The following is a 72,089-nucleotide window of genomic DNA, read 5'->3' as shown; positions in this document are numbered from 1 at the left end:
CTGTGGACAGTGAGGAAGAGGAGGCAGAGGAAGAGGATGTGGACAACAGAACTATAATAATTCAACAGTACTTCCAGTGACACACAGGTAATACACTGCAACTTCACCTTCCATTGCAGTTTTGTGTTGGACATTGAACATGGCAGCCTGATTTCCCTATTTCTATGGCCACTTACTGTACCCTTTGGCATCTCTATTTTCAGATATCTGTGCCCCACTCTGGCTCCTGGTGAGTTTACTGCTGCACATTACATGTCATACCTATGTAAATATTACAGCACAGTTGAATTTCAATGTTTACAGCTTTTTAAACTAATACATATTTTAGACACTTGACAGACTCCATACTTGTAATAGTTCCAATGGTGTTTATTTCAGTGCTGAAAAGTAAATGGGGATGTGCAATGGGCTGGGTTGATGGTGGAGAACTGTCCAGGAAAGAGTCCAGTCTATTGGTATCACAGATGCATTGTCCAATGGGCCATAGGATGTAGAGCAATAGCAGTTCAAGGTGGACAGGGTGACAGGGTGGGAGACAAGGGTGACAATCAGGTGAGTCCTGTTTCCTGGCAGGTCTTGGCAGTGTTCTCTGGATTCTGCCTGGATCACTGTGGGAGGCTGGCCTGGCTTATAGTGGGTACCTGATGGTACTTACACCTTGTGCCAGGTCCAGTTATCCCCTAATAGTAGATTAGTAGTGTTCTAGCAGCTTAGGTTGATAGAGGTAGCTATAGTAGAGCAGCTTAGGCTGAACAATGAGACATGCACAGCTCCTACTATACCACTTATATCAGAGAGCACTACATCATAAGAATCACAACACTCAGAGTTACTACAAATAAAGGTACTTTATTTTAGTGACAATGTGCCAAAAATATCTCAGAGGATATTCTCCCTTAGGAGGTAAGTAAAATACACAAAATATAGACACAAACCAAAATCAGGTAAGTAAACAGTTAGAAAAGTAGTACAAACATTGTAGAATACAATAGGATGCAATAGGCTTAGGGGCAACACAAACCATATACAAAGAAAGTGGAATGCGAACTGTTCAGGGACCCCTAGGCTAGTGTAGTGTATAGAGGGTGGCTAGGAGTGTAAGAAAACACTAAGGGGGCCATTCTGACCCTGGCGGTCGGTGATAAAGCGGCGGCCAATCCGCCAACAGGCAGGCGGTAAAAAAAATGAATTCTGACTCTGGCGGGAACCGCCAACACAGACTGCCACTTTAACACTCCGACCGCCACGGCGGGACAAACAAACAGCGCGGCGGTCACCGCCAACAGGCAGGCGGCAGACAATGTACCGCCCACACTATCACGACTCACCAATCCTCCACCTTTTCCGGGGCGGGAGCACCGCCGATAAAAACACGGCGGATACAGACTACGAACGTGAAAACGCTCACCTCCACGCACTCCACGAGGACGGAGGACAGCATGGAACCCGAATTGAACATCCTACTTGCTCTTGTCTACCTGCTCATTTACCACGAGTACGAACTCCGGCGCAGACGACAACGGTGAGTAGCGCACCTACCACACAGGGGAGGGGGGAGGAGGAAGGGTTACGGCCACACACATACGCAATACACCCACCCCCCAACTATCTACACACCAATGCAGAGCACCAAGTCACAGTGACACCACCCAAACCACCCGGAATAATGAAAAGATAGAATTAAATTGAGAAACTAAATTTATGCGTAAAATAGGATCATTGAAGTCATGGTAAAATAGCACAAATAATTTAAAAAAATCAAGTAAAAATATTGCGTAACCGATAAACTGAGGCAATAAGTCCTGCACAGTCACTGAAATTACAACTGTCCGTGGGCCAAAGTGTATAAACACAAGGGCAAAGCCCACACAGGAGACCTGAGTCCGTTGGAGAGAACACTGCAGGGGCATCAGATGATAAAACTACAGGCACCTCAGGGGGAAGGGAAGGGGGGGCACCACAGCCACATGAGTCCACGACGCCAGATCCACGAAGGGGCCACCATGCCCACTGTGCCATCCTGGGGAGTGCAAAGCCACAGTCTCACAAGTCTCTACAGTGGGTGGGCTGCCCACTGTTCCATCCTGGGGAGTGCAAAGCCACAGTCTCTCAAGTCTCTACAGTGGGTGGGCTGCCCACTGTTCAATCCTGGGGAGTGCAAAGCCACAGTCTCTCAAGTCTCTACAGTGGGTGGGTTGCCCACTGTTCCATCCTGGGGAGTGCAAAGCCACAGTCTCCCAAGTCTCTACAGTGGGTGGGTTGCCCACTGTTCCATCCTGGGGAGTGCAAAGCCACAGTCTCTCAAGTCTCTACAGTGGGTGGCTTGCCCACTGTGCCATCCTGGGGAGTGCAAAGCCACAGTCTCTCAAGTCTCTACAGTGGGTGGGCTGCCCACTGTTCAATCCTGGGGAGTGCAAAGCCACAGTCTCTCAAGTCTCTACAGTGGGTGGGTTGCCCACTGTTCCATCCTGGGGAGTACAAAGCCACAGTCTCTCAAGTGGATAACAGTCACCACAGGCAATGGAGGAGGCAGGGTGGCCCGAGTGCAGCGTGAACAGTAGCTCGACACAGAACCGGCACTGTCATTGGGCCAGCGGTGCTTGAGACGGCGGGGCCCAGCAGAGCGGTGCTTGAGACGGCGGGGCCCAGCGGAGTGGTGCTTGAGATGAAGGGCCCAGCGGAGCGGTGCTTGAGACGGCGGGGCCCAGCGGAGCAGTGCTTGAGATGAAGGGCCCAGCGGAGCGGTGCTTGACAGGAAGGGCCCAGCGGAGCGGTGCTTGAGATGAAGGGCCCAGCGGAGCGGTGCTTGACAGGAAGGGCCCAGCGGAGCGGTGCTTGAGATGAAGGGCCCAGCGGAGCGGTGCTTGACAGGAAGGGCCCAGCGGAGCGGTGCTTGAGACGGCGGGGCCCAGCGGAGCGGTGCTTGAGACGGCGGGGCCCTGTTCAGCGGTGCCTTTCTGGACGGCGGAACCCTGTTCAGCGGTGTCTTTCTGGACGGCGGGGCCCTGTTCAGCGGTGCCTTTCTGGACGGCGGGGCCCTGTTCAGCGGTGCCTTTCTAGACGGCGGGGCCCTGTTCAGCGGTGCCTTTCTGGACGGCGGGGCCCTGTTCAGCGGTGCCTTTCTGCACAGCGGGGCCCTGTTCAGCGGTGCCTTTCTGGACGGCGGGCCCTGTTCAGCGGTGCCTTTCTGCACGGCGGGGCCCTGTTCAGCGGTGCCTTTCTGCACGGCGGGGCCCTGTTCAGCGGTGCCTTTCTGCACGGCGGGGCCCTGTTCAGCGGTGCCTACCTGGACGGCAGGGCCCTGTTCAGCGGTGCCTTTCTGGACGGCGGGGCCCTGTTCAGCGGTGCCTTTCTGCACGGCGGGGCCCTCTTCAGCGGTGCTTGTCCTGTAATTCAAGGGAGTCCTACCTCGCCAGGACTCCCTGCTCAGTCGCCCTCCGACCGTGCAGTTGCTGGTACCTTCGGTGACGGTGTCCTGGTTCCTTGGGTGTCACCCCTCACACCCGGGATGGGGCTTGTGGGGCCCTCCTGTTCCGCGCTCCTGCTGGCTGACTTCTCCGCCCTGCTGCCCTTGCCCTCCTTCGATGTGGCTCTCTGGGCCTTGCCTCCCCTGGATGTTGTGGCAGGTGAAGTGGCCGAACTCTGGTCCCTGGGGGCAGCCGTGTCAGCCTTCTCGCGGCGGCCCCTTACTTTACAGGTCCTCTTTCCAGGGGGGGGGCTGGCTGTCCCCTTGCTGCTGACCGATGTATCACTGCTGGCAAAGGGTGGACTCCAAAATCCATGCACTACGGTGACACTTGAAGCTGGGCTGGTGGTGGCTGAGGTGCTCTTGGGACTCTTAGAAGATGGAAGGGGTGGGTCAGGGGAAGGAAAGAGGTTAAGATTGGAGAGGTAAAGTTTTTTAGGACCAAGGTAAAGGGTAGATGTAGTGGTTATGGGAGCGGAGGAAGAGGAGGTGGTTGTAGGAGAGTCAGGTGTGCTGTCTTTGGGTGAAGGTGCATGGGCTGGAAGCTGTCGTGAGGTGCTTGGCTGTTGAGTGGGTGGCTGCCTGCGTTTATGTGTCTTGGAAGAGGGGGTGACAAACACAGTGGGAGAGGACACAGGGGACGTGTAAATGGCAGTGGGGGTGGTGACTGCAAGTGTGCGGACTGTACTGGAGGGTGTGCAGGTGATGGAAGTACTGGCTGTTGGTGGTGTGCATGCAGGTGTGAGTGTAGACGTCACAGGGAGGGAGGAGGGAGACGAGGAGGAGGGGGACACAGAGGTGGTAGTGACTGTTGGAATGTCTGCAGCTGTGTGTTGCTTGGGTGAGTGTTTGTGTGTTTTGTGGTGCTTATGTCTGTGTGAGCTGCCCTTGGGTGTTGAGGTGTGTGCAGGTAGGTCTGATGGTGTGGATGGGATAGGCTGAGGAACAGGAGACAGAGACAGGGTGGAGGCAGTTAGAAGAGGGAGACTGGAGACAGGGACAATGGCTGCCGTCAGTGCTGAGGCCAGAGAATTGAACGATCGTTGATGGGCAGCCTGACCCAAATGAATGCCCTCCAGGTATGCATTGCTACGATGCACCTCCCTCTCCACACCCTGGATGGCATTCAAAAGGGTAGACTGCCCAACAATGATGGTCTGTAGGAGGTCAATGACCTCCTCACTGAGGGCAGCAGGGGTAACAGGGGCAGGGCCTGAGGTGCCTGGGGCGAAGGAGATGCCCGCCTTCTTAGGTGAGCGGGCACAGAGCGTAGGCTGAGGGGCTGCTGGGAGGGCGGAGCTGGTGCGCTGGGTGGCGGCTGTACCTGTAGAGGCGGGGGGCACGGATTTTGCCACCACCGCTAGGGAGCTCCCATCCGAGGACGTGTCGGTGTCGCTGGTATCACCACGGGTCCCCGCTGTGAAGCTCCCCTTGCCCTCCGTCTCACTGGTGGCCTCGGTGTCTGTGCCATGGCCCACCGGGACCTTGTGAGTCGCAGCTCCCTCGTGCTCAGGTGCCAAATCTCCTCTGCCTGTTGATGCTAATTCACACATGGAAAAGTAGATAAAGAAAAAGGGTGGGGGGAGAAAAAAAAACAGGTTGAGTGCATGCATTGTCAACACCGTTGTCGGAGAGGACAGACACAGGAGCCTCATGCACTAAGCCGCGCTATCGGGGTACACTACTCAGTACTTGTGACTAGGCCTACAGGTCTAGGGACAACAAATGCGCACATGGGTGATGCTGGACCATGGATAGCTGTACTTGTCACCCTACAGAGGTGGGGGGCGGGGGCACAGGGCCATGGCTAAAGGAGAGGACTACACTACAGAAAGCGTCCTGGCCTAATGTCACCCACAGCCCTCCTCCCCCACCCAGGCACCTCCACTGCGCATAAAAATTTGCTGAATTAGCTGGTACTCACCCCCTTGTGTCTGCTGTGATGTCCTCACGCGCCCATCCAAATCAGGGTAGGCCACCGCCAGGATCCGGGACATCAGGGGGGTCAGGGTACAACTGGCACCCCTCCTAGGTTGGGAGGCCATCCCCAGCAGTGACTCGGCGGTCTTCCTGGTTCCGTGGCGGATGTCCTCCCACCTCTTGCGGCAGTGGGTGCCCCGTCTGTTGTAGACCCCCAGGGTCCGGACTTCCTTGGCGATGGCACTCCAAATGTCGACTTTCTGATGGGCGCTGACCTATTTGACATGTACAGGGTAGGAAAGGAAATATCATCATTTTTCTGCATGTTAGATGTGATTGGCCCCCCTCCCCAACCTTGCCATGTGGCACATGCTCTCATCTGTCTTGCCTTGCACTCGTCATTCTCTCCCCCCCCAAACTTCTTATATCCACCCCACTCAACACATGCATTGCCCATTCAACGTGCACCCTGTGTACTTACCTGTTGGTCTGGAGGACCGTACAGCAGCGCATACTGGGGGAGGACCCCATCCACTAGTTTCTCCAACTCTTCAGAAGTGAAGGCAGGGGCCCTTTCCCCAGTCGCAGCAGCCATTGTCTCTTCCAGACCGAGGTCACAGCAGCACTTGCAGTATAGGTCCTCTCCTGTGGATGATCAGGTCTCGAGTGATTAAGCAGATAGAAAATGGCAGTCACGTCCGCGGCGGTGCATACCGCGGCGGTGCTTACCGCGACCGCTGGCGCACATTGTCATTGGCTCCTGAAACCCATAGGGTTCATTGTTAACCAATGCGGCTTCGCACAGCGGTCTTCGACCGCCTACCGCCACGGTCTGCCATGCCAGCGCATTGACCTCACATCCCATTGTCACACTTCACAGGTCAGGCAGCCGCCATTTCAAGGGCCCACATGGCTTAATTTCTAGGCCTTGCATTGCCGATCATACAAGCCTTTCAATGAGTAGCGATTCTTGTACTGTGCAAGCTGTGGTTACGTACCTGTGGGTTTCTTGACTCTATACTCTATGTTGTCCTTCCTAGGCACCGTCTGCTGGGACTTGCGAGGAGAATGATGAATCCTCCCGTGTACCGCCCGCTGGTGGACCTGTCGACAATGGAAGAACGCCACATTATACTCCGATACAGACTTGACCGAGCCACTATCCATGAACTGTGTGCCCAGCTGGAGCCAGCCCTGATGTCCCCCATCCGCCAACCCACGGGAATTCCCCCTCTGGTGCAGGTTCTGTCAGTACTTCATTTTTTGGCAAGTGGATCATTCCAAACAACAGTGGCCATGTCATCAGGGATGTCTCAGCCTATGTTTTCTAAGGTTCTGTCCAGAGTGTTGTCTGCCTTGATGAAATACATGCGGAGCTACATTGTTTTCCCAGAGGAGGGTGATTTGGCCACTGTGAAGGGTGATTTCTATGCCCTTGGACACATCCCCAACATAATTGGTGCCACTGATGGGACCCATGTGGCTTTAGTCCCCCCAAAAGACAATGAGCAGGTGTACAGAAATCGGAAAAATTACCATTCGATGAATGTCCAGGTGGTCTGTTTGGCTGACCAGTACATCTCCCATCTAAATGCCAAGTTCCCTGGGTCAGTGCATGACGCGTATGTCATGCGAAATAGCAGCATCCCTTATGTGATGGAACAGCTACAGAGACACCGTGTGTGGCTAATAGGTGGCTCTGGTTACCCCAACCTGCCGTGGCTACTGACCCCAGTGAGGAATCCCCGGACCAGGGCTGAGGAACGGTACAATGAGGCCCATGGGCGAACTAGGAGGATCATAGAAAGGACCTTCGGCCTCCTGAAGGCCAGGTTTAGATGCCTGCATATGACAGGTGGATCCCTAATGTACTCACCAAAGAAGGTGTGCCATATCATCGTGGCCTGCTGTATGCTTCACAATCTTGCATTGCGACGCCAGGTGCCTTTCCTGCAGGAGGATGATCCAGATGGTGGTGTTGTAGCAGCTGTGGAGCCTGTGGAGAGTGAAGAGGAGGAAGACGACGGCGACGAGACAGACAACAGGGACACAGTTATACAACAATATTTTCAGTAGCACACAGGTAAGAATCACCCACAACATTTTACATTTACTTAAGGCCTCCTGCATCTGTACTTTCTGTGTTTCCCCCCAGTTCCTTTTAGCTGATTTGTGACTTTGCCTTCCCTTTTCAGAGCTGTATGACCCAGTGCGTGACTACTGCTTTGTTAGCCCATGGACTAAAGCTTATTGCAATTGGTATGTTGTCATCACAATTTAACAGAAAATAATTGAACCGTTGTGTGTAATACATTTGTTATGAATACAAGCTGACTCCGGGATATTTTATGTGCAAATAGTGATTTATTTTTTGTGCTACATATAGGACCATGATATTAAAACGGTGAAGGGTGGGGGTGGAGTAATGTCCATGGCAGAGTCCAGTTCTCAGTCTCACAGGTGCATTGCCAATATGCCTGTGGAAGGATGGAGCAGGGGCAGTTAAAGGTTGGACAGGGTGGCAATGTGGGACAGTGGGATGACTTCAGGGGGTATCTCATGCTGGTGGGGGTCTTGGCATCCTACTCTGTCCTCTTTTGTGATCTCAGGCTCCTCTTGCGGGGTGGTTGTTCTTCAGCAGGAGGTGGGGTTCTGGTGGCCTGTCGTTGTGTGGGGGCCTCCTGTCCACTAGCGCCGGCGGAGGTGGTAGGCTGTTCCTGGTCCTGGCTAGTGACAGGGGCCCTGTGTGGTGCCACATGGTCCCGCAATGTGTTTTCTATCCGGTTGAGGGCCAGGACGATGGTCCCCATTGCGGACCCGATGTTCCTGAGTTCGTCTCTGAACCCCATGTAGCGTTCCTCCTGCTGTGCCTGGATCTCCTGGAACCTGGCCAGTACCGTCGCCATCGTCTCTTGGGAGTGGTGGTACGCTCCCATGATGGTGGTGAGGGCCTCTTGGAGAGTGGGTTCCCTGGGCCTCTCCTCCCCCCCTGTCGCACAGCAGCCCTCCGATTTGCCCTGTTTCCCCGGGCCTCTGTCCCCTGGACGGTGTGCCCACTACCATTGCCCCCAGGTCCCTGTTGTTGTTGGGGTGGTGGGTCAGCCTGGGTGCCCTGTAGTGGCGGACACACCGCTGATTGACCTGTCCTGGAGACAGAGGCATGGGCCCGCTGGGTGGGAGCTGTGCTGTTGTTCCCAGAGGGGGTTGGGTCTGCTGTGGCCTGTGTCTGTGTGTGGGGAACCCAATGCCCAGAGGTCCCCGATGGTCCGGGCTGGTCATCAGGTTCCAGGTCGACAGAGCTGCTGTCATCACTGGGGGCCTGTTCCGGGGGTGGGATGGACATTTCTGGACCCTCCTGACCGGTGTGTTGGCGTTCGGGTCCTGCAGGGGAAAAGAGTATGGTTATTGGTTCTGTGTGTGCCATGGCGTGCGATTTGTGTGTGCCCTTGTCCCCCAGTGGTGCCATTCCCTTGTGGGAGGAGTTGTGAGGGTGGTTTGTGGGGGGGGTGGGTATGTGCAGTGGTCATGCTTAGGTGATGGGTGTCCATGGTTTGTGTTGGCATTCAGGGGTTGGTGTTGGGTTGGGTGGGTTGTGCTGGTGAGACATTCTCAGGGAGGATGTGTGATGGGGGATTGGGGGTGAGGGTGGGGGTGTGGGTTGGCATGCTGGTGGGGTGGGGGGGATGTAGTAGTTGAGATTCGACTTACCAGAGTCCATTCCTCCGGCTACTCCAGCGAGGCCCTCAGGATGCAGGATGTTCAAGACCTCTTGCTCCCATGCTGTGAATTCGGGTGGGGTGGGTGGGTGTCCGCCGCCAGTCTTCTGCACAGCGATGTTGTGCCTTGACACCATCGAGCGCACCTTCCCCCGTAGGTCGTTCCAGCGTTTGCGGATGTCCTCCCGATTTCTGGGATGCTGTCCCACAGCGTTGACCCTGTCTACGATACGTTGCCATAGCTCCACCTTCCTGGCTATAGTGGTGTGCTGCACCTGTGTGGCGAAGAGCTGGGGTTCTACCCTTATTATTTCCTCCACCATGACCCTGAGTTCTTGGTCCGAAAACCGTGGGTGTCTTTGGGGTGCCATGGGGTGGTGTGGATGAGGTGTGGGGTGGTGTATGTGGTGATAAGTGTGGTGGTGTGTGGTGCTTTGTGCGTATATGTGGTGTGGGTGATGGTGTAGTGTGCCTCTGTGTGATGTTGCTCTCTATTCTATGGTATCTCTCTCTGTCCTTCGTCTCCGATTTTCTAGTAGTGGGGGTTTGTGGGTGATGTGGGTGTGTGTTTTATAGTTGATTGGATGTGTGGGAGTGGTGGATGTATGTGTATCAGGTGTGTGTATTTCAAATTGTCCAATGTGGCTGTGTGTTGGTGCTGGGTGTGTATTCTGACCGCGGCGGTGTGTACCGCCAATGGAATACCGCGTTTGAATGACCGCCGCGTGGATTCGTGGGTCGTAATGGCATGGGCGTATTTCTGTTGGCGTGACGGTGGAGGTTTGGTCATCTCCAGTTTATCGCTGACCGCTGATGTGGCGGACTGCAGTGGAGGTCGGATTTTTGGATGTTTGGCACTTGTGGGTCAGAATGACCGTGGCGGCTTACCACGGCGCGGCGGTATTATGGCGGTCTTCTGACCGGCGGTAAGCGCCTTTTACCGCCGAGGTCAGAATGACCCCCTAAGTGTGTCCAAGAAACCCCAACTCATGATCTTGAAAATGAGGAGTAAAGTTATACTACTCCCCCACAAACACACTAAAGTCATGATAGGAGATTCTGCAAAGACCACAACAGACTGCAAAGGACTGAAGATGAATTCCTGGACCTGAGGAGCTGTAAAGGAAGGGGACCAAGTCCAAGAGTAACAAAAGTGTCCAGGGGGGCAGGAGCCCACTAAACCCCAGATGAAGGTGCAAAATGGCTGCCTCTGGATGGGAGAAGCTTTGATGGGAGAAGCGTTGACTACGGCAACGCACTCTACACAGGCATCCCAACCAAAGACATCAAACGACTCCAACGCATCCAAAATGCCTCCGCCCGACTGATCCTCGACATACCCTGCCGAAGTCACATCTCCCCCCACCTAAAGGAACTCCACTGGCTCCCGGTAGACAAGAGGATCACCTTTAAACTCCTGACCCACGCTCACAAGGCACTTCACAACACCGGACCCTCCTACCTCAACACCAGACTTAACTTCTACACTCCAACACGTCAACTCCGATCTGCCAACCTCGCCCTCGCCATCGTACCCCGAATCCAGCGCAAGACATCCGGCGGCAGATCCTTCTCCTTCCTCGCCGCCAAGACCTGGAACTCTCTCCCCACATCTCTTCGCCAGACCCAGGACCTCCTCGCATTCAGAAGGCTCCTCAAGACCTGGCTCTTCGACCGCTAAATCAGCAGCGCTCCCCCCCCCCCTCTCAGCGCCTCGAAACCCTGACGGGTACATAGCGCGCTTTATAAATACTATGATTGATTGATTGATTGATTGAGAAGCTGAAGATTCTGCAACAACGAAAGGTGCCAGGAACTTCTCCTTTGTGCAGAAGATGTCCCATGGAGTGCTAGAGGATGCAGTGTTGTTTTTTTAGAGAAAGACCGCAAACAAGACTTGCTGGCTGCAAAGGTCGCGTTTGGAGAAAAAGGGTGCTGCCTGGGCCCAGGAAGGACCAGGAGGTCGCCACTTGGAAGGCCCTCAGGAACACAGAGAGTCCATGCACAAGAAGTCAGCACCTGCAGAAGTACTTGAACATGGGTTCAATAAAACTGAACACGGGTTTGTCTCAACACTACAAATGAGGATCCCACAAAGCAGGTGGTCAACTCAGTGAGTTGAGCAGTGCAGGATGGAGTGCTGGGGACCTGGGCTAGGCTGTGCATGAAGGATTCCTTGCAAAAGTGCTCAGAAGCCCTAGCAGCTGCAGTTCATGCGCTGCACAGGATTACTGTCTGGAGAGGGGAGGCAAGGACTTACCTCCTCCAAATTTGGACAGTTAGACCACTGGACACTCTGGGTCACTTGGGTCCACCACCTGTGTTCCAGGGTTCATGCTCGTCAGGATGAGAGGGGTCCCAGAGTACCAGTGTGGCTGAAGTTTGGTGCCTGCGTTAGCAGGGGGGAGATTCCGTCGACCCACAGGAGATTTCTTCTTGGCTTCCAGTGCAGTGTGAAGGCAGACAGCCCTCAGAGCATGCACCACCAGGAAACAGTCGAGAAAGCCGTCAGGATTAGGCGCTACAATGTTTTGTGGTAGTCTTCTTGCTACTTTGTTGCGGTTTTGCAGGCGTCCTGGAGCAGTCAGCGGTCGGTCCTTGGCAGAAGTCAAAGAGGGAAGTGCAGAGGAACTCTGGTGAGCTCTTGCATTCGTTATCTGAAGTGAAACCCACAGGAGAGACCTTAAATAGCCCTCAGAGGAGGATTGGCTGTCTAGCGAGGTAAGAGCCTATCAGGAGGGGTCTCTGATGTCACCTGCTGGCATTGGCCACTCAGTGGTCTCCACTGTGCCCACCCACCTGTGCATTCAAGATGGGGTGGCGATGGACAGGGGAGTGGTCACTCCCCTTTCCTTTGTCCAGTTTCTTGCCAGAGCAGGGGCTGGGGCATCCCTGAACTGGTGTAGACTGGTTTGTGCAAGGAGGGCACCATCTGTGTCCTTCAAAGCATTTCCAGAGGTCAGGAGAGGCTACTCCTCTCAGACCCCTAACACCTATTTCCAAAGGGAGAGGGTGTAACACCCTCTCTCAGAGGAAATCCTTTGTTCTGCCTTCCTGGGACTGAGCTTCCCAGGCCCCAGAGGGGCAGAAACCTGTCTGAGGGTTGGCAGCAGCGGTAGCTGCAAAGAAAACCCCAGAGAGCTAATTTGGCAGTACCATGCTGTAGCCCCGGGGATGCATGGGATTGTCACCCCAATACCACGTTGGTATTGGGGGGACAATTCCATGATCTTAGACATGTTACATGGCCATGTTTGGAGTTACCATTGTGAAGCTACACATAGGTATTGACCTATATGTAGTTGACGCGTGTAATGGTGTACCCGCACACACAAAGTCCTGGGAAATTGCCCTGAACAATGTGGGGGCACCTTGGCTAGTTCCAGGGTGCCCTCACACTTAGTAACTTTGCACCTAACCTTCACTAAGTGAGAGTTAGATATATAGGTGACTTTTAAGTTACTTAAGTGCAGTGTAAAATGGCTGTGAAATACCGTGGACGTTATTTCACTCAGGCTGCAGTGGCAGTCCTGTGTAAGAATTATCTGAGCTTTCTATGGGTGGCAAAAGAAATGCTGCACCCCATAGGGATCTCCTGGTACTCCAATACCCTGGGCCAGGTACCATATACTAGGGAATTATAAGGGTGTTCCAGTCAGAATTGGTAAAATTAGTCACTAGCCTGCAGTGACAATTTAAAAAGCAGAGAGAGCATAAACACTGAGGTTTGGGTTAGCAGAGCCTCAGTGATACAGTTAGGCACCACACAGGGAACACATATAGGCCACAAACTATGATCACTGGGGTCCTGGCTAGCAGGGTCCCAGTGACACATATCAAACCCATTGACAAATAGGGTTTCCACTATGAGCACTTGTGTCCTGGCTAGCAGGATCCCAGTGAGACAGTAAAAACACCCTGACATATACTCACAAACAGGCCAAAAGTGGAGGTAACTCTAGAAATAGGCTACCTTCCAACAATGTAGACTCAGTGACTGGTTGGTGAAGCCTTTGCTGTCCCCTGAGGCTTCAAAAACAGGAGGCAAGATCAGTCCAAGCCCTTGGAGATACAGCTAAAGCAGGAATGCACAACAATGTCCAGTCTTTGTCCCCTTTCACAGCTGCCAACAGCAACTGCAGGATAGCCCAACAAAGCACAGTCACAGGCAGGGGCAGAACTTCTCCTCAGCTCTTCAGCTCTTCTCCTGGCAGATGTTCCTCTTGAATCCTTGAAGTAATCTCCAGTCTGGGGTTTCTGGGTCCAATATTTATACCCCTTTCTCCCATTGACATTGCACAACTTCAAATACATTTCTCTGTTGTTTACAGGATCCTGACTTGCCCAGGCCTGGCTCCAGATGCTCAGCAGGGAGTTGGAGACTGTATTGTGTGAGGGCAGGCACAGCCCTTTCAGGTTTAAGTGAACATTCATTCCTTCACTTTAGCCCAGATGGCCCATCAGGAAATGCAGGTTACACCCCAGCTCCATTTGTGTCATTGTCTAGTGGAGATGCACAAACAGCTCAACTGTCAGTCTGACCAAGGCAAGGAATCCACAAACAGGCAGAGTAACAGAATGATTTAAGCAAGAAAATGCCCACTTTCTAAGAGTTGCATTTTCAAACTAACAATCTAAAAAACACCTTCACTAAAATATTTATTTTCAAATTGTGAGTTCTGAAACACAAAACTCCAAAGTTCTATCTGCTCTCAAAGAGAAACTGAACTTTAGGGATATTTAAAGGCAGCCCCCATGTTAACCTATGAGAGCGATAGGCCTTGCATCAGTGAAAAACAAATTTGGCGGTATTTCATTGTTAGGACATGTAAAACACATCAGTACATGTCCCACCTTTAACATACACTGCACCCTGCCCATGGGGCTACTTAGGGCCTACCTTATGGATGCCTTACTTATAGAAATGGGACGGTTTAGGCCTGGCAAGTGGGTACAAGGCGAATTGGCAGTTTAAATCTGCACACACAGGCACTGCAGTTGCAAGTCTGAGCCATGTTTGCCGGGCTACTCAGGTGGGTGGCCCAAACAGTGCTGCAGGCACACTAGTAGCATTTGATTTACAGGCCCTGGGCACCTCTAGTGCACCTTACTAGGGACTTACTAGTAAATCAAATATGCCAATCATGGAAAAGCCAATTGCACATACCATTTCACATAGGGAGCACTGGCACTTTAGCACTGGTCAGCAGTGGTAAAGTGCCCAGAGTAATAAACACAGCAAAAACAGAGTCTAGCACACAGCAACAACCTGGGAAGCAGAGACAAAAAGTTAGGTATGACCACACCAAGGATGACAGGTCTAAAACTCATCCATATTGTAGCAAGCTGAACTGGTTTGTATTTGGTACCTGTGGTATTAACACCTTATACCAGGTCCAGTTAGCCCTTATTAGTGAAACGTCGGCAGTGGCTTGAAGCCAGGCTCTCTAGGGGTAGTATGGATGAGCAGCCAAGGCCTAACTAGGAGACATGCAAAGCTCATGCAATGCCGCTGTAGTCACATAGTACTCACACACATGAAAGAAAATAATCAGTGTTACAAAAATAAAGGTATTTTCTTTTGTGACACAAATTCCAAAAATACCATAGAGACTGTACTCCCTTAGGAGGTAAGTAATACATAAATTATACGCACTAGTATGCAGAAATAGGCATGAAAACAGTTAGAAAATAGTACAATTAGCAAAAATCACAATAGTTATAAATGGTTCTGGGGGAGCACAAACCATATACTAAAAAAGTGGAATGCGAATGTCAGTCCCCCACCTAGGCAAGTCTACTGTGTAGAGGGGAGCTGGGAGTACTAGAGAACTCCAAAGGTAAGTACTAGAACCCACGCCAGTGAGCAGGAAAGTAGAAGTAAATCACAGGAACTTTCCAAGAACACACAGAGAAATTAAAAGAAGGATTATGCAAAACCAGAAAAGACTGCAAGACACCAAAAGTGGATTCCTGGACCTGTGGAACTGTGGAAGAAGGGGACCAAGTCCAAGAAGCACAGAAGAGTCCAGGAAGAACAGGAGCCCCTGCTAACCCAGATGAAGGTGCAAAAGAATACCCACTGGTGCAGAGGAACAGTCAGGATTGCACCCAAGAAGAGGGAGTCAGGTTCCTGGTTGGTGCAAGTTATGTCTGACGCCGGATGGAAGATTGCAGTCTGGTTTGCTTCGCTGAAGTCCCCTAACAGGCCTTGCAAACGCAAAGCTTGCGGTAGGAGGAAAATGGCGCTGCCTGGGACCAGGAAGGAGCAGGTGGACTCTACCCAGGAGGGGGAGTCAAAGGGGGCTCTCAGCAACTCAGAGAGCCTACAGAAGACCAGGCAGAATGCACAGGAGTCCCACAGCATGGAGAAAAAGGAGTTGCAAAAGGAGGCAAACACATCTCTACGACAAAAGCTCCCACACTGCCGGGGAATCATCAGGAAGCTGTGTGTAACAGGATAGAGTGCGGGAGCCAGAACTGCAAGATGCATGAAGAAACCTTGTGGAAAGCCTCAAAAAGCCTTGGCAACTGCAAAACACGCGGTGCACCGGAGTACTGTCTTGAATGGGGAGCCAAGCTCTTACCTTCACCAAAGTAGGACAGTTGGACGAGAGGACCATCAGGACCACTTTAGTCCACCACCCGTGATGCAGGAACCATGCAGCTCAGCAAGAAGAGGATCCACGTCACAGGTCGTTGTTGCAGATGGTGCCTGCAGAAACAGGGGAGTGACTCCTTCACCCCAAGGGAGATTCCTTCACCCTTCTGATGCAGGCTGAAGATGGTCTGTCCTCAGAGGATGCACAACCGGGAAACAGTTGCAGTTGCTGGTAGGAGCTGGAGATACAGTGTTGCAAAAGTCATCTTGCTTTTTTGTTGCAGCTTGTAGAGTTCCCGGAGGATCCAGATGCAGTGTCTTTGGTGAGAAGGCGAAGTGGAGGATGCAGAGGATTCTTGCTGAAGTCTTGCTATCAAAATCTGAGGAACCACCTAAAGAAGAGACCCTAAATAGCCCTGTAAGAACCTATCCGGGGAGGGCTCTGACCTCACCTGCTGGCACTGGCCACTCAGATGCTCCCAGAGTTCCCTGCCAAATTTGGAAACAAGATGGCAGAACCCAGGGACCAGCTGGAGGAGCTTGAAGCACCCCCCGCCCCGGGGTGGTGATGGACAGGGGAGTGGTCACTCCCCTTTCCTTTGTCCAGTTTTGCCCAAGAGCAGGGACTGGGGGTCTCTGAACTGGTGTAGACTGGATCATGCAAGGAAGGCACCAAATGCACCCTTCAAAGCATTTCCAGTGGCTTGAGGAGGCTACCCCTTCCAAGCATGTAACACCCAATTCCAAAGTGAGAGGGTGTAACACCCCTCTCCAAAAGGAAATCCTTTGTTCTCTCTTCCTGGGCTCTAGCTTTTCAAGCAACAGGAGGGCAGAAACCTGTCTGGGAGGTGGCAGTAGCCAGGGCTGCCTGGAAACCCTCAAAAGGCTGTAATGGCATTACTGTGGGTCCTTACTTAGCCCCCCATAGTCCATGGAATCATACAACCAATGCATGCAAAGGCCTTGGGATATGATTCTAACATGTTTGACACCAAACACGCCAATGTTCAGAGTTACCATTAGGTACCTGGACATAGGTAGTGACCTATGTTCGGTACACGCATAAAATGGCATCCCTGCACTTACGAAGTCTGGGAAAATGGTCCTGGAGGTCGTGGGACACCTCTGCTAGTGCAGGGGTGCCCTCACACACAGGTACTTTGCGCCCTGCCCTTAGGGCTGGAGGGCCTGCTATAAGGGTGATTTATGAGTGACCTGGTGCAGTGTAAATGGCAGTGAAAGTGCACCTGCACCTTTTCACGCAAGCGGCAATGGCAGTCCTGCAGAAGCCTTTCCATGGGCTCCCTTTGGATGGCAAAATAAATGCTGCAACCCAAAGGGATCACCTGGAACCCCAATGCCCTGTGCACCTAAGTACCGTATAGTAGTGACTTATGAGGGGCCACCAGTATGCCAATTGTGAGTAAAATACTGTGTTAACAGTAACCAACAACCAAATTTAAAAGGAGGGAGCATAACTACTGGGGTCCTGAATAGCAGGATCCAAGTAGACACAATCAAGCTCAATGACATCAGGCAGAAAATGGGGGTACCCATGCCAAGAAAGAGGGTACTTTCCTTCACAATCTCCCCAAACGAGGGACAATAAGGCTAATCTTGCACAGATGAGTCTTCATTGTCTAAGTGGAAACATCTGGAGAGTCCATCTGTATTGGAGTGGTAACTCCCAGGTCTATTTTCCACTGTAAAGTCCATACTCTGTGGGGAAATGGACCGCCTGAACAATTTAGGGTTTTCTCCTTTCATCTGCTTAAGCCACAAGGTAGGTTTGTGGTCTGTCTGAACAATGAAGTGAGTACCAGAGAGGTATGGTCTCAGCTTCACCAAAGACCCAGACCACAGCAAAGGCCTCCCTCTCTATGGCTGACCAACCCTTTTCTCTGGGTGTCAACCTTCTGTTGATAAAAGCTACTGGTTGATCCTGGCCCTCTGAATTAAGCTGTGAAACACCTTCCCCCCTCCTACCTCTGAAGAACCAGTCTGAACTATGAACCTCTTGGAGTAGTTTGGGCTGTTTAGAACAGGTGCAGAGTACAGGACCTGTTTCAGTTCCTCAAAAGCTATATGGGTGGTAAAAGAAATGCTGCAGCCCATATGAATCTCTTGGAACCCCAAAGCCCTGGGTACCTAGGTACCATATACTAGGGACTTATAAAGGGGATCCAGTATGCCAATTGAAATTGGTAAATTTAGTCACTGGCCTACAGTGACAACTTTAAAAGCAGAGAGGGCATAAGCACTGAGGTTCTGATTAGCAGAGCTTCAGTGACAAAGTTAGGGACTACACAGGTGTACACATTAGGTCACAAACTATGAGTACTGGGGTCCTGGCTAGCAGAATCCCAGTGAGACAGGCAAAACACACTGACATATAGGTTTTTATCTATGAGCACTGCTGTCCTGGCTAGCAGGATCCCAGTGACACAGTAAAAGCACACTGACGCACACTCACCAACAGGCCAAAAGGTAACCATGCTAGAAAGAGGCTACTGTCTCACACCTTAGCAGGACAGATGGGGAGCAGAAAAGCCCGGGATAGGTTGGACCCTCTATTTTACTTGCTTGCTTACCAGATGAGTAGTAGAAAAGGAGGGAAGACTGAAGCAAAGTTAGTTCTTCTACCAGTTGTAAGTGTTCCATCAGAGTCAGTGGTTATAGATGTAGTTGGTCCATTTGACTCTTCCTCACAGTTAGGCATCTTGCTTGTGGTGGATCGCACTATCAGGTAACCTGAAGCTGTACGTCTGAGGAGCATGACTGCAAAGGTGGTAGTGAGAGGGATCTGTTATAGGGTTGAATGTTTAAGGAAAATAATTTCGTACCAGGGGACCACCTTCATCTCTATTTACATGGGAGCAAGCTAGCAAGCTAGTGTGACATACCACGTCTCTGTGGCATGCCACCCCTAAACCAGTGATTTGTTGGAGTGGTTTTACAAGTGAGTGAACCTCAGGGGGAAGTGGAATCTTCTTCTGCCATGCCTCTTATTTGCTTACAGAGAGGTTCAGTAGAAGGGAGCAGAGTTTGGTCCCTTTGGCATTCTGTATCGACACCCGGTTCGGGATCCATTTGCATCCAGAAGCATGTGGTAGACTATGTGATTGGCATCAGAAAGTTGAGTCAGGCAGAGGAAAATCTTCTTGCTGGTGAAGCACAGAGGAAGGAATGATATGACCAAAAAGCTATGCTGACTGGGTATCAGGAAGGTCAGGAAGTGTTGCTACTATCAATCAATCAAACAATCAATCAAGCAGGTGTTATTTGTATAGTTCCCTTCTGAAGTGGGTCAGCAAATGTAGGGTGCGGAGGGCATTCCAGGCTTAGGCTGTGAGGTGGGAAAAGGAGCATCCTCTGACACAACAGCAGCGTATGCATGGTATCTTTTTGAGGGCGATGTGTGCTGATCGGAAGTTCCTGGTCAGTTGGTGGAGGGGTAGGCGGGTCCTTGGTTATGGAAGCTTTTTGTGCATGGGTCAGGAGCTTGAAGTGGCATCTTTTCTGGATTGGGAGCCAATGGAGGTCCTTCTGGTGCTGGGCGATAAGGGTTCTCTCGGTCAGAATGGGGATCAGTCTGCCAGCTGCGTTCTGGATCGTCTGGAGTCTCTGCATGAATTCAGTGGTCGTGCCTACATAGAGTGTGTTTCCGGGGTTGATTTGGCTGGTGATGAGGGCCTGCATCGCTGTCTCCCTTGTGCCAATAAGGAGCCAATGTAGAAGCAGGCTGAGGAAACGGCGTTGACTTGGCGTTTCAGCGATAGTTTGCTTTAGAAAATGATGCTGAGGTTGCAGGCCTGTTGTTTCGGTGCAGGGGTAGGTGTGAGCTCTCCTGGCCACCAGGAGTCATTCCAGAAGGTTAAGTGCATTCTGAAGACAAAAACCTCTGGTTTGACCATGTTGAGCTTCAGGCACTGTCCATCATCTAGATAGAAACGTTCTTTATACAGTTGTGGAAGTTGGTTTTCATCTTGATGGGGTCTTTTGGGAGCGAGAGGATGAGCTGTGTGTCATCAGCATGGGAGATGATGTTGTGCTATCTCATAATGTCTGTGAGTTGTTTCATGTAGGCAAGAGTGTTGGGCTTAGGGAGGAGGCTTGGGGGACACTGCTTATGGTGTGCTTGGCTTGTGAGTTGAAGGGGGAGGCAGACACTGTGAGGTCATCTTATGAGGAAGGATGCTATCCATCTGAGTGCATCATCTGTGGTCCCAGTTTGGCATAGTTGGTTGATCAGTGTGTGGTGGGAGACGGCATTGAAGGCAGCGGAGAGGTTAAGCAGGATCACAGAGGCTGCTTCTCCTCTGTCAAGCAGAGTGCAGCTGTCGTCTGTTGTGGTAATCAGAACTGTCTCAGTGCTGTTATTGGCTCTGAAGCCTGATTGGGAGGGGACTAAAAGGTTGTTTCTCTCAAAGAGTTCGTTGAGTTGGCGGTTGGTGGCTTTCTCTAGGACTTCATGAGGAGGGGTCTGATCTGTGCTCGTTTCCAGGCTTCTAGAAAAGTGGCCAGGGTTAACAAGGCATTGCACATGGTGGAGAGCTGGAGGCTGATATTATTTCTTTTGAGGTTGAAGATCCTCTGGGGGCAGGGGTCGATGGGTTCTTCCGAGTAGATGGAGCCCATGAGTGTGATTTTGTGCTGAGTTGTTCCCTTGCAGTGAGCGGGTGGTCGGCAGTTGAGGTTGATGGGATGCAGGGGAGGTTGGAGGGTTGGGGATTTAAGTTATTGTAGATGGTTTCTATCTTCTTGTGAAAGGGGTAGGTGAGGGCAGTGCAGACTTCCTGTGACAGGGGATGGAGTTTTCGATGGCTGATAGGCAGGCAAACTCTCTGATGATGGTGAACAGTTCCTTTATTTATTTGGTGCCATTCTCAATCTGACGAGTCAGCATCTCTTTTTTTGCAGCTTTGATCTCGAAGTGGTAATCGTTGGAGGCTGTTTTGAAGGTGTCTCAGTTGGCATGGTCTCGCTTGTGTGCCATCTTCTCTTTAGTTGTTTCCACTTGTGTTTTCATTTGCTGAGTTCTCGGGTGCTAAAGCCTATTTGTCCCATGGCCTGGAAGGATAAATGGTGCAGACCATACAAAGTAGCTCAGAAAGTGTCTGGTGTGAACTGCGTGGTGAAAACAGGAGCCACATGGGAAGCCAATAGGGTGTTCCATGCAAACATGCTGAAGTGTTACCTCTGCAGAGACTACACAGTGATTGTCATTGCTGTGGCAGAAGAAGTTGAGGAAGACAGTGACTCTCTTCCTCATTTGCTGCATAGTGACATGAAGGATGTCACTGTGGAAGGGGTTCCGTTTGTCCCTGAGGTAATACCTGCATAGCAGAAGAAGTGTAAGGAGGAATTGAGATTATTTGCCACCTCTTCTCTCTGATTCCAGGGTTGCCAACTGCCTGTATGCATGATATAGACATGGGTAACTGTCTGCCAGTGAAGGGCAGAATGACCAAAATGTCTGACCAGGTTCAGGGTTGCATTAAAGCAGAAGTTGCCAAAATCCTGGACCGGAGGGTCAAAGAGATATCAGAGTCCTTGGTCTAGTTCTGTGGTTCTAGTCGCAAAGCAAGGGTCTACCGAGCTCTCAATGAGGTAAGCAAAATGGATGGCCAATCAATCACCAGAGTAGATGAGCTTTTGGATCGTTTAAAGATTGCAAAGTTCTTGAGCACCTTGTATCTGACCAATGGATATTGGCAGATGGTTTTGGCACCAAATGCTAAGGAGAAGTCAGCATTTTCAATGCTAGAGGAGCTGTATCAATTTGATGCCCTATGGATTGGAGAATGATCCTGCAACTTTTCAGCAGCTTGTAAACCATGGAGCAGATTTAAAGCCCCTAGCGCCTCCTTGCACCACATTAGTGTCATATTTTTAATGCTAATGTGGCCTAACAAGGCCAAAATCGACACAGCAAATTTCCAAAGTGGCACAATGAATGCATTGCACTACTTTGTAACCCTTTGCATTACATTATGCCCGCACCAGAGTTAATGTATGAAAAGGGGGCATTCCCCCATTAGGGGGGATGAAATAATGGCACAAAGAAATCTAGCAGATTTCTTTGCGTCATTTTTTTCTGCACTTTTAATGCCTGCTCAGAGGAGACGTTGAAAGGAGGCAAGGCCTCAATGGGCTTTGTAGGATTAGCATCAAAACTTTTGACAGCAATCCTGCAAAGCTCTGAACTAGTGTCAAACATTTTGACAATAGTTCCCCTAACTACCACCATGGTGTGCCATATCTTAAGTATGGTGTAAACAGGGTGACGTTAGGTGGACTCTAAGGGACACAAGAAAAAGGGGCTGCACTGGGTGCAGTGACACTTTTCTTTAATCAGGCCCGTGTTTATGCAGTGTTGGAAGAGTTCTGTGTAGCCTACTTGGATGACATTGTGGAGTTCAGCAAATCTTGGAAGGACCACCAGAAGCACCTTCAACAGGTGTTGGCTAGTAGACAGGAGGAGAAACTGACCATCAAGGCAACTAAGTATCAGGTGGGACAGTCCTCTGTAGTTTTTCTTGGGCATGATGTGGGGAACGAGAATATTCTCCCATTGGATGCCAAGATTCAGGCTGTGAGGGAGTGAGAAGTACCTACTACCCAAACTGAATTGAGGGCCTTTTTTAGGACTCACCGGGTATTACAGAAATTCAGTGGCTAACTTTGGAAGCATAGTTGCTTCATTGAATTCTTTGACCTCTAAGAAGCAGACCACAAGAGTAATATTGACTGCATAGTGTCAGAAAGCATTTGAGGAAGAAGGCCTGCACCGTTACTGAAGGCACCTGACTACAGTGAGCCTTTCATTATACAGACAGGTGGGTCTGACAAAGGGGTTGGAGCAGTTTTAGCTCAATGGAATGACAACAATAGAGAGTGTCCAGTAGCCTTTATTAGTAGGAGATTACTACCCAGAGATCAGAATTGGACAGCTATTGAGAATGAATGCTTTGCTATAGTTGGGCCTTGCATAAGTTCCACCCTTATTTTTTGGCATTAAGTCTGTGGGGCAAACAGATTATAAGCCACTGAAATGTTTGATGGCTTGGAAAGGAGAAAATCTCAAGTTGTTGATATGGTCTATTCGTTTGCAAGGGTTAGACTTTGTGGTGGAGCACAGAGCTCGGTTGAGCCATTGGAATGCTAAGGGACTTTCCCACCAGCTTTACTGATCTGACCACCCAAACTCTCCAGATCAGATTTGGGGCGTTCTGATCAGAGAAGGGTGTTTTTGGGACAGAAAGTCCTCTGCATGGTAAAGCATGTGTACCCCTGCCCTGAGTTCCCAACTGTACTGCTAAGGCTGACTCTTGTTACCAAAAGCAAACACTGATCATGCATGTTTGCCATGGCATAGGCCTGTCTCATTGATTGTGGTCTTGTTAAATGGAGAGAAGTACGCAAAGCACTACCCTGATAGTGGTGGAAGGTTTGTTAAGCAGCACAAATGGAGTGGTGGCTGTATTCCATTAAGTGATCAGTAGGAGTGAGCAGGTTCTTTTTATGTTGTGTCAATGGAGTGAGGATTATGTTGACTCACCTATTTAAATTTCCACTGCTGTATGCTGAACTCACCCTTGGCCTACATCAACTCAATCAATCAATCAACATGGTCTTATACAGCATGAGCTTCTCAACCCGGGGGATCTCTAGGTGCTTGGGGGTGCTGTGGACCTCGTTAGGCTGTTGCTGGTGATCGAAGAGCCACATTTTGAGCTGGTTTCTGAAATCCTTCAGGAAAGGGGAGGTGTGCAGGTGGGGGGAAGGTCATTCCAGGATCTGGTGGCATGGTGGGTGAAGGACTGGCCTCCGTAGCATTTGCGAATGCTGGGAATGTGGGCCTGGGCGAGGGAAGCTGAGTGGAGGTCTCTGGTTGGTTGGTAGAAAGGGCGGTGGTTGTTGATGTAGGCAGGTCTGGCATTGCGGAGAACCTTGTATGTGTGTGTGAGGAGCTTGAAGAGGCATCTTTACTGGATGGGGAGCCAGTGGAGGTCTATGAGGTCAGGGTGGTGCTGATTCTTCTGGGGATGTCAAGGACGAGTTTTGCTACTGCATTTTTATGGTCTTGAGGCGGTTCTTGAGCTGCTTAGTGGATCTGGCATAGAGCGAGTTGCCGTAGACGAGTCAGCTGGAGATAAGGGCCTGGGTGACTGTTTTCCTTGTAGACATGCTGATTCATTGGAAGATCTAGCAGAGCGTGCGGAGAATATGGAAGCAGGCAGAAATGATGGTGTTGATCTTTTGCTTGATGGTCAGTTTGGTGTCTAGGTCAATCCCCAGGTTTTGTGCGTGGTTGGTGGGTGTGAGTGGGGGACTGAGGGCAGCAGGCTACCAAATGTCATCCCAGGGGAAGGGCTTGTTACTGAAGATGAGAAACTCTGTTTTGTCTGAATTTAGCTTGAGGCACTTGTCCTCATCCAGGTGGTGATGTTGGTCATAATGTTTTTGAAAGTTGGTTTGTGCAGTGGCGATACAATCTGAGAGGAAGAGGAGGAGCAGGGTGTCATTGGCGTAGGAGACAATGTTGAGTATGTGGGTGCATGCGTTGTCTGCCAGTGGAGTCGTAGATATTGAAGGGGGTAGGGCAGAGGAAGGAGCCCTAGGGCGTGAATGTAGAGTGCTGCACAGCACAGGAATGGTTATTCTATGCTGGATGTATGTGTATCTGGGAAGGGCATAGAGATAGAGCAGAGCTGTGCAGTGCATGCATAGTGAGTGTATGTACTAGGTGTCTGTATTCCTGTGAGGAATACATCACATGAGAGATATAGTGCTATGCAGTGCATGCACAATTGAAGCATGTGCTGGATGAATGTGTGCTTGTGAGTAGCTCAATACGTAAAGGGTGAAGTGCTGTGCAGCGCACACATGGTGAGTGTGCATGCTGGCAGTGTGCGTGTTTACGAATAGTACACCATGACACAACACAGAAAAGCTACTGTACTGAGCAGTGCACACAGACTGAATATGTTGGCTGAATGTATGTATATCTGCTATGGCACAATGCATGAAGATAACAGTACAGACATGAGGAATAGAGGAATTCTCCCAGACAGATGTGTTTATTGGTGCATTCCTGTCAGCTGGGTGGGACACACTGGAGCAAGGGAGAGTGAGAGAGCCCCTGTACACTTCAAAAGTATGTTCTTTGATTCAGTGATAGATCACAAGGAAGGGGCCTGGACACATCTCAGGGTGAGGATGAGGCTGATAAATCATAAAGAGTAGGTCTGGGAGCCTGTAAGTAATCTTTTGATGCACACATCACTGTGGCTGACATCCAGGTGTGAACTCAGTGCACTTTCATGGTCTGTGTTGTGGGACTATCAGCTTTGGACTCTCTCCTGCTGTGACATACAGTCTTGCAACAGGCAGAAAAGAGGGAAAAGTACATCCTTCAAACAAATCAGAACCCCAACATAAAACCTCAATGACCCGGACCTTAAATCACAATTACTGTTTGGAAACGGTCTATAAGATGGGGAGGATGCAACCCCAAATGTTTGTCTTCTGCCAAGCAGCCAAACACGTTGTATGCAGAGGGAAAGTTCTGCAATACTTCTGCCTGTGACCAGGACTCAAGGCCAAGGCCTGCTATTCCCCTTCCTGGGTGAGGGAACATCCCCCAGGGAAACCAAAAGTTCTTGCCCTGGAGCCTGGAACGCCAGCACCAGCATGCTTGGCAAGAACGGTGGCCCCTATGAGGAAGAGAAGTGTGCGCGATTCATTTCCTGCATGTGAAACTTGATGTTCAGATCGGCGGCGGCACACACAATCATTTCATGGCATTTGCATATTCTTGTTAGAATCGGCAGTGTGTGCGATTCATTTCCCGCATGAAAACCTTGGTATTCAGATCGGCAAAAGCTTGCGCAATCATTTCATGGCATTTGCATATTCTTGTTTGAATCGGCAGTGTGCGCGATTCATTTCCCACATGTAAACCTTGGTGTTCAGATCGGCAAAAGCTTGTGCGATCATTTCTTGGCATTTGCATATCCTTGTTAGAATTGACAGTGTGTGAGTTTCATTTCCAAAAAATAAAACTTGATGTTCAGATCGCAACAGTGTGCGCGATCATTTCATGGCAATTAAAACTTTGAGGTGAAGTGTTTGTTGAAGTGCACACATTTATCCTGGGCTTCTGGATTTTCTGCGAAGACGCTAAACTCAAAATGTGACATTCTTTGTGCGAATTAAGTTCCTAGTACAATTCCTATTGTTTTCCCGGGAATGTTTCAGATTGCCTTTGTCCTCATGTTTGAAATGAACTGCTATTGAATTGGTGGCGAGTTAAACATTAAGAATGCACCTGTTTTAGACTACCATAAGTATTAAAACTCTGTGAACTATATTGTCGCCCAATATCTATGGCTATAGCTGTGCACAAATCACGGCACCTGCCACCAAAGGGGCAATCCTGAAAGGATTACGTACAAAAAGATATGTATAGTGCACCACTGCACAAAGTCAGTAAAGTCCAGTAACACAGTGTTGTCTTTTAAACATCTTCATTTTTTATTATTGCTTTTTCTTGAACGAACGAGCAATCAGCCAACGCGTTTCGTCCTACACAAAAGGACTTCTTCAGGGCTTATATTTGCATGGTCTTTAAATTGATGGTCTTTCCATATTATTGGAATTAAATGTCCAACCTATTATTACCCACAAGGTAAGGGAACAGCCATGTCTGTCCTGGTCGGCAAAGGAAGAGCTGATTGCCCGTTTGTTCAAGAAAAAGCAACAATAAAAAATGAAGATGTTTAAAAGACAATGTTGTGTTACTGGACTTTACTGCAGTGGTGCACTAGCCATATCTTTTTCTCATGTTTGAAATGCAATGTTTGTTCTGAAACATTATTCTAGAAGGTTCTTGTATTCCTAGACAGTATGTGACATTTCATGAAAAGTCCATAAGAAACAATGTATTAACCATTCTTAATATTTTTCCAGGTACCCAGAGTTCTTGAGGTCTAGTGATAGTAATTTCTTAGGTTATCCTTGATTAAAGTATGAGAACGCTTAGAACCATAGTCTAGTGAAAGTAACTGTGATTATATCTTGATATTGTGTTGTTTAACCTTTTGCTTCCTACGGGTCTCCTTCCCATCTGTTCCCTACCTAATCCTCTTTTCCCCCACTTGGACTCTCTCAGGCTCTGTGATATTTCTATCAGAGTTTTGGAGCTGTCTAGTGGTGGACATGTTGGGAGCGTGCACAGGCCCCGAGGATCTGGTCTCCCTGACAAGAGGTACATTGGAGGGAGCTAGGTACAGTAGGGAACCCCATTGAGAGAACTCCCGGTGTGAGAAGGCAATGATGCACTGAACAGGTCACGTGCAGAAGGGAATCAACAATCCCTGTACGGCAGGAGAGGGCCGCTGTGGACTGAGTTGTGCATTGAGTGCAGTGCGGGGAATGCAATGTACGGCCTTGTTGCATTGATCCCATATGCCTGAGGGAGTCACTGTAGCAGTGACTCTACAGGCAAAGTGCCAAGACTTTTGTGCACATTAGTGGTAACTCCATAGTCCAAGAGGGGCTGTTGTTGTATAGGTGGCTGCACTAGAGAAATTAGAAGCTTTCCAGTGAATGCCTGTGGCAACACCCTATGCCAGGATGGACAGCTGGTACTGAATATTGCCAAGTTTCGGTCTTGGCCTGGAAATATTGAAGCTGGGACCTAATGAACTTTGGAGGCTGCTGAGAGGACTTTACTCCCTCATCTCGTCCCAGCCTGGAACACGAAGATCAAACCCTTTCTCCCATGTGGGGAAAACTGAACTTACCACTCCAAAGGAAGCCTGGAGCACCTCTGATCCATGCCAAGGCCAGCCACGCTTCTGCTCAGGAGAGAGCATGTGTCTGTTTGCTGCTGCCGTGTATCCCTCCTGAAGCCCAACTTGACTGAGCTGGACTGGAACAATGCAAGTGCCCACTGTTGGAGCACCAGCAGAGTGGGTAAGACTTGACACAGGCCTGTCTGCCCTGTGTGACTCACTGCTGAAGTTTCTGCGGCATCATAGACACTTTTTATTATTAACTCAGTCAGAGTGTAATCTTGAGTAGGGCCTACTAATGAGCATTCCCTCGACATGGCTATCAGTGAGTGTGGAATAATCCCAACCACATTACAAGAAAGAGGATGGGACAGATATTCACCGATAAACACTAGAGCTCCAACCTGAAGGAGATAGTGTTATTGATTAAAAATGTTGTAATACTTCTTTACATGCGTAGAATTAGAAATAAAATACTTCTTTTTAACATAAATACAAGTATTTGACTGAACATTCATTTATTGACATTACTGAGTTCAGTTTGAGTTATGAGTTGTGTTCTCTATCCTTCGAGCCCTTTGACCGCCTATCCACAGCTACCACTGAGAGTAAAGTGCAGTAGGGGTACTTTGCCCAGTTGCTCAGTATCCATAGTAGACCAGGCCCCTGAGACATCAGGAATTAAAGTCCTGATACACCAGAGTTGGGCCCAGCAACCCCTGTGTCCTTCATGAACCTATGAAAGGAGTTTTTGGCAATATATATATTGTATAAATTTAACGCCCTGTCCAGCTGTGAAGGCAGCACCACCGCACAAAGGAGCAGTTCTATGTGTGACTGTATGGATGGTCACTGTCAGAACAGCAGGTTGGAATATTGGCAGCAACAATGATTTCTTACTTTGAATTGGGTATATGTAGTATCATATACTAGGGATTCATAGATCAATGAAATGTGGCAATTAAGTATATGCCAATTTAACCATGTTTTAGAAAGGAGGGAGCACAAGCACTTTAGCACTGGTTAGCAGAAGTAAAGTGTACAGAGTCCTAGTGCCAACAAAAATGGGTTCAGCGGATATGAGTTATGAAGGCAAAACTCTAGGGGATTACCATGTAAAAGATGGCAATTCCCAAAAATGGTGAAGATTTATTTGCTGCTGTTAGTCCTGGCATCAATGTGATCTCCAAGAGCTGTGCACTTAATGTTCCTTTCCTGCAAGTGGTAGCATCTTAGGACAGATTTAGAGATGCCTTTATCAGTGGTGTCTTGGCTTGTTCTCCATTTGTTCTCCATTTGCTTCTAGTGATGTTACGTCAGCCTGACTTCATTTGTGTATGCCAGCTAGCCTGTGGTCGGGCTCTTGCTCTTTGGTTACGCTTGAGGTAAGCAAGTGTGTCAGCACATACGATGTTCTGGCTGTTAAGGTTCTTGGTGACTTTTGGCAAGTCACTGGTATGCTTGGGCCAGGACATGGAGAAAGTGTAATCCAGAAAACAGGGGGTAAGCTCAGTCCAAGCACTTTGAGAGCATTTCACAGTAAAGTCAGAGGCCAGCAGGACAACAGCAGGACAGCAGTCCTCCTCAGCAAAGCTGTCCAGATGAGTCCTTTGGGCAGTCAGGAAGTTCCCCTTGACAGCATGCAGGTGTAGGTCCAGAAGTGTCTGTGATGGTGGGGTGAGAGACCCAGCTTATACACCCAAAGATTCCTTTCAAGTGCACAATTTCCCCTTTTCAGTACAGACCTGTCTGTCAGGGTCCCAGTATGGGTTTTGGCAGTCCATTGTTTGAGTCCAGGCTGCTGGCCTTTAAAATGTGTCAGGCCCCCCACCCTTCCAGCACAGGAAGATCCATTCAATATGTAGATGTGTGCAGATGTGACTAAGCGTCCTGTATTTGTGGCTGTCTGGGTGAAATACACAAAGGAGCTGTCATCCAGCCCAGCCCAGACATTGATTGGACACAGGCTGTACAGCACACATGGTTTAAGTGCATGGTAATGCTCACTTTCTAAAAGTGGCATTTTAAAAATAGTAATAAAAAAATTCAACCTCACCAATAAGCAGGATTTTCTATTACCATTCTGGCCATGCTAAACATGACCTGGTTACCCCTTTCAGAACAGAATCTACCGCTCAAAAAGTATATCAGGGCAGTCCTAATGCTAGCCTATGAAAGGAGCACGCCTCACAGTATTGGAAAATGAATTTAGGAGTTTTTCACTACAAGGACATTGAAAACACACATGTACATGTCCTGCGTTTTACCTACATAGAAGTCTGCTCTAGGGGTTACCTAGGGCCTACCTTGGAGGTGAGTTATATGTAGAAAAGGGGGAGTTTAAGTCTTGGTAAATACTTTAAAATGCCAAGTCGAAGTGGCAGTGAAACTGCACATACATGCCTTGCAATGGCAGGCCTGAGACATGGTTAAGGGGCTACTTATGTGGGTGACACAATCAGTGTTGCAGGCCCACTAGTAGCATTTAATTTACAGGCCCTTGGCACATGTACTGTACTTTACTAGCAACTTATAAGTAAATTAAATATGCCAATTTGGTATGAACCAATATTACCATATGTAAGGGAGAGAGTATATGCACTTTAGCACTGTTAACATGAATAAAATGTGTAGAGTCCTAACACCAGCAAAAACAATGTCAGAAATTTGGGGGGTGACCACCGTAAGGCTGTCAGGTCTAACAGGGTACTTGTGTTATTTAAGATTATTTTTTTTGGTTACGGAAATAATTACAGTGTAATATGGTGTACTTGTATTTATCATTCTAGATAATCATAGTTTTAGAAAATGTCACATAATCTGTCTTCTCTACTATGTTTCTTATCTTGTCCGGGGGAACCACTAACTATTTGAAAGAAAAGGATTGACACATTTAAAGTATAAATGCTTGCTACAGCTGATGGAAGAATAGCAAATGAAAAGAAACAAGTTATTTTGTTACAGTTATTGGGTAAATAGGGTTTGACATCTATCTCTCCCTGATATCCAAGAGCAGGAACATGGCAATAACCTGTAATTGTATGCTAAAAAATTAAAGCAACTGGATTTTTCTTTTGACAGACAACTAATGAGAACAGTATACATTTTTTACAAGGATAAAGGCAGAGGGTGACTCAATAGATTAGTTTGTAATTGTAATGAGGGCATCATTAATGAATTGTGCATTTACTGGCAATGAGAAAGAATACATTTCAGATCAAATGAAGATGCATACTTCGAATAATGATATTAAAGAAAATTGTGGAATACCTGCAATCCAAAATTATTGGAGTCATTAGATATAGCTAGGGGAGAAGAACTGACTTCAAAGTGCTTTAAAGTTATGATGTGCCAAATAATATTTGTGTCAGGTGTGGCAGCACTAGGCAGTGGGCTAATAACAGAACTTGTGCAAAAAGGAATTTTACATGTATAAAGTGTAGGAGGTTAGGTCACTGTGCACATATTTGTAAAAGCTCTGAATTTTCTAATAATTCGGTTGGCATAGTTGTGGAAGAAACCAATGACATATGTTCAGTAGAATTTATTGTGCAGAGATTAAAATCCATTACAATTTAAAACCAGTGACAACGGTTGCAACAAGTACAAAAAACACCCACTTCATGACACATACACAGGTTAAAAATCCCTTACTAGTAACAAAACACAATTCAAATACCTGGAATGTGATCACAATAAAATACTAAATTGTACTAATTACACACACATAGGAGCAGCAGAGAGTTCAACACAAAACAAATTGCATCAAAATGATACATTTCAATAATAAAAAAAATCCAAACTACAATTTTCTGAAATAAAGGGACATATTGTACATATTAATTACTAGAACAACTACATAAGTCCTTAAAGTGCTTACATAAGAACCATGTACCCTCTCCAAAGTAGATAAACACATTCACATTCAAGTGCACATAGCAAAGCAGGCAACTACATAAATCCTTATAGTGCATTCGTGCTTTAGTTAATCCATCAGTGAGATCGCAATGATAAAAATCTAAAACTCAAGAACTTTGCAAAAATAAAAAAAAAACAAAGGAGCAAGAGCAAAAAGAGTTTTCATACACCATTAGTCATTGCTCGCAGTGCTCCTAATTAATTTGGTTTAAGCAACATTAATAAATGTAATCAGCGAAACATTCAGCATCATACTATCTGGGTCCAAAGACACAATAACAGCCTGCCGGCAAGAGCGCACCCCCAATTCATTCCTCTTAATCCGTGACAAGGATCTGCACTCTTTCCACAATGCTGGGCACAAACATACAAAATGTTCAAAAAATTACTCCCAACAACCGCAGTCCCTACACATTACATTATCCTCTGTGAGGAGCAGCTGGTTAGGTAAATGCTTAAAAAAAGCCCAATCTCACATCCTAAGGGCCATACATTTCTCTTTCATGTGAATACCAAAAGTGCAAGAGACGTAGCCAATTGGGGCAACTGGCTGATACGTATTAATTACTGCCCAAGCATGCCTATGTTTAGCAAGAAGAGCTCTATGTGAATGGAAAGACCACTCCTTTTAATACCAATTTTAAATAGTGACTGTGATGGATTATCAGCCTAAAGCTCCTCTACTCTCAATAACCATTTGGAATCGTCCAAAAAAGCGAGAGTGTGACATTTTTGTCTCAGTAGCACTCATTTTGAGCCATAAAATGACTCCAAACTGTCCACTTTTGCACTCTGTAGCTTATGAAATAATTTCAGAAAGGCACCAGCACCTGTTTCCCACCATCTAAGAGGCCAGATTCAAGTCAAACCTGTGCAGGAGATGAGGATTTTGCCAGTCCAAAGAGTCTCTTATAAATCCTAGTGACTAAGCTATTTAACAAACAAGTGTATTTACCCAACTTGACTTCCTGGCCATAGGTCAGTGAGAGAGTCATCTTTGCTCTCATGAAGTCCAAAAATGGTAACAGTTTTGAAAGAGACACCTGCAGGGCCACAACTTTTATTTTGACCTTCTTTCTCTCTCTGCTTAACAAAGCTGCCCCTGGCATCAAGATGCACCCCTAAATATTTATAACAATATTCTGAAGTGAGTTTTGTCTCTTATAATACCCTCTGCTTCCTAAAAGCCCTTTCCTACCAAAGAAAATGACCTTTGTTTTTAATAAATTCACCTCCAAAATATTTGAAGCTGTCTAAAGTGATAGTTGGTTAAGCAGCTGCTGCAAGCCTACCCCAGTGTAGCTGAACATTGCCAAATCATCAGCGTAAAACAAGTGGCTGATCCGGAGATCACCAATCTTTGGGGGATAACAGCACCAAAAAGAGTTGACAGGTCCGCAATAAAAATATTAAAAAGTAAGGGAGCAAGCACACACCCCTGCTTCACACCATGAAATGTGGAGATTTCCCTTGAGAGGGATTGGCCATCTCCAAGTGTAATGCAGACCCAGGTGTCAGTATGTAACTCAGTTGTGGTCCCCATGAGCACAGGTGATATTCCCCAATTTTGTTATTTAGTGCACAAAAAGCCTCTGGGAACCTGATCAAACGCTGCCTTAAAATCTACAAAACAGCAGAGCAGCATAGAGCATAATAACATCACCTTATCCATCAGAAGAAAAAGAGCTAATAAATTGGTTGATATACCAGGTTCAACTGTAAAACCCATTTGACATATTGGAACTAACCTCTTCAACTCTGCCCAAGTTCACAGGTCTTCTGCCAGGAGTCTAGCATAATACTTAGCCTAATTATAAAGTAGTGCTAATAGCCTGTAGTTGGCTGGATCTGACCTTGAGCCACTTTTATGAAATGGATGATAAGAGCACCATGTCATGATTCAGGAATTCTGAAGGCCATCACACCATAGTCAAAGAGGTTCCTAAGGCAGACCGCCCAAAATGTTATGTCTTCCTTAAACAGCACCTGTAGGAGGCAATTGGGGCCTGGGGCCCGTTCCGTTTTGCCTTGGGGATGATACAAAAAAGTTGATGTGAGGAAAAAGTCATGGCTAGAGATTGAGAATGAAAAACCTCCAAGGGTAAGTGTGAGAATTTAGAAAGAGCTACAATAGGACTCTGCACCCCTTGCCCAACAGATCTTCTTCAGGCACTCCTGCAGAAAAGTGGCTGGCCAGGAAGGAAGCCCATTTACCCTGTGAGATGGTAATGCTACCGAACCCTCTTTGACCATTTTCTGATTTATTAATAAGAGACCAAAATTTTCTTGAGTTTCGTTCCTTACTGGAACTAACAAGCTGTGTCCAAAAGAGGTCAGAACGTCTCTATTTCTCCTCATAAATGGCCATCCTACAGGCTTTCTGTATTTCCTTGAATATAGTAAATAAGACCTTTGAGCCTGGACTCTTTCAGGATGCCCTAGCAGCTTAATTTATGGGCTTCCTGAGTCTTCCTTGAATTGGCAGACTGCGCGATTAAAACATAATTATTTGCAGGTTGAAGAAATCTTGGCCATAGGAAGAAGACAAAAGGAGCCCATTAGTTAGTTGGAGACACACTGCCAACCACTTCAGGGCCTAAGTAATTGACACATTTAGCCATTAGTGTGCCACTAATAATGGATCTCCATTTTATGCGATTTAAAGTGTCAGTACATGCTCCACCACCAACAACCCAAGCCACAGCATAGTGATGAAAACTGGATTTTATAACTTAGGGCGATGGACACTCTCAGCCCAAGTGGATATCAGGAATTTGTCAATGAGAGGGAACATTTCCACAGTGCAGATGGTGTATTTCAAAAAGGAACATGTCCGCCTATCAGATCCCATCCAACTCGGGGGAGTGTCTTGCGGTAGACGGTCATTCAGTACTTTCTATCCCATGCTGTTTACGTGCAGTAACACATGTTCAACCAAGGAGCTGAGAGGGCAACCCCTTAGCTTCGACTGTTCTGGTATAAACAAATATTTACAAAGGTCATGTCCCTCAATAACTTCAGAGGTATCTTGAAACAAATTTGGGTGAAAGTCCCCAGTTACCAAACAATCATCATGAGTCTGATCACCATCTAGCTCACCCAAAATCTGTATCAGGTGGTTCAATTTCTCCCTTTTTTCCTTTGCTCCAGGCCTAATATAGACATTTATCAAAAAAGGGGTTTGCTGCAATCACCAAAACTTGATCTTAATGCCCTCTACCCAGTTCTCCACCAGGATAAGTGATGTGATACAACATTTTATTTTGACAGCAGCATGAATGGATAACCCATCACTAGCACAAACACTTTTGTACTCTCTGCAGGCAGCTTTCCAGAACTCCAAAAACCCTGGCAGATGGCAGCTTGCCTCCGCTCAGGTTTCCTGCAAAACAATTATTTGTAGCAGTTTAGGAACAACATTAGATCCACAGATTGAATCTTCAGAGCAACCCCATTGATGTTCCAAGAGCATAATGTCAAAGAATCGCACTTTGACTTTAAACGCGCCTCCAACGAAATTCATGTGGGCTACCGATGGTGTAGGCAACTCTGATGATGACAGTTAAGCATATTTTCTTCATTGGTTGATGAAAACATTTGTCATGATATCAGTGATGAAAGCTATGATGGATGAGGACAAGGAAACATGCTTGATGATAACAGATCTTGAATATAAGATTGAAATTGATGGCAATGTGTTCCAAATATTGGTGGGTGTGGGAGCTGAATACACTATGATATCTTTGGGAGATTTTGAAAGATGATGGGCTTCCAAGACTAAGTGATTATATGATCCTAATATGAATTTGAAAACATACGGGGAAAATTAGTTGATCTTCAAGTTTCATTATTTCTCAAATTGATTACAAGAATAGGGGAATTAATGGTAAGGTGCATATTGCTAAAAGTGGTGTGCCTCTATTAGGATTAATGCACCAAGCTGCCATAGCTATACAACTTTGTCCTGGTTCTGCAGAACAAATCATCTTGGTCAATTCATTAGGTGAATTGAAAAATGTAGAACAGATGTTTCCAGATTTATTTTCTGATAATTTGGGAAAATATTGTGGTTTTAAGCATAACATTGTATTATGCAGAGGTTCGCAACCTAAGATTCATGACATATGTAATTTACGTGTTTCTGTGAGAGATTCTGTCAAGGCAGAAATTCAAACACTTATGGATGCAGAGATTATAGAAGGAATTGAGTCATTGGGATTGTTGGCACCCATTGTGGTAGTACACAAACCTGGTCATTCTATCAGAAGGTGTGCTGATCTTTATGAATTAAACAATGTCATTTGGGTGGACAGACATCCTTTACCCAGTATCAAGGAGATATTGGCCACCATTGGGAAGTGTAATTGTTTTTCCATTATTGACTCATCTTCAGCATATCACCAGATTGCATTCGGTATTGTATCATTTAATGTCATTCATCACGTCAATTGAAGCATATTGATACAAGTGAATACCATTTGGTTTGATGTGTATGTCATCAGTGTTCCAGAGACTCATGCAAAAACTATTTGAGGGTGCTAACCGGGCCTTTTTTTTCCAGGATGATATTTTAATTGCTGCTAATGATGAAAGAAATTATGATCATAAATTAAAAATGTTGCTGAAAAAGACTAAAAAAAGTAAATTAAAGGTGAAAAGTGTGTTGTACATGGGTCATACAATTGATGCTGAAGGCATCAAACCAAAAGAGAAATTGATTTCTAGCATTTGTAAAACCATTGTGCCTGTTAATAAGGATGTTGTGAAATCTCTCTTGAGCACTGTTGAAATCTATTCTAAATGCATCAAGCACTTCTCTGACAAAACTAAATCCATGAGAGATGTACTTACAAAATAAGAAATTTGAGTGGTGCAAGGTATGTCAAACAGAATTTGATAACTTAAAACAAGACATTTCTAAAGTGTCTCACTTAAACAGTTTGAAGTGGTCAAGTAAGGTAAGACAATATTTACTACTGATGCCAGTGCTTATGGTTTAGGTGCTGTTTTGCCACAAGTATAAGATAGTAAGATAGTGAAGAAATAGCAATACTCTATGCTTCATGTACATTATCAGTTGTAGAATATTGGTATGTTATTGAAAGGGAAGCATAAGCAGCTTTTCAGGGCTGCTAGGCAGTTTAGAAAGTACATATGGGACACACTATTTATTGTGGGAGTGACCATAAGCAGTTAATTCATTTGTTATCTGCTAAAGATTCTGGTGTTGGATCACCAAGAATTGCTAGATAGTTAGCCAGTATGTGTTAGGGAATAGGAATGTTTTTGATAATTCCCTATCGAGAATCAAATTATCCAGTGAATTTTGTAACAATTCTGGTGATGAATTAGAAGAATATGGATGGTAGCAGCCATGGAGTGCACGCATATGAAATCCATATCTTCCAAAGAATGGAAGGATGCTGTTATGAAGAATGCTAAACTGACGTCATTATCTTAATAGATTACAGAGGGTTGACCACATCAATTTGATTGGTGGCAGGGATACATCAATGTTAATAATGAACTTTGTGAAGATGAATGGGGTGTGCAATGAGGTGCAAAGTTGTTATTTCCTATTGTGGAATTGAGTGGTGTATTTTGGTCATCAAGATTACTCGGACAAGAGTAAGACCAAAAGTATACTCACAGAGTTACTTTGCTGGCTGGGTTTGGATATGGACATAGAGAGGTTAGTTAAGGAATGTTACTTGTGCAATAACAGCGATAAAGTTTATAATACTTGTTGTCAACCACTTCAGCCAGTGGATTATCCCACAAGATTATTGGTTAAATTGGCTATTGATATTATGAATCCACTGGAGCTTATGGGTGCCCATCATAAATATGCTCTGGTGATGGTAATTATTAGGCCAAGTTGTTTGAGCTGGAGTTTCTAGGAGAGGTTAATGGTAAAATAGGTATACAGTTTAGTGAGAGGTATCCTGATTAATTCATAACAGAAAATGGTACACAATTTGGCTCTGCAGAATCAAGAAATATTTGTCACAAAGAACTATTTCACACTGGTAAACTGTGGTATATAATCACATTGCCTATGGCCTTCTGGAAGGGGCATGCAGGATAGTTAAGAGATATTATTTAGATGGTGGCAACAGATGGTAAATTGGTTATTGACTATGTGAAATTAATTATTTGGTCTGGTCGCATAGGACTAGTACTCACTGCAAAACTGGACAATCACCTTTTGAGTTTTTGAAAAGAAGAAAACCCAAGGTAGGTATTTTCATGAGAGAAAACAATGAGAAGTGTTACATTGATAAAACCAAGTTGAAGGAAATTTATGTCTAAATATGAATTATATAAAAGAAATGTTGACAAAAGGTCTGGCTTAAAGGATTAAGTGGTGTGTGTAGGTCAGATTTAAATTAAAATTGGTATGGTATGTTCACAAAGGGACATCTGTATTCTCCAAAGCCAAGGATGTGAGGAAGGTTGGAAAAAATTATCATGAGTTGGATAATGGCTCATATTGGAACAAAAGTAGGTTGGTCATGTGTGGTAGTGATGACGCTTCTACGAATAAAATAGAAACAGGAAAATATACCACACAGAATTTTTAAGGAGTAGAACAGAAATTAAATTGCCATTTAAATTTAAAGATTTTGTTGTGGGCAAATGAACATTAATTAAATGTTTAGGGATTTTTAATGCAATGGTGCTCTGTTACTACATCTGCATGTTTAAGGAGTGTTGTTTTATTTTTGGTTGTATATTGTGTTGTATTGTATATATAGGGGGTCATTCCGACTCTGGCGGTCCAAGACCGCCAGGGCCAGGGCCCACGGAAGCACCGCCAACAGGCTGGCGGTGCTTCCCAGCCCATGCCGCGGTCAGAAAAGGGAATCTGCCGGTTTCCCGCCGGATTTCCCCTGCATGGGCTGAATCTCCATGGCAGCGCTGCAAGCAGCGCCGCCATGGAGATTCCGACCCCCTTCCCGCCATCCTGTTCCTGGCGGTTTTTACCGCCAGGAACAGGATGGCAGGAACGGGTGTCATGGGGCCCCTGCATGGGCAGTGCAGGGGCCCCCTAACAGGGCCCCATAAAGATTTTCACTGTCTGCATTGCAGACAGTGAAAATCGTGATGGGTGCAACTGCACCCGTCGCACCTCTGCAACTTCACCGGCTCCATTCGGAGCCGGCTTCATTGTTGCAGGGCCAGAATGGACGCCGCGGTCTTTTGACTGCGGAGCGGCCTTTCGGCGGCCTAATTTTGGCGGGCGGCAACCGCCGCCCGCCAAAGTTAGAATGAGGGCCATAATGTCTCTACGTCTTGTGTGTTAACATCTTATAGGTATTAATACTATGTTATATTTGTAAGCATGAAGATTTTATGTCATATATTTGTATTTGTAGTTCAAACATGTGTTAAGAAAGGAAGCTATGTAATGTTCCTTCATCTCTTAGGATGTAGTGACAGAGTAATGGAACATTCAGAAATGCTGATGTCTCTATAGTGTGGCAGTTGCTGAAGAGTGAATTAAGGCCCTGATTTATACTTTTTGGTGCAGAACTGCACCAACTTAGTTTTGCACCAAAAGGTTTAGCACTGGCTTGCACCATTTCCGTGCACCAGCCGTGCACCATATTTATGGAATGGTGCAAGCCGGTGCAAAGGGTAGGCTAGTGGCAAAATAAAATACTTTAGTCGGGTTGGGCTGGCAGTATGGAAGAAGGAGGTTTTGCACCAAAAAATTAAGTTAGGCAGGTTAGAATAATCAAAATGACTCTTTCCTGCCTAGAGTCATTTTCTGATGCAAAACCATCCATACCACAAGACTCCTGTCTTAGAAAAGACAGGAGTCATGCCCACCACCTCAATGTCCAGCACAGGAAACCAGGGCCCCCTGGGCATGGGCAATTTACCCAGTGCCATGTAGGAGGGGCCATTTCAGGGCCCCCCTACTTGGTAAATAAAATACTTACCTGTACTTACCTGTACTTACCTGTACTTACCTGGGATGGGGCCCCCCATCCTCCGCTGTCCCTCTGGTTTGGGTGGGGGGTCCCTGGGGCCTGGGGATGGCACCTGTGGGCTTAATGCATGGTGTTCCACAATGGAAATAGGCCCATAGGTCCCCTAACGCCTGCCCTGACCTAGGTGTTAAAGAATGGGGCAAAGCAAGCTTTGCACCATATTTTGAGCCCTCCCGTGCACCATTTTTGCACAGGAGTATAAATATGGCATTAAGGCCATAGAGTCAATTTTTGCACGGGAAGGCCTACCTTGCATCTCATGAAGCCAAGGTAGGTTTCCACTTCCAAAAAATAACTTTAACTCCATAAATTTGGCGCTAGATGGGTCTAGCACCAAACTATAAATATGGAGTTTGTTTTGCACCGAATTAGAGTAAAAGAAAATTATGTTAATCGGGTGCAAACAAAGTATAAATATGCCACTCAGAATCCAGAGATGCTGGGGAGTTTGCCCAATAAACTTCACATGTTATGAAGATGCTGTACATGTGCTACTTGGATTACTACAGACTCCAACTCCACCTCTAGCCTTTGGCAGTTAGTCTTGCCTGGCAATCTTGAGGTTGATGTGGATGGCTGTTACAATGTCTAGTGCAGAGTTTGGGTTTAACCATATTTCCGTGGGGAAGAACATTTCCGGAGCTCGGTTGTGCAGTAGGTCCCATATCTCTGTGGCATACTTGGTGAGTGAGCGGATGTTGAGGAGCATGTATGTGAGTGTGTCATGCTGTGTGGGTGGTGGTTGGCCTGTGTGAGCATGAGCAGGTGGCTGGTTGGTGTGAGTGTGTGTAAGAATGTTGCTGAGTGCTGTTTGAGTGGGAGTGGAGAGCATAGCAGAGTGCATGAAAACTTGAAAGTGTCCCATGTAAAAACTCTTTTTGTATTATACTGTTTGATGTGACAGCAGTGCGATGAACAGCAGCTGGTGTTGAGAGCATGGAGAAAGCATAGCAGGGAAGAATTGGGTAGAGGGAGGACCAGGGTTCCTGGTACTCTGCCATCCCAAGACTTACTTAATACTGGCTGCCTACTCTATCAAATAGGTCCTGGGACATGGAGGGGCACAGGAGGAGGTGGGTGAAATGCAGTGATGTCATTTCTTCTGCAGATGAATGATGGGAAATCCAATGAGGTCACTTCCTGTGCAGATGACTGATGGAAAGTACAGTGATGTCACTTCCTGTGTAGATGGATGATGGGAAACAAACTGCTATTTCTTGTTTTCTTCTTCTAAAGATGTTACTTCCTGTACAGATAGGTGATGGGAAATCACGCTTTGACATTTCCTGTGAAGATGGGTGATGGAAAGTGCAGAGATTTTACTTCCTATGCAGATGTATGAAGGGAACCTGCACAGAAAGACGATAGTAGTCAGCCTGCAGATATGGTGTGCACTGTCACTTTAATGGTGACCCAATGTGAGCGGCAGTCCACTATTACAATTTAACTTACAGACCTTGGGTATACTTTGCAGCATATACTATGGACTTGCAAGAAAGTTAACTTAGCCGAATAGGAGTATAGCCAACTTTGACAGCATTTTTTTAAATCTGACTTATAGTAAATCAAGTCTAATATCTAATTGTAATGAAATATTAACTATTTTTGGAGTGTGCAGTTTCACAGTGGTCTGGTTTTCTGCAATTATACTACTTTTTTATACGAAAAAGCTAGACAGTAAGGGGCCTATTTATGAGGCTGTCTAGCAGTGCAGCGCTACAAGTCACTTTGCCATATTTAAGGCAATATGATGCATTCCCATCTTTTCCCCTGAGCTGGCACCCTTGTGGCACCCTAGCACCAAAGGAGGCACCATCGCACCATGGTGCCATGGTGCCTCAGTTGCACGAGGATTGTTTTTGTTCAAGAAGTTACACTGTCCTGCATAAAAACAATCCTGAGATGCATATTCCTCTTTGTATGTGTGCTGCCGAATGCAGCTCATATAGAAAGAGGAAATAACAAGGAGGAATAAAGATATTTCACCTTGTTAAGCCTCACCTGAGAAGGCATGTCTTTTTGGTTCATTCCCAGGTCTACCAGTTTTGGTAAATCTGGAAGTGCGTCAAAAACTATGGGAGTTGGGTAGGAACACCCACACAATGCCCATGGAACGCCTTCCCAGGTGTCAAGCACTAATCTGTTTGTCCCATGGAGAAACAATGGTGATCCAAGTTGCTTGTTCCCACTCCACCTAGATGTTGCATGCTTCCCGCTGACTTGTACGTGGTCGACACAGGAATGTTCTGGGGGAAATGGGATGGATGAGAGAGAGAGAGAAACATGGATGTCACCTGGCAGGATCAGGATGGCTAGCATTGGTCTACAAAGAGCAGATATTAGTCAAATAACACTTTTCATGTAATCAATATACTAAAACTTCCCTTGCCTATGTCCACAAACTAGGTGTACCTGTCAGGGTCCCCTTTCCCACTTTTGAAGGCTCTCCATTCTCTCTAGGGATCTTCCAGAAACAGTATGGAACCTGCAACCAGATACAATGTTTAGCCTTCTATATAATCTACATGTATTCTCACATTGTTCCCAAGTTAATGTGTCCCCATTAGAAGACCTACCTAAAGTGTTCCAGAAAGTCAGAGTACTTCTTGCTCGTTGGGTCTTGATGAGACTTTTTAAAACACAGTCACACTCACAATCATAGACATATAGGAGGCGATAAAGAATGAAAATCAATTCTTAAGTATTTAGATTTCTCAAATATTCAGGGATTAATCAGCGCAGCTCACTTTCGTATGTAATTGATGTCATCACTGTTACATCACAGGGACAATTGAACATGGAAATAACAGAAATTTGATTCACGTTTTGAAACTATTGTGTGCCAAGCACTGAGTGTTCTTTATCACAAGCAATGATTGGTATCACAAAAATGCTACATGCAACTCAGTTATAACAAACATGTTCATAGTATATAGTTAAAATAATGTCCAACATGCACTCAAATTTGTACTGTCATTGCAAGCTAACAACAAAGAGCGTTATTATTCGGCAGATGGCAAGTAATCCAGTAACCAAGGACACTGATAACATTCTTTTCTAGTGCGCGCTGCCCATCTGAACATCCGGCAATCAACTATCAAAGGTAACCAATAAGAAGTCTTTCAAACGCGTGCAGCGCGTTACTGCCTTTTATGATGCTAATTTCCTTGATCTCTTCTTTTTTAGGATCAGCATCTGTAACGCTGGGCTGTGGAATAGACTATCCAGGAACAAGCACGGATGAGCAGAGAATCCCAGTCTGCATCTGAAGACCCCTGTCAGCAAGCAATTACCTCAATACCACAAAAGGAAGCATAAGGTCTGGGTGTTGTAAAATGGGAACTGTACTGAACTTGTTGGTAGAATAACTTTTCTGCCTCTTCTCCCCACTGAAACTTCATTCCTTTCTGGAGTAATTTAGGGATGAGAGCAACAATGTTGGAAAGATGATCAATAAAACACCTATAGAAATTGGCAAAGCCCAGGAAGCTTTGCACTTCTCTGACACTTTGTGGGGCTTTCCACTGAGCAATAGTTTCGACCTTTTTATCCTAGCCCCAAACAGGGTACCTCTCTTTGGTACAAAAATAAACTACCCATTGGTGTATGTAAAAAGGATATCACAAGCCACCGCAAAGTTCCATTACCTTACTAAGGGACTCAGCTACTGTCTGTGTTTCGCTAAATGCTCACTGAACTCTAAGGTGGCTTGAAATATCCATGTAGTATTAGCAGGATATAATTTATTTACATTAGTTATGTCATCAGTGACATGCCATCAAAAATGTCATCTAACATATAGGTCCTCATTACAACCCTGGCAGACGGGGGAGAAGTGGTGGTAATACCGCCAACAGGCCGGCGGGAAAAAAAGTGGAATTATGACCATAGCGGTTACCGCCATGGTCATCCGCCACTTCTCCACTCCGACTGCCAGGGCGGTGACGACCGCTGGGCTGGAGACTTTGGTCTCTAGCCGGCGGCCGTCACCAGACCGCTGGCGGTATCATGACCCTGCATACTGCCATGGATTTCAGGTGGTTTGGAACCGCCACGAAATCCATGACAGTAGGCACTATCAGTGCCAGGGAATTCTTTCCCTGGCACTGATAGGGGTCTCCTCCACCCCCCCACCCCCCTACCCCACCCCTGAGTCCTCCCCCCACACCTCCACCAGCCCCCAAAGGTGGCAGGACCCCCTCCCCACCCCTACCCCCAACATGCACAGACACACACCCTCCCTATCCCCACCCCCAACATGCACAGACACACACCCCAACACACACACATACACTGCAACAACACATGCCCGCACACATACAACAGACATGCACACAGACCGACCCGCACACATTTCCCATACAGAGAACACACCCCCCACATGCATACACGCACTCACACACCCCCTCATTGGTGACCCAATGTGTGCTGCAGTCCACTATTACCATTCAACTTACAGACCTTGGGTATACTTTGCAGCATATACTATGGACTTGCAAGAAAGTTAACTTAGCCAAATACGAGTATAGCCAACTTTGACAGCATTTTTCAAAATCTGACTTATAGTAAATCAAGTCTAATATCTAATTGTAATGAAATATTAACTATTTTTGGAGTGTGCAGTTTCACAGTGGTCTGCTTTTATGCAATTATACTACTTTTTTATATGAAAAAGCTAGACAGTAAGGGGCCTATTTATGAGGTCGTCTAGCAGTGCAGCGCTACAAGTCACTTTGCCGTATTTAAGGCAATATGATGCATTCCCATCTTTTCCCCTGAGCTGGCACCCTTGTGGCACCCTAGCACCAAAGGAGGCACCATCGCACCATGGTGCAACGGTGCCTCAGTTGCACGAGGATTGTTTTTGCACAAAAAGTTACACTGTCCTGCACAAAAACAATCCTGAGATGCATATTCCTCGTTGTATGTGTGCTGCCGAATGCAGCTCATATAGAAAGAGGAAGTAACAAGGAGGAATAAAGATATTTCACCTCGTTAAGCCTCACCTGAGAAGGCATGTATTTTTGGTTCATTCCCAGGTCTACCAGTTTTGGTAAATCTGGAAGTGCGTCAAAAACTATGGGAGTTGGGTAGGAACACCCACACAATGCCCATGGAACGCCTTCCCAGGTGTCAAGCACTAATCTGTTTGTCCCATGGAGAAACAATGGTGATCCAAGTTGCTTGTTCCCACTCCACCTAGATGTTGCATGCCTCCCGCTTACTTGTACGTGGTCGACACAGGAATGTTCTGGGGGAAATGGGATGGATGAGAGAGAGAGAGAAACATGGATGTCACCTGGCAGGATCAGGATGGCTAGCATTGGTTTACAAAGAGCAGATATTAGTCAAATAACACTTTTCATGTAATCAATATACTAAAACTTCCCTTGCCTATGTCCACAAACTAGGTGTACCTGTCAGGGTCCCCTTTCCCACTTTTGAAGGCTCTCCATTCTCTCTAGGGATCTTCCAGAAACAGTATGGAACCTGCAACCAGATACAATGTTTAGCCTTCTATATAATCTACATGTATTCTCACCTTGTTCCCAAGTTAATGTGTCCCCGTTAGAAGACCTACCTAAAGAGTTCCAGAAATTCAGTGTACTTCTTGCTCGTTGGGTCTTGATGAGACTTTCTAAAACACAGTCACACTCACAATCATAGACATATAGGAGGCGATAAAGAATGAAAATCAATTCTTAAGTATTTAGATTTCTCAAATATTCAGGGATTAATCAGCGCAGCTCACTTTCGTATGTAATTGATGTCATCACTGTTACATCACAGGGACAATTGAACATGGAAATAACAGAAATTTGATTCACGTTTTGAAACTGTTGTGTGCCAAGCACTGAGTGTTTTTTATCACAAGCAATGATTGGTATCACAAAAATGCTACATGCAACTCAGTTATAACAAACATGTTCATAGTATATAGTTAAAATAATGTCCAACATGCACTCAAATTTGTACTGTCATTGCAAGCTAACAACAAAGAGCGTTATTATTCGGCAGATGGCAAGTAATCAAGTAACCAAGGACACTGATAACATTCCCTTCTAGTGCGCGCTGCACATCTGAACATCCGGCAATCAACTATCAAAGGTAACCAGTAAGAAGTCTTTCAAACGCGTGCAGCGCGTTACTGCCTTTTATGATGCTAATTTCCTTGATCTCTTCTTTTCTAGGATCGGCATTCGCAACGCTGGGCTGTGGAATTGACTATCCAGGAACAAGCACCGATGAGCAGAGAATCCCAGTCTGCATCTGAGGCCCCTGACAGCAAGCAATTACCTCAAGACCACAAACGGAAGCATAAGGTCTGGGTGCTGTAAAATGGGAACTGTACTGAACTTGTTGGTAGAATAACTTATCTGCCTCTTCTCCCCACTGAAACTTAATTCCTTTCTGGAGAAATTTAGGGATGAGAGCAACAATGTTGGAAAGGTGATCAATAAAACACCTATAGAAATTGTCAAAGCCCAGGAAGCTTTGCACTTCTCTGACACTTTGTGGGGCTTTCCACTGAGCAATAGTTTCGACCTTTTTATCCTAGCCCCAAACAGGGTACCTCTCTTTGGTACAAAAATAAACTACCCATTGGTGTATGTAAAAAGGATATCACAAGCCACTGCAAAGTTCCATTACCTTACTAAGGGACTCAGCTACTGTCTGTGTTTCTCTAAATGCTCACTAAAGTCCTAGGTGGCTTGAAATATCCATGTAGTATTAGCAGGATATAATTTATTCACATCAGTTATGTCATCAGTGACATGCCATCAAAAATGTCATCTAACATATAGGTCCTCATTACAACCCTGGCGGACGGGGGAGAAGTGGCAGTAATACTGCCGACAGTCCAGTGGAAAAAAAAATGGGATTATGACCATGGTGGTTACCGCCATGGTCATCCGCCACTTCTCCACTCCGACCGCCAGGGCGGTGACGACCGCTGGGCTGGAGGCTGGCGGTATGACGACCCTGCATACCGCCATGGCTTTCAGGTGGTTTGGAACCACCACGAAATCCATGGCGGTAGGCACTATCAGTGCCAGGGAATTCTTTCCCTGGCACTGATAGGGGTCTCCTCCATCCCCCTCCCCTCTACCCCCCAACCCCACCCCTGAGTCCTCCCCCCACACCCCCACACCCCCTGCCAGCCCCCAAAGGTGGCAGGACCCCCTCCCCACCCCTACCCCCAACATGCACAGACACACACCCTCCCCATCACCACCCCCAACATGCACAGACACACACCCCAACACGCACACATACACTGCAACAACACATGCCCGCACACATACAACAGACATGCACACAGACCGACTCGCACACATTTCCCATACACACAACACACCCCCTGCATACATACACGCACTCACACACCCCCTCTACATACTCACACGCACACCCCCATGCACGCACACAACACACAACACCCCACCGCCCCCTCCCCTAACGGACGATCAACTTACCTTGTCCGTTGATCCTCCGGGAGGGGACGGGAGCCATGGGGGCAGCTCCGCCGACACCACACCGCCAACAGAACACCGCCGCGCCAAATCACAGGACGTGATTCGCTCGGCGGTGTTCTGTTGGCATGGCGGTGGAGCAACCTCCACTTCCCCACCGCCCGTCACTATGGCTGTTGGCGGCTCTCCGTCGGAAAAACGACATAGAGCTGCCAACAGTCATAATACACCGAGCGGAAAACCGCCACCACTGGCGGTCTTCAGCACGCCGGTCCCTCGGCGGTCTTGTAAAAAGGCCGCTGAGGTTGTAATGACCCCCTTAATGTGGAACTGTTTTTGCATCGCCACATAACTTGAATTATTATCATTAATAGGCACACACTTTGGCTTTGACTAGTAGATGGTAGCTATAGTCCTGTAGAAACATTTTGTGGACAACTTATTTATTACAGGACGCCGAATGCAGAATGAAGGGTTAACTGCATGTCATGTTTTACAGTAAACCCCTCCACCCCAATTACACAATTATGTATTCAGAAGCTCTTTTTCAAACTATCCCAACACCTGATTCCCATTGTATACTTATTTTCATTGCATAAAGCAAGGGTAGATGACAGGGCATTACACACAAGACCATGAGCACCAACCTCAACAAATGACCTTTGGCTGTGCACTGTTGCACAATGCATGGGTGGGGTTGTAGCAATATTTGTGTCTTGACCACTGACTTCGTGTCACACCACTTTGCTGATAGCTTAGCTGTCCACCATCACAATTGTGGTCAACAGTTACAGACTCCGTTTTGTATTCAGCTTAGCCTTAGCTTCACTGCCACGTTAAAGGTGCGAGTAGTTTTCCGTACAAAACATGTTATGCAACGTGTTTTCTACTCTGCATGTTCTTTTTCTTACCAAAGAGCTCGGACATAAGGTAGAGGAGTCAGTCAGTCAGCACGATAAGGATGTACTAAAATAATGTTTATGGTACAGCAGGGAACGGCTTAGGCTTAGGAGAGACACTTTGGGAAACTGGCCAGTCCAACCTGTTTCTTTCAACCCTGACCTAAAATAGCCAGCATCTTTTCATGTCTCTTGCACAGCAGGAGGTTTTTTTCCAGAAAGCCCTTTCCTCGTTTGTGTAAGATATATAAGAGACCCAGGTTGATAGTGAGAAATTCAGAGACCTCAATCAGGATGTTAGACGTCGAATGCCTGACATATTTCCCGTGAGGGTAGAGTTCTCTCTTTCTCGTTTCAGTCGAATGGGGTCACCGACTTGCTGCTAGGAGAAAGATGAAGCACCAGACAGGCCCTACGGTGATACATTTTTATTAATTATTTGCTTTGCATTGTGTATGAATATATATACATACAGTATATCAATATCAGTGTTTGTATCCGTGCATGTATATATTTGCTGTTTATAGACTGAAGATTCCTTGTACATGGTCTTACTTCATTGTTGCACATTTTAAAGATACACTCTTAGTATCTGTATGATGGCTGTTATCAGTTTGGAACAAAAAGATACATTTCAGTGGCAGCCATGTCGTTTGAAAATCCCCCCAGTGAAGCTGCCCCTGGAAGCTAATGTAATTCATTTGAAACAGAATCGCATTACTGGAGGGCATGATGAAATACGTGAAACCATAAAAGACATGATTGAGGCTGGTGTAATAGCTCCAACTACTACTGAATGGAACAATCCCCTCTGGCCTGTTAAATGACCCGATGGGCGGTACAGAATGACAGTTGATTACCGCAAGCTGAACAAACTTACACCCCATTTGACAGCCGCGGTTTCATACACCATCACTTTGACTGAACGAATACAGAAACATACAGGGACATGGTATGCCACCACTGACATTGCCAACACTTTCTTCTCTACACCCTTGCCGCCAGAATGTCAGGAGCAATTTTAATTCTCCCACTGCAGAAGACAATTTAAAATGTTATCTTTGCCTCAGGGGTACATACATAGTCCAACTATCTGTCACACGCTGGTGGCAGAGCACCTGGATGAAGTATCTGTCATTCCAGGTGTGCAATTGACCTATTACATTGATGATGTGATGATTCAGGGAGAGACAAAAGAGCAGGTGCAGATTCAGTTGGAGAGAGTGGTGGAACTCTTGCAGATTAAGGGGTGGATGATTAACACAGATAAGACACAAGGACCATCTCAAAATGTGAAGTCTCAAGGCAATCAGTGGAATCAGGGACACGGAGAGTTGTTACTACAAGCAAAGCAAAATATTCTTGAGTTTGCCACACCCGCACTAAACAGGAGACACAGAGATTTAATGGATTGTTTGGGTTTTGGAGACAGCGCATCCCTCATTTGAGTCACTTCTTGGCCCCTCTGTACAAAGTGACAAGGAAGAAACAGGGTGAAGAGCAGCAGTGTGCTTTTGATTAAGCAAAGGAAGCAATTTAACAGGCTTTAGACTTGTTGCCAGTGCACAAGGGAGACATTGAGTTACTTGTAACTGTTCAGGGACAATATGCAAATTGGAGTATGGGGCAAAAACAAGGAAGAACGAGGGTGCCCCTGGGGTCCTGGACTAGAAAACTACCTGACTCTGGTGAGCTCTATACTTCTTTTGAAAAACAGCCAGTGGATACTGAGCAGATAATACTAGGTCCTAATGTAATTCTGAGACCTGAAATACCAATCATGCAATGGGTGATGAGTTCACCTAAGTCTCACCGTATAGGACATGCACAAGAGGCTAACATCATATGCTGGAAATGGTACATACAAGGCATGCCTCGAATAGGACCGGCAGGCACTGCAGCCTACATGAACAGGTGTCACAAGCCCCTGTACAGGATCAGGCGAGAGTGCAGGAGGTACCACAGATAAAAGAGTCACCAGTAAGATGGGGTGTGCCATTTGAATCCTTGTCCCCTGAGGATAGGAAGCATGTATGGTTTACTGATGGTTCATTTAAATACGTGGGTACTAAAAGACATTGGAAATCAGTGTCATACAATCCAGTTACCAAAACGTTGCTGACAACCACAGGAGAAGGTAAAAGTAGCCAATATGCAGAGTTGTACAATGTGTATCAGGCTCTAAAGCAAGAACTGCCAGGGACTTGTCATATTTACACTGATTCTTGGTCCACTGCCAATGGGTTAGCCACTTGACTTCCCACATGGCATGCACATAAGTGGTTTATCCACTCAAAGGAGGTGTGGGGCAAAGAGTTGTGGCATGAAATTTCAAACAGAGTAAAGTCACAGTATATCACGTGGATGGTCATTGTCCCATTGACTCACTTGAACGCTGGTTCAATTCCCTTGCAGACGACAAAGCCAACATTTCTGAGGCAGAAGTGGCAACACAGGACTCTGACTTGGTGGGGATGGCTAAATGGGCGCACCAAAAATGTGGAGACATGGGAGACAGAGATTAGAGGGGTGCACATTCCCCTGGATTTGATAAAAACTGTAATTTTGGAATGTCATATTTGTCACCATACACAATAGAGATCTGTCCCACAAACAGTCAAAGGTCAATTGGGGAGAGGAAAGTTACCAGAACAGATATGGCAAATTGTTTACATTGGACCACTACCAATTAGTCGCTGGAGTCAATACGCCTACACTGTAGTGGACACTTACTCTGAAGTACCTGATTGCTGTCCCTTGCAAATGTGCTACTCAGTACAATACTATGAGAACTTTGGACTTGTTAATGTTATGTAATGGAGTACCACTCCAGGTCCAGAGCGACAATGGGTCACACTTCAAAGGCAAATTGGTGCAGGACTACTGTTCTAAGCACAATATCGAGTGGATATATCATATTCCTTATTATCCACAGGCCTCAGGACTGATTGAGAGAATCAATGGCTTACTGAAAGCTCAATTGTGAAAAGTATCTGATGGAACTTTGAAAAATCGGAGAGAGCATTTAAATGAAGCCCTCCAGATTCTGAATAACAGACCATTAATAAATGCTGAAGCACCCCTGATGCGAATGTTAACTCCAGCTTTGCAAATACAACCACATGTGGCCACCAATACCATTATGTACTGGGAAATAGAACCTGGAGCCTTAGCTCCTTACAGATCCTCACCTGAATCTGCAGGTCTTGACTTACATGCTTTACAAGCTTACAAACTGAAACCACAAGACATAGCACTGTGTGAAGTTGGAGTACAGATTCCGGGAGAGCATTTCAGATTGATTGCTCCCAGATCAAAGGTATTCAGATTTTATGGGGAGTGATTGATGCAGGCTACCAAGGAGAAATCAAAGCTATTCTGTTAAATAGTGCGGAAGCTGATTTATTCATACAAATCGGAGACAGAATCGCCCAACTTGTCATAATTCCAGTGTATGGAGGATTGGTGAGGAAGGGGACGGCCCCAACCCTTCTTACTGTACATGGGGAGGGAGGTTTTGGTTCAACTGACAAAAACCCTGGTTCTAAAGTATGGGTGGAATCCCCAAAAGGCCCTCCAGAACCTGCCGAAATTATATCAAAGGGTCCCAATAATGTCCTGCTGATCATGAAACCAGGAAAGGAAAAATGGGAACATTTTGCAGCTGATAAATGTTATTTGCGAGAATGATCATACTTGTTTCTTTTACAGATCATACTACAGCTTGTCTTTGCCGTGAGTGTGCCATGTGGTCTCCTTTTGGGTATGTGCATGTGAGGTTGGGAAAGACCTAACACCCCCAACCTCAACTTGAATGATCAACAACATCGTGCAACACCTTTACTGCATCTGAATGGCAACATTTGAATTCATTTGGTGCAGACCTTTGTTCAACAGATCCAACTTCTGTATGTGTGCCACAAAAAGCACTGTGGATGTTTTGTCAACGTGTTTTATTGCCATACCAACACCAACAAGCATCTTGTTAGAAATGTTCAATGCCATTAACCAGGATAAAGATGTGCAAGAACATGACGTGGAAACCCACTTCAGCCCCTATGAGTATTGCAGGGACTGTCAGGAAACAACCGATGAGAAGTGGGACAATCTCAGATAATTACCTTACTACATTACTACTGGTGACGTGTGTTACTACATGTCCTGCAATTCTCGTGACGTTGGAAAATGCACTCAATTGTGTTTAGAAAAGAAAACATCAACCTCTCAAAACAAACCGTGGGAACGCAGAGTTTTGTGCTTTTACCGAACGGACAGACATTGTAAAAACATGACGGATCACATGGCTTGTCATCATCTAGTGACTGCTGCCAGTCACATTAAAGATGTCAAGTTGCCAGTTGGCTGACTGTTCTCGTGAGGAAACCTTACTTTTACTTACATTCCAGCTAACATAACAGACGGGCCGTATACTTTCAAACACCTGGGACTCATGATGTTTCCATATAACTCTAAACATACTTGTTATCCTAGAGACACTATGCAAATAGATGAAAATTGTGACTCAGATATTCAATTATTATCCCAATCAGAGTATTGAAGCTTAAGTCTTTCTATTGTAGGCGTGCCTGGTTTAGCTGTGTACAATACTAGGGTAATTAACAAATTAGCTTGTCTAATAGTTAAAAACATCAACCATACTTCTATTGTGTTATCTGAATTTTTATTAGATGTGTGTGGTACTAGAAAAGCTGCATTACAAAACATGGCTGATATAGACTATCTTTTGCTAAAACATAATCATGGTTGCAATGAGTTTAAAGGCATGTGTTGTTTTAACCTTTCTGACCACTCTAAATCTATCCAGGCAAACAATGAGGTGCAGGCCTGGATGCTGGCCAAGCCCAATTGCAGACAGCTTTTGGCCTTTGGGCAGGAGGGGATGGGCTGCAAGGTCTGGCATTTTATTAGGCCATGCTCCCCACCCTCTACTGCCATCTGAACCCCATTATTCACAATCTCTAATTGTACACAGAATGCGTTCAGCTGCAAGGCTGTGTGCAGGTAGTCCATGAAGCTTTTCCAGATATTGTTATGATAGGTAGCAGTAGCTTTGTGGTTCTGGCTTATACCTTGACTCTTGGCTATCCACAGCTTTGAAGCTAGCATCTGTTGGTGGTTTACCAGTTAAGCATGTCTAGCTCTTCTACAGCTGGTCCTCTTGAGTCAACGACGCTTGCCTTGATGGTGGTGTACAGGGTGGATATTACTAACCCTTTCAAAGCCTGGCCACAGGAGTCCATGGAGCTTGCCTACTGAATGTGTACCCGACAGTGGCACTAGCTCCTTGGCAGCTATGGCCCTTGCACTTGGTGTACAGGACAGATGATACTAGCCCCCAGCTATGAAAACTACAACTCATGCCCTAAGGTAACTATAACTAATGGCCCCGCCATGCACAGCTTTCAGACCAATAATTTCACTACAAATGTTGCAATGATATTATCAATGATGTCATAGAAGATGGAACTACTCAAGTAATATGTGGGGTAATCAGCACTGCATGGTGAGGGCGCGAGTTACAGATAACTTAGGACATGAGTTATAGCTTGGCCCGGGTGTAAAACTCTGCTCCGCCAGCAGAGTTTACAGAATTCGGGCACTCTGTGCTGAACATGTGAAGGAACAACTAGGTCCTAAACAACGATAGTCTAAACCACTACTGTTAAACAACTAAAAATTCTCTACAACGAAGCACTGAAAAACACTGTCTAAACAATGATTTTGCCTGAATAACGATTGCCTGAACAACAAATTTTAAGGTAGGTTGGCTGGAGTGCGACGTCCCCACTGACAACGCAGGACTCACGTCGCTGCAACCGCTGATGTCTGGAGGACTCGTGAGATCGGAGTGTCATAGTACCAACATTTGTGATACCCGACTATGTCACAGCGCTTGTGACCCTGGGGCGTGATTGCGGCCCTGGGAACTCACCCCACAGTTTCTTGACTTCTCTGGACTTTGACTTTGCCGGAAGTCCCAGGGACTGACCCCTCACATTCGAAGACACCTCACCGCCACCGCTCCACAGCAAGGACCCAATGCCTCTTCATGAGGCCTCTGCTAATTTCCCCCGCAGCTCCAGAACAGAAGCCGTATCGGACACATCAAAGTCTTGCTTCCTGACTCCATACACCGCTGTGTTTCTTCACTTTTGCTTAAGCTACTGTACCTGGAGGTCAGTGCAAATCTGTAACTGGTACCAGTGGCGTCGCATTTTGGGAAATGACTCCATCACAACACTGTGATAACACCAAATTGCAGCATTTGTGTTTCTAGGCACTATTTTTGTGTTTAATCTTGCAAAATTCATAACTTTGCTTGTGTATGTTCGATTGTGTATGTTCAATTTTGTCATTGTTTTGCTTAGAGAAATGTTTGCTATTTTTCTAAACCTGTGTTGTGTCCATTTTGTAGTGTTTTCACTGCACTACTGTGTGAGTGGGTACAAATACTTTACACATTGCACCTGAGATAAGCCTGTCTCCTTGTGCCAAGCTACCAAGGGGGTGAGCAGGGAATATCTAGGTTTGTATCTCGATTGCCCTGACTAGAGTGAGGGTCCCTGCTTAGACAGAGTTCAACCTGATTGCCAACCAGAGACCACATTCTAACAGTGCCACTGCAACTTAGAGCTCAAGATGGTCCCAAAGAAAGTTGCTCCCAAGAAAGTGGTCAGTGAGAATAAGCAACTTTCTACCAGTGGGGAGCAGCACTCCTGTATGAACAGCACCACCCCAACCTAGACCCAAGACCTTGTCTGTCAATTAGGCAGCCCCTGAAATCATGGCAATGCCAATGTCCAGTGACGTTGAATTGGATTTGTCCCTTTTAAAAAGTAGTGCCTAATAATTTCAGGAAACAGAGCAAAGTGGAAAGCAGCAGCAGCCAGCAATAGTAAATCTTAGTGAAGTTGGAGCAGAACAGGAGGTCGATCTTCCTGCCAAGCAAGAAACTTCCAGCCGCGGGTACAGGACATCGCATTTGCACACGCTGCGTCTGGCTGCCACGGTGGCCAAAACAGTTCTGCTCGTGAGCGCTGATGCACCTGGAGTAGATTTTCGAGATACATCTAAATCTAGTCAAAAAGTGGTTTTTGAGTAGATTGTTTTCTCTACTGGACCCTTCAAATTGTTTTTTAGTAGCTCCTAGATCTCCAGCAAGAAAAAGAAAGGGCACCTTCTTTTCCAATCACCACTTATGATGATGATGATAGGGACATGGAGTGGACCCCGCATAGTCCAAGAGATGCCAGCGAAGGCAAGGGAAAAGGAAATGTCCTGGAAAGCCTTAGTATCATGGAGGGGGATGAGGAGGAGGGTGATGATGATGACCCAGTCATTCTGGAAGCTGGCATTGAGAAGTCTGACATTACTTTCCAATCTGCTCTGAGGGATGTGGCACAGGCAGCATTAACTAGTTCCTATGTTTTTAAGGGCCATGCAGAGACCTGCACCAACCAGTACCTCAGTAGAAGTATGCAATGCATGGAGGCAATCAACTAATCCACCTACCTCCAGTTCTTATTTAGACATTGGCAGTGCCAGATAAGAAAGTACTCCTTCCCAGTTTGGGACTTTGTTACAATTAGCAAACAGGAGGAGAATTTTGCGATATGCTCTACTTGCTACGCGAGTGTATATCAAGGTAAGTCTGGTTCACATTATAGTGCTGGTGGCCAGATGACCCATGTGAAAAAACATGACGCAATCCGATGGGAGGAGCACCTTAAAAAATGGCTGAACTTGGTCCCGGTGGTGAAGGTATGAAGAGCTGGGAAACATGAGGTACAACTGGTCAAATCACAGTGGAAGGTGAGAAAGAAGAGGGTGACATCCTCACACAAAGCAGTCCTGTTCCCAGCAGTGCACCAGAATACCCCGCCTCAGTGACCTCACAATAGCACAGGAAGACTCAGAGTTAGTTGAACACGCCAAGGCATTTGGTGACTGCACCATGACACTCATTGAATCTACCACCACCGACATCTCAAAAGTCACCTGCATCAGTGCCCCCACAAAAGTAGAAAATCCACGCTAAAATTACAGGCAGCAGGGGGCCTAAGATCGCAACCACCCAATGGCGCGTTTGTACAATGGGAAGCTGGTAAAAACGTTAGCGCTAAACCTCCTTCCTTTTTTCTTTGTGGAAGAAGTGGGATTCTTAGACTTTGTGGCAGCCATCTGCCTGAAATGGAAGGTTCCAAAGCGGACCTATTTTGCCAGAGTTGCTGTTCCAGCCCTGCATCACAACGTGCTGCAACTGTTCAGAAAAGCTTTGCAGGAAAGTGTTGGCCACACTATCCACCAGACGACTGACATGTGGATCAGTTATCAGGCTACTGATTACATGTGCATCACTGCACACTGGATGCCTTTTGGGGGATAAAGCAAAAGCTATCTGCAGCTCTTTTGCCAGAAGACATTTTTAAGAGCGTTCAGTGGCATGGAACAGTAGCCATGTTTGCCATGGAAAGTCACATGCAGCTGCAAATATCTTGGATGTATTTAATAGCAATGTGTCAGAATGGTTGCGACCTAAAGGTCTCTCAATTGAATTTGTTGCCACGGACAATGTCAGTAACATAGTCAAGGCCATGGCAGATAGTGGGTATTTCAGGGTCATGTGTTTGGCGCACTGCATCAACCTGGTTGTGCACTTCTTTCACAAAAAAGAACACAACAGTCAGCAACATGTTGACCACCTGCATAGAAATCTATACTCATTTCAGCCATTCTTTTAAAGCAGACACTTTTGCTGTTATTCAGTGTGGTAACAGAGTACCCATTAAAGTCCTTTTTTAGGAGGTGCTAACACGTTGGAACGCAACCTATTATCTGTTGCACCGGCTGTGTGAGCAGTACAGACAGATCAATGACTATGTCATTCTTAGCGGAGGGGATGTAATTGGGAAAGCTTTTACCATGGATGCAGAAAAATAGGGTCTAGTTAAATGCCTGACACAGATGCTGCTCCCTTTTGTGGTTTCCACACAGGAAGTTAGCAAGGAGGTCAGTACGATGGGCTAAGCTGTACCATTGTTGTATCTGCTACTGGACCAGCTAAGGAAGGTGTCTGAAAGGTTCACACTCATAGGTGTGAAAAAAAAAACCAGAAGTGCATGCCTTTGTTGAGAGCCTAAGCTATCACTTGACTTGTAATGCAAGGCTGCAAAATGACATTATCTCATCCAAAAAGTACATCTATGCCACACTACTTGATCGACACTACAAAAAAATGCTTTCCTCTTTCATTTCTTTTTCCAAAAGGGATGTTTCAAAATGCAAGTGGTGGATTGTTGAGCAAGGCGGAGAACTATGAGAATAATGACTGAAACTTGGAGTCCCACTCCGCAGTTCTGGGGTGCCACCTTCAACTTCCAGAGAGGGAAGACTTGTCTCAAAGCAGCCAACACCAGCAACAAGAACATCAGCAAGAACAACACCAGAACAGTCGGACCCAACCTCTACATTTGTTTGGTTTCAAGTGACAGGTCTTAAATCCAGTGCAAAGGCAAAAAAAAAAGATGTTGAGAAAGTATAGCACCAATGACACTTCAGGTGATGTTCCAGGAGCATGGGGTTGACCCAAAAGAGGTGTATGTGGGTGAAATCCACTAGGTGTATTGGTTTGGGAGGATGAGCCAATGTCCAGACCTCAACAGGCTGGCAATAAAGTATCTGGCTTGTTCTGTACCCAGCGTGTCTCCTGAATGTGTGTTCAGTGCAGCTGGTGAAGTTGTTACAGTGAAAAGGCCCAGTCTCTTGCCTGAAAACATGGACAGATTAACCATGATCAAAATTAACCAGCATTTTATAACACCTGATTGCACTGTACCTGAAACACCACTGGAGGAGGAAGAGAATGGTTGGTCAGAATCAAGTGTGTTTGCTCACAATCTTCTGGGTGAACCACCTGAGTTTGATGAAAAACTCTACTTCCGAGATTGAGTTTGTCAGTGCCACCATGGAACATTTTAATTATTTCTTGTGGAACTTTTTTCTTTCTTTTGTGTAGTATTTTGTCACACCTTTCCCCAAGTCCCCCTTCCCATCCATTTATCAAATCACTAACTCTCTTCCCCCAGATTGTGTGATTTATTAAGATGTGACTTAATGAATCACACACTTGCTGGGGCAGATGTGAAAAAAGTGATAGCAACTCACTCCATGGCCTTCCATTACCTGAGCAATATTCAACGCCATCAACATCATCATTCATGCCTTTTGTTGTGTGCTGTGTAATTGCTTAACCTTGTCCAACCACTCTTGACATTGAGCCCACCTCTTCTGACTCCCTGATTTCATTTCCTTAATTTAGTGTTTAAATCTTAGCTCCCCTCCATTGCTCAAAAGAAGTTGATATTGCTACTTTTTATTATCATATCAGGTCTTCTTTGTTGTGTGTCAAATACTGTCATTGTGGTGGCCTTGTCTTAGTCTTCATAAAGTTATGATATAATATAACCCACTAACTTTCAGTTTCTTTCAATGTACTTGACACTGATGGATAACCTTTTGATTAACCCTCATTTGGAGTCTGCATATGTGGGAGTAGCACCTTCAGGCTTCCCTGTTAGCGCTCCAGCCTGCTGTTAAAACTACCAACACTCCCTTTAAAAATGAAGATACAACCTTGGGAAAAACCCTGCAGTATCTAGACTCCCTTGTTTCATCTGTTCAGGTAAGAGAAGAAATATGGATTGAAGTGAAATAGTTTAGTTAGTAATTAACTCCTACTGAAGAAAATGTTATCTGTGTTTTCCTGTAGCAGGCCCACCACTCCCCACGAAGAAATAGCTCAATAAAAAGTCAATTTGAAACCCAGTTCCAACTCTCTCCCAACCCTCTCCACCCACAGCAAGTCCCTCCCACCCAAATGTAATCAAAGGCTTAGAAGTGGGCACTGTCTATATGGATCAAGAGCTGGTCCAGGTTCTGCTCGATCTGGCTAACCATCTGGTCCATCTGCTGAAGGATACGGTGGAGCAATGCAGGGACCCTGAATGCTATCAACAGCACAGGCGATATGGTGTCCGGGAGGCTGGGCTGGCATTCTACTGAGCTGGATCCTGGGTCAGAGGCAGTTATTTCACCCTCTACCTCGTCCAGGACCACAAGCCGGTGGTATTCAGCCTAGATGTTCTTCAGCCTTTGCTCCCGCAGACGGGCCGCAATCGGAGTAGCTATATCAAGTAATACAAAAATAAAAAAGACAAATTGTAAACAATGCTTTGAATAAATACTTCTTTAAAAGTAGGTAGTGGGTGGCACAGTAGCAGTACATTGTTGGTCCCCTAGGGACATTGGGATTAGAGGTGATTCTTATGATCAGGAGAGTCACAGCGCCAATTTACTTTGTTTACCTACACATGTGTCATTTGAAAAGCACTGACTGTCTGGTAAAAAAGAATTAATGCAGAGTAACACTAGATTTAAAAAACTGTATTTTCATTTTTTTATTTAAACACTTTTCCAATAACTAAACAGACACTTTCAGTGGAAAAATAAAAATGAACTACTTCTCATTTATGAGCAAGACATTTTGCACTATGGAGTACAAGTTGTTGTGCCAAATTAATAGAGGCATGCTAGCCAGCGCTTCCAGTACTTTGTTACTATGTGCAGCTGGGGATGCTATAGTTGACAATTATCTGTCTTTAGCCCCAGTGGCCCTGCCCTTCCCCAAATGCCTTTCACTTAGTTTCTGCCCTGACTCCAATGAGGCAGATGAATAAATTAGATGTGTCACACATGTCATATATAAAATGAGGATATATTGTCCTCTCTGCCATGAGTAGACTATGGGGAAAATGATGCACTGCACTACAGTGAAAGGAACGGGCTATATAGATTGTATTCAGCATGTTCGTCACACAGTATCCCTTACCCCAAATTGGGCTCATACTAGTCCCACTTTACTCATTGGCTTTTCCCACCACCACAAGTTCTTTCCAACAAATTCATTAACTTTCCAGTAAGAAAAGGAAACTTGACTTGCTCTACTGCAGTGCAAGGCAGAGGGCTTAGATCAGTAGGTAGACGTTTTGGTACAGAATAGAGGGGTGTCACTGATCATCTATTTATCAGGTGCCTAAGCTTTGGCTTATTCAGTCACTGTATAGACGAAAGTCTAAAGGAAAAAATCTGAACCAGCATAAAATAAATCTGTTATGGGAAACCATGAAATATATTTTGGAAACACTTCACATGTCCATAAAAATGTAGCACATGCCAAGAATGGATTTTTCAATTTGCTTGGTATTTTGGGATGGAAGAATAAAGGAGTGAAGTACTAAGAGGTGACTGAGTGGGAAAAGGAAAACAACACATCTTGTGTGTTCAGTTTGCAGTGATTGAAAAGCTATGTGAATGCTGCATGAACTAAAGCAGACGCCCATTGCCCAGCCAACACTCCAGGCACAAATTGAACCATACTGCACTTCTTTGGTCATGGGTGGCAAAATACCATGGACAAGGAGAGGGGTTGATGAATGATGATGGTTGGGATTCATATCTACTTCATTTAACAAATACAGTGAGTCAAGGGATTAGAACACAAATTAAAATGCCCCTCACATTGAACCATAGCTTTGATAATCATAAAACACAAAGTAAGCTAAGTAGGTATGCAGCATGCCCCTCTCCAGAAGAGCTCCCTTGTTTGTTCACCCATGCAAACATTTTATCATCCTTTCATTATTCCTATTAAATTCACCCAAAGCTGCCACGATATAAGCCATACTTTTTATCATCCAGTCTTTCACTACAATTCACAATCCATTATCCAGCCATTCAGAATCCAATATCCTCCTTTTCACCCATCCATCCATTAACCCAATGCACAGCCTTGCATAGTTTCACCCACACACACATCATTTCTTTCACTCATTTTACCCATCCTTTCTTTTAACCTTTCGTACTTTCCTGATTCCATCAAGGAATCATTTGTAGCATACATTATGGACCTGATTATGAGTTTGGTGGATGGTTAACACCGTCCGGTAAACTTCCAATGGGGAGGTTGCTGCCATACTGACTATTTACCCGCCGGGCCCATTAAGAGTTTCCCACTAGGTCAGCGGGTGAAAACCAAGTGCATGGGCAGTGCAGGGACCCCTTTCGGGCCCCCTGCACCTATTATCTGCCAGCCTTTTCATGGCAGTGCTACAGCTATGAAATGGCTGGTGGAGAACAAGGTTGTAACCCCCAAGGCAGAGTTGCTTGCAACACTGCCCTGGCAGATTAGAACCACCACCTACTGTCAGACTACCGGGATCCCTGATTCTCGCAGAGCTGGTGGTCCCCTTGTAGTTCGACTGCCAGGGTTGAAATATTGTGCTCAGACCACCGCATTGGCTGCAGTCCAACCACCATCCCTTGTAGCTAGCGAGTAATAGTAATTGTCAATAATCATACAATGTGACAGACCACTGCCCGTCCCTATAGCCGCTTCTCCTCCTGCTCCATCTGCTCTTGCATCAGTACTTGAGCTGGCTTCACCGGTAGTCGGTGTCGATAGAAAAAACATTATACAGTTTTTAGATGCCAGGTACACCTCTTCCTCATTTTTTAATAAAAAAATTACAACCCCAATACATCGTTACAGTTCGGTTAGCATTCTATCAAAACTATCACTCTGGACCTGCTTCTGTTGTGTCCTCTTTTTGCCCTTGGGTGCAAAATTATTGTAACAGGCAAACTCAGTAACATTGTACTATCTGAATCAGATCACCTATGGTTCCAATATGACTGACTATTGTTGACCTGGCTATCCTCCTAAAATCCTTATTGCAAATTTCCTTAACAACAATTACATTTGGAACCATTGCATTGCAATAAATGAACTTTGATTCTATTATCATTTCTCAACCCCAGGATGAACCAATTTTTTTGCAATGCAGGGATGCACACTAATGCTACACATCACTGTGAAATTGCCTGGGACTATACAACCTACATAAATAAAGTCAGAGAGAAGGCTAACTCACTGATATCACTAATTAACTATGGTGGACAGAGGAGTCTGCATTGCAATGGCTTCTTAAATGATTAGCCAAAGTGAGAACCATTGAGTATGATGATGTAGTGCTGAGCCCCTGCCTAGCGCTAACCAGTTCACATAATGATATTCTTAATTGAAACTAAACATAACTTACCTGTAAGAGTGAGCAGCATGCTATTTAGAAAAAAGCTAGCATTGTAGAACACAAACACAATGATATGGGTAATAAACATCGAGCCCCGGAATCTCTATGCTTAGCAGGTCGAGCGGGCCCTGCTCATGGTCGGTGAGATCTACCTACCTGTGCATCAGCTGCTGGGGGGTGTGCTGGACCTGCACCCCCCCCCAATGCCCCTGATGCTCTCAAAGGGGGTAACTACTGCCAGGTCTGCTGCCACCATGGAGGGGCGGTGGTGCTGCACATAGAAAACCAGTGCTGCCATCTCTACCCCACAAAAGATTGGCCAGAGCTCAACCCTTGGCAGCACCGCCGACCGCAAGGTAGACAGCTGCTTCTGGGTGACTGGGGGAGGCTGGCACTGCGGCTCCCCTGTTCACTGGCACCCCCCTGCTCTGCCATGTTGCTAGGTAGTGGGGTGAAGAAAAGAACAGGAGAAGGAAGGAAGGAAGAAATAGGAACAACTAAGTAAATAAAGGGAAAATAAACAAAAAATCAGAAAGTCACAAAAAGCACAAAATAAAATGTAAAAATACACAGACACAAAAAGACAAACTAATACAATAAATAACCATGAGGAGTACAAATTAAGAGGGTGAAGGATTGAAAAGATTATCAAGAGATTTTTAAGGGATTTAAAAACAGGCCCCAGCACCATAAACACCATGTAAACCTCATGGTGCTGTCCATGCGTTTGATGTAAAATGCACTGCGAACGGGTACTACGGGGAAACGCCATCTGCCTGCGTATCTCTGCGTACGGGGGCAGAGTTTTTTTGCCACTTTGAGGAGTTCTGTGAAGCATGACTCTGTAAACTCCGCCCATGCCTAGTTATTGTTTGATGAATGAACTATAACTGCTGAATTCCTATGGTTTTGTGCACGTAAATTCTGAAACTTTTATTGTTTTGTGAATTTCTAAGATTTTTTTAAATGCTAATTCCTAAATATAACGACCCTGTGACCCCTGTTTTTTCAATGAATTCTTTTGTTTTTTTTTAATGCAGCAAGAGTTTTGTTGCAGAGCATGATCTGCAGCCAGGCTCTGTGGCCAACCCCCTGCATGTATTCATCCCCAACCCACGACAGAAAAGCAAGGAGAACGCACTCAAAAAAATAGGGGAAAAAGCAAGGAGAAAGCTGTAAGAACAAGGAAAAAACAAGGAGCAGGCACTCAAAACACAGAGGAAAAAGCAAGGAGGATGCTGTGAAAATGAGGGAAAAGCAAGGAGAAGGCACTCACAAAATGGAGAAAAAGGAGAAAGCAGTAAGAATGAGGCAAAAGCAAGGAGTGGGTGGACAAAAAATGGGAAAAAAAGCAGAAAGCATTGAGAACAAGGGGGGGACAGTAGAAGGCACTCAAAAACTGGGAAACAGCAAGGAGAAAGCAGTGAAAATGAGGGAAAAGGAAGAAGGCACTCAAAAAAAGGGTGGAAAAACAAGAAAAAGACAGGTGCAAGAGGGATGCAGCAGCACAGGGAGAGCTATGTCTTTTTTGAAATTTTTGCTGCAGATTCATGGATCCACTGTGATTTACAACAAAAATGTAAACTTTTTGGGCCCCTGTAGGACCCCACCATCAAGCCTAGAGGGTCAGGGTATTCCTAACGTGCTGCATTTTGGTTTTTGTTTTTTTACTTTTACTCTGGACTCAGCTGAGTCCAAGACGCAAGATTGCTACTAGCATTTCCTGGCTGAAGTGCTGGCAGCCAAACTGATCTCAACATGAGATCTGTCAGATTTGCAGAGGATCCACATCCAGAGATATCAATATTTTGTTTTCCTTCAATGTCTCTGAAACTACTGAACGGATTTACACCAAATCACAAAAAGAGCTCTTTCTGGAACAAGAGCTAGCTTTTGGCCAAATTTAGTTGTGATTCCATCCAGCAGTTCGGGCTATAGCCATGCTTAAATTCCCTATGGCAAATTGAGTGGAGAAAATACATTTTGGGACCCTCACCTTCTTTTCGGTCCCGGCTTGATGAATCACACCAAACAGAAGCTGAAGTGAGTTGCGTACTAGTTCTAAAAATTTTGTGAAGATTTGTCAAATGACACCAAAGGTATTAGCAAAACAGAAAATTATTTTCCTAGGGAAACTAGGTCCTAACAATAACCACCTAATGGCAATCAATGTTATCAAAGATGTCATGAGTGCCGTAATTTGTGTGATATATGCAGAGCATAGCAAGGACACAAGTTATTGTTACCTTAGGGCAGGAATTATAGTTACTTGAGCTAACTCTCACTATAACAGGTGAATTTCTAAGGTTTTGTATGTTTAAAATGTGAGCCTAACTATAACTTCCCTGTAACCTGTGTTTTTAAAGATAATTTCTATTTTTTAATCCTATTTCCTAACTATGATGTCCCTGTAACTTTTGTTCTTTTCAGTGAATTTCTCTGTCTCTTTTAATGTAAAGTAATTTGGCTGTGTGCGATGGAGGTTGGCTGCAAAGCCTGCAGCCAATATCCTTTGACCACCCAACCTGGTGCCATGCATCCAGCCCTCCTAAACACCCAACCCCAAGCTGCACACAGGCTTTGTTAATCCTCAGCGATAGTTGGCCACAGGTCCCCGTGGTCCCCCTTCCCTGGCTGTTTCTGGCCCCAGGAATCCACTGCCCCAGGGCCTTGCCTTCTAAAAATGTGTTTGTGGGCAAAGGGGCCACACGTCCACGTGGCCCACCTACCCCTGCTGATTTTGGCCCATTGACCTCATCCCCAGGGACAAGGTTTAATATTTAATATTTTTTCTGTGGGAAGGGGGATGCGTGGCCCACTCCCCAGGTCAACCTCACCCCCTGGCCTAAATAGCTATTTATTTTATTTGGGGAGGCAGGCCATGTGTCCTCCAGGCTGAACTCTCCTGCATGGCCCCACTCCCCTGGCTGATCTTTGCTCCAGGGACCCCATGTCCTTTGTGGCTTGGCCTTCTAATTTTTTTTGGGGGGGAGGGGCCCCGAGGCTCATGTTGGAGTAAATAACAATATTTTCAATTTCAGTACAGTCCCTGGGGTTTTCCTTGATTGGTGGGGAACTTTGGGTATATAAATATATATATGATGTAATTCCCATTGACAAAGCTTTTTTGTTTTGCAAAAAACTTTGGTGCTGTTTAAAGAATCTTCATAAAAAGTTGAGCTGTAATTCATTCAGCTGCTGTCTTGAAAGTTTCAGGGTGATCCGTCAATCCATCAAGCGGGGGCAGAGAAAAAGGAGATTACCAAAACTCATTTCCACCATGCTATTTCCATAGGGATTTTGAACACAACCACAGCCCAGACTGCTGAACAGAACTACACCAAGCTAGGCAAAAAGTTAGATCTTGGTCCAGAAAGATCTTTTATTGTTATTTGGTGTAAATTTCAGCAGTGCATGAGATATTTAAAGAAATAAATTCAGATATCTAGGGAAGCGGCCCCTGCACAGACTGACAGACCCATGCTGATATGTGACTTGAACCAGGAAAGTGTTGGCAGCCATTTTGGGAATCGGACTCAGCTCGGTCCCAAAAAAAAAAGTTGAGAAAAAAAGAGAAAGAGGCAGGGTAGGAATACCCTTAACACCCTAAGCCTGGTGGTGGGGTTCCACAGGGACACTGCCAGGGCTAAAAAAACATTTCCCCCAAACATCACAAAGGATCAGTGTATCTCAGGAAAAATTTGAAAAAAAAACCTGCATTTGTTTCTAGTTGATCCCCAGGGTGGGCCAGGCCCCTTGAGGATATATAAATATTTGGAAGAGTGGGCATGCAGCCCGCTCCCCAGAACCGATATTGGTTCCAGGGACTGCCATCTACCTCCCTGGGAAAAGGCCAATAAAATCAAAACTAAGGAAGTGGGGCTGCTTGTCCTCACTCTGAGGGGACCACTACCCCTCTGGGGCAGACTCCGAAGTAACAAAGCAGGGATGCCAAGCAGCTTCTCTCCTGGAGCCAGTAATGGTCCTGGTAACCGCCCCCCCCCCCAGGCCAGCTCCCTGTGTCACCCTGTGGCCACCCTGGGGACACTGTTGTTTGCTGTCACTTGGCCGGAGCTTTGACAGCAGAATGTTCACCTTTTTTTCAGCCTGCTGTTAAGAAGGCAGGAAAACAAATGAAAGGAGTGTTCCTGCATGCATGGAACAGCATTTTAAGCTGTTCCCTGTGGGCTGGAGCAATGCAGGATCACATTGGAGGAGGGGAGCTGGCAGGGACTGCAGGGGCCTTGAGGCTCCCACCGCGGTCACCAACACTGGAAACTTGGTGCCCTGGGTGGGGGCAGGGGACTCAAGATAAAGTGGCCAGGCCCCAGGTGATGGGGTCCCCTGAGTCAAAATTAGCCTGGAGAAAATGGTCTCACACCCCGCTCCTCGTTTTATTAATTGGGCAGGCCCTGGGGGATGGGGTCCCAGCCACCAAAGTCAGTCCAGGGAGGAGGGCTGTTTTGTCCCCTCATCTTTCAATGAAGGGCCAGGCACTGGAGGATGGGCCAGGCACTGGAGGATGGGGTCCCTAGGGCCAAAATTGGCCATGCATCGGTGGGGGGGGGGTACCTTCTCTCAATTATAATTGTAAGAATCTGCCCCCGGCCCAACATGAGGCTGAGGTTGAAACAAGCCAAGAAGATCACTCTTGCTTTTTTTGAAAACTTTCTTGAGATTTGTGGATGACACTCTATGCAACTCTACTGAAGGACTCTCTATGGCACTCTATAACACTCCACTGTATAATACTCATTGCTCCTCCAATCTAGTACGCTGCACGACACTCCACTGTATGACACACCCCTCAGCTCCACCATATGCCCCACCACTATGTGCCACTGTACTCCACTCACAAGACTTTAATCCACTCCATGCCCCTACACTCTATGCCACTCTACTCCACTGTACAGCACTCTACCACATGCCACTCCACTCCAGTGTACAACAAGCCACTCCACTCTGAGACATGCCACTCCAATCTATAACATGACACTCCACTCTATTTCACTCCACTCTATGGCCCTCCACTGTAAGATACTCTATGATACGCCCCTCTATGACATGCCACTCTACTCCACTTTAGGACATGCTACTCCACTGTATACTAATCCACTGAACACCAATCCACTCTACACCATGACACTCTGCGCCAAACACTGAATGGCACTCCACTGTATGCCACTCCACTTTATACCATGACACTCAATGCTACACCACTATATGCCACAACACTCTACTCTTCTCTATTACACTCTATCCCCTCCCCTCTATGACACTCTACTCCATTCTGCAACACTGTACTCCGCTCTATGCAATTTTACAACTCTCTACTCCATTCTATGCCACTCTATGACAGTCTACTCCACTCTCTGACACTTTCGGCAACTCCCTCTTTGCCACCCACTCCACTTTACATCATTGTAGTCTATGACATACTACTCCACTCTACTGAACTCTACTACACACTCCACTCTATGCCACTCCAATTTAAGCCGCCATATGCAACTGAACTATATGCCACTCCACTCCACAACACTCTTTGACACACAACCACACTCCACTCAGCAACACTTAAATGCATGACACTCTTCTCTATGACCCTCCACTCAACTCTGCTTCACACTGTATCCTTGCTCTCTAAGGCAGTATATGAGGTGCCACGCTATGATATACCACTCCACGCTACTCGGCGGCATGTCACTCCACTATACACTACATCACTCTACTCCATTCTATGCCGCTCCACTCGACACCAGTGTATTCCACTCTACAACACTCTATGATTCCCCACTCCACTAATGATACACCACTCCCTCCATGACAAGTCACTGCACACTAAGACATGCCACTTCAGTGTACGACATTCCACTCCAATGTATGCCACTCCATGCCACTCCATTCTACTACTTGCCACTCCACTCTACCATTACCACTACACTCTATGCCACTCCACTGTAAGCCCCTCCACTCTAAAATACTCTACAACATGCAACTATATGATATGTCACTCCACTGTGCTCTATGCTTCTCCACTGTACTCTACACCGCTCCACTCCATGGTACGACATGCCACTGCAATGTCTGACAAGCCACTCCACATTCGACTATACACCATGCCATCCCACTCCACTCTAGGAAATGCCACTCCATTCTACAACATACCACTCCACTCTATGTCATGCCACTCCACTCTACGTGGCTCCATTCTACGCCCCTCCAGTGTAGGACACTCTGTGACATGCCACAACTTATACCACAAGACTGTACAATACAACACTCATATGCCAAAACACTCTACATCATGCCACTCCATTGTTCGCTATACCACTGTATGCCACTTAACTCTTCACCACAACATTCAATGCCACAACACTGTATGACACTATACTGTATGCCACAAAACTCTACTCCCCAACATTCTATGCCATGACAGTCTATGACACAACACTCTGACACTCCATTCTACAATATTCCACTGTATACAACTGCACTCTACTTCTCTATACAACACCCTATTCCACTGTACGACCCTCCACTCTTTGACACTCTACTCCAGTCTACAACATTGTACTCTACTCTATGCAGCTCTACAACTCTCTACTCTATGCCACTCTATTCTATGACACTTTACAGTACTCTACACAACTCCCCCATGTTACTCCCCCACTTTAAACCACTGTAGCCTAGCACAATACTCCACTCTACTTCATTCTATCACACTACTCTACAACACTCTATGCCACTCTGCTCTATGCCACTACAGGCAACTCAACTCTACCATACTCTATGCCACTCCACTGTACACCACTCTATGACACTGTATGACACTCTACTCCAGTCTACGACACTTCACTCTACAATACTCCACTCTATGACATTTCACTCTGCAACAGTTCACTGTGTGACACTCCACTCTTCGACAATCCACTCAACACTGCTCAACTCTACACCCCTTTACTCTATACAACACACCATTCTATGACACACCACTCCACTCTACTTTACGACACACCATTTCACTCTAAGCAATCCACTCTTCCCCACTCCATACTTCTGTATGCCCCTTCACTCTAAGCCACGGTACTCCACTCTATGACAGTCTATGACATGCCATTCCACTCCTCTAATGGCATGTCACTCCAATGTATGATACATCACTCTACTCTTTTACATGGCATTCCAGTGTATGACATGCCACTCCACTCCACTGTACAAAACTCTACGCCACTCCACTGTACGACATGCCATTCCAGTGTACTACACACCACTCCACTATAAAGGCACACCATTCCACTCTACAAATGCCCCTACACTATATGCTACTCCACTATAAGCCCCTTCACTGTAAGACATACCCTTGTATGGCACATCACTCTAAACTACTCCACTCTATTGTTCAATATGCTACTCCACTCTTTGACATACTACTCCACTGTTCAACCTGCCACTCCACTTTATGGTATGCCACGCCACTATGCTCCACTTCACTATATGACATGCCACACTCCTCTACATCACTCCTTTCCACACCCCTCTAGTACAGTCTACTGTACGATACACCACTCCATTCTATGACATGCCACTCCACTTTAAGACACTCCACTCCACTCTACAATACGCCACTCCCCTCTATACCACTCCACTCTATGCCCCTCCACTCTATCTCACACCTCTGCACTCTACGGTATGACCCACCACTCCACTCACATCACTCTATGACGCTCTAGTCTATGCCACTCTACTCTACCCTGATTTACTCTACCCCACTTCACTCTATGCCACTGTACAGTACACCACTGTAATCTACACCTCTGCATTGTATACCACTCTACTCTTTGCCACTCAAACAAAACTACTCCACTATGACCCACCTTGCTTCACTCTACTGAGCTCTACGCCACTCCACCCAACCTTACACCATGCTATTCGAATGTACACCACTCCACGAGAAATTAATTTAAAAAACTGAGGTTGAAGATAAGTTATAGTTAGGAAAACTTAACTTATTATTTCTGTACAAACTACACAAATCTTAGAAATTAAAAAGTTATACTTTTAACTTTAATTTATAATTTCTGCCCATCCTAAAACTTTCTATACCTCGCACACCTTCGTAGAGTCTGTTGCGAAGTCGCTAACCAGTGTAAATCATCTTTAATTTGGATCTTCACCATGCATGGATATACCCTTTTATATTACATCACTTATACCATGTGCAGTCATTGCATTTACATTTATAGGAACACTCATGACATCTCAAATGACATCATTTGAAAGAACATCGTGCATGGTAGCAGAACCAGTTATAGTCGATTTGCTTTGCTTAGCAAGTTCACAATAGTCTCTGCGAAGGTGCGCAAGTTTTAGAATTACTCCTCACTTGGTGCTGTGAAGACGTCAGTCACTGTTGTGCTCATGCCCACCTTTGTTCCCTGACTGACAGTAACCTGTTGCCGCCACCAGACCGGAGTAGCATAACGCAACCAGAGTAGCATAACACGGAGGACCACATACAAGTTGAATAACATTTTTGGAATTGCTGCAGGAGCTGTCCTTCCCGTAGTGGACTTGGCAGTGGCTGAGAAAGTCTTAGTCACAGATTGGAGGCTGAGCAGGCTTGGAGTAAGCACACCTCTACGGTGCTCGCCCCTCGGGGAGCTGAGGGGTCTGGCGCTCAACCGGGTGCATGTGGTTTTCTTCATTTGGTCCAAGGATCCAAGAGAAGTGGCGGCAACAAGGATGCTGGGATTGTTAATAGTGTATGTTTATGTCACAATATTTTGAGTTCTGCAAATTAGGTGAAGGCAGCGGCAGCAATAACAAAAAAAGGCAAGAGGTAAGTGCACATTTCAAAAGCTGCAGGCCCTATTCCTCTCTATGAAAAGGAACATATTGAGTGGCTGTGGATTATTGTAGATGCATACCCAGTGGTGAGAGTTTGGGGTAATTGTATACAATCATTTAAGCAGAGCTCACAAGCAATTCATTCCAAGCTCTAGTTTTTAAATTGAGTAACTTGTTATTAGGGTCATATTTTAGGTCGATTTTACCTAGGGTTTTGGCTGATTAGATCGAGAGCCTATGCGGTTGTGCGACCCGGCAACCTGACAATCCAATAAATCCACGAAATGGTTTTCGACATACAACAACTTCCCTCTAGAAGTATGCAATGAAGAGAAAGAGGCACACACAGTAAAGTGACTTTCAGTATAGACAAGGAGTGCCTGGAGTAGCCCAGCACACCAACCATATGTCTTGAATACTGTTCCTGTGTGTGAACAGTTCCTGATAAGGGACCCCCCTCCAGAAGAGACTCAGGAGAGACTGTTAAGTTCTTAGGAGCAAGTTCAGTACTCTAATAAATGGTGAATCAATGAAGGCCTGGATATTTGAATAGTGAGTGAGTCACACTAAATATTATAAGAACTGTGGAAGGAGAGGGTGCTAAAGTTATTCTGGTTAAAGGCAAAACCTCAGATACTAGCAGAACTATACAAGTGACCTGGATAAACTGTTGGAGGTTAAATAAGGGAGCAGGAAAATTCCCCACAGACAGGTAGACAAGGAGGACAACCTAAACTAGATTTAAGAAGGGAAACCCCACTTCTGAGGAAAGGGGGGAGTCAAGCACCTCATGATTCAAAGGAAGTTGGTAGAGTGATGATATGCTCTAGGATTCTCCAGTAATGAAAAAGGTTGGATTAAAAAAGGGACAAAAGACTATTCCTGACCTATGAAGAAACTGAAGGGTCTATTTCAACTTCCTCAATAATATCCTTAGCTACATCAATTAGACAATATGTGAAGAGACATTTTAAGAAAAGAGGGGACGGTGAGGCAGCCAATGTTGAAGAGTACACTGAGGATAATGTACCTTCACAAAATTTATCGATCCTTCACATAATGAGTCACACCTCACTGAATCACTGCCTTACCCGACCTAAGGCTTTCATTGTCCCATAATTTATGGGTAGGACTCACTCGATCTTATTTAGAGAGGAGAAATTATGGAAGATGGCCTAGATTATGAAAGTACTACTGGTTCTGAGGGACTAGTGAATGGGCAGGTGGGAGAAGCTTGGACAGAGAGTCTGCAAAACCCTTTATATGGTAGGATCAGTA

Source organism: Pleurodeles waltl, chromosome 4_1 (assembly GCF_031143425.1).
Source record: "Pleurodeles waltl isolate 20211129_DDA chromosome 4_1, aPleWal1.hap1.20221129, whole genome shotgun sequence".
NCBI classification, from domain to species: Eukaryota; Metazoa; Chordata; class Amphibia; order Caudata; family Salamandridae; genus Pleurodeles; species Pleurodeles waltl.
The sequence above is the reverse complement of the archived record's forward strand: the minus strand, read 5'-3'. Positions refer to the sequence as shown.